General features: G+C 34.7%; 2 protein-coding genes across 2 annotated transcripts; both read right to left on the bottom strand.

The window, feature by feature from the left end:
• Positions 1 to 17,441: 17,441 nt before the first annotated feature.
• LOC149206311 (cysteine-rich receptor-like protein kinase 2) lies at positions 17,442 to 18,777 on the bottom strand. The gene is made up of 4 exons (XM_089393671.1): positions 18,659 to 18,777; positions 18,309 to 18,543; positions 18,032 to 18,182; positions 17,442 to 17,944 (listed from the first exon to the last, which is right to left on the bottom strand). Exons 3-4 carry the CDS (start codon positions 18,173 to 18,175, stop codon positions 17,546 to 17,548), a joined length of 543 nt encoding a protein of 180 aa, XP_089249797.1. The 5' UTR covers positions 18,176 to 18,182; positions 18,309 to 18,543; positions 18,659 to 18,777; the 3' UTR covers positions 17,442 to 17,545.
• Positions 18,778 to 18,785: 8 nt separating this feature from the next.
• LOC149206310 (cysteine-rich receptor-like protein kinase 2) lies at positions 18,786 to 27,134 on the bottom strand. Its single transcript, XM_089397654.1, has 5 exons — positions 26,099 to 27,134; positions 25,844 to 25,975; positions 24,647 to 24,777; positions 24,468 to 24,564; positions 18,786 to 19,081 (listed from the first exon to the last, which is right to left on the bottom strand). The coding sequence occupies exons 1-5, from the start codon at positions 26,841 to 26,843 to the stop codon at positions 18,786 to 18,788; spliced, it is 1,401 nt and encodes a 466-aa protein (XP_089253780.1). The 5' UTR covers positions 26,844 to 27,134.
• Between the last annotated feature and the right edge of the window lie 42,150 nt (positions 27,135 to 69,284).

The following is a 69,284-nucleotide window of genomic DNA, read 5'->3' as shown; positions in this document are numbered from 1 at the left end:
AAACATGCTAATATTTAAACTTATGGTCTAGAAGAAATTCAAATTTATATTATTGACTAGTATAAGTATGACCCAAATGATAGTGTCAATGCTCACTTGAAATATGTCATGTACACTAAGGCATACATACATGAAAAAGTTCCATTTGATATTATTTTCAAAAGGGTCAATCATTATAATGATATTGTTGTGAAATACTTTTGTACTCAAACTTTGAATTCATAGAAGAAGGCAAAAGTTGATACTTTTCAAAAAGAATATTACCAAGGTTTCCTCAATAAAAGATACATAGTTACTAGAAAAAAATGTGGAAAATACATCTTTATAGAGATTAACTAACCTAAATATTATTAAAGGTATATGTACACCACAAGTAAATGAAAACAATCAAATGCAAGATTCTCATCAATTTCAAAATAGAGTGAGTCTACCTATACTATCAATATTCAACAAGGTAATCCTAATTTTATTAAACATTGCATCAAACGATTAAATGATAAGAAGATAAACTTATTGATGATACATCAACCTATACTTCAGTGAATAAAGATCCAAACTATGAAAAACTCAAACAACAAAATAATCTTTAACACAACAAAATAATCTTTGATATAAAAATTAATAACCCAAAAAAATTAGATAATAAAGTTGAAAAAGTCCCTGATGCCACTAATGAGAAAAATTCCCAAACACGGGAGGAACTTACATCTCTAAATCCATTCTTTTTAAACACAATTTTTCACAATGGTAAAAGAGATTTGTAAGCCTATATATATATTATGATAACTTTTTTTTAATAACCCAGAAAAATTAGATGATAAAGTTGAAAAAGTTCCTTATGCCACTAATGAGAAAAATTCCCAAACACGGGAGGAACTTACATCTCTAAATCCATTTTTTTAAACACAAATTTTGACAATGGTAAAACAGATTTGTAAACGTATATATATTATGATAATTTTTTTAAACAAAAGAATAAGATTTTAAAATAGCAAAGATTATTTGAAAAATTAATTAATATTATTTATTTATAATTATTTTGGATTTTGTGACCATACTTTTAAATGAATTAAAATAGGGGAAAAAACAAATTTAAAATAATAAAATATATTTTAAAATGAGAAAACATAATTTATTTACCAATATTTTAATTATTTTATTCTTATTTAATTGTTTTACCGAGGTGAATGGGATCTTCATTCAGAGCAAAGACCATGTGATGTTAGAATTCCATCCCAACCATTGTTACATTGTTTTGAGATATTTGAATCTTGGGGGCTAGATTGACATACCGACATCCTCACCATTGGACCGAGACCCATTGCAATATTTATATTGAATCATGTTTTAGGGACTTTTCTATGTTATTTTGAGCAGGAAAATATATATTTGAATGGTTGTATGGTATAGTATAAATGAAGAATGAATATATATATATATATTAGTTTTTTTCATGTTAATTTTAATTAAAATTGAGAGATTTTTTTAGAAACTTGAGTTTAAATTGTTTAATAATTCTAGTGATCTAAAGGTTTTTCAAAGTGCTAAATCTATTTATACATTCAAAAATATATTTTAAATAACAAAAAAAATCATATTTTTACTTAAAATTGTATCACTGAATTTTAATGAAAAAAACTATTTCATCTATAAATTAGACTAAACTTATATATATATATATACCAATAAATATTTACCCATATCAATATAGTTTGAAAAACATTATATTGGTTCTATATTATCCTAAAAAAATTCCCAAAATCACTTAAGCTTTGGTCTCTAAAAGTGATTGGAATGTTAAAATGTTCAACAAAATCACTACATTGCATTTTATAGTTGTTTTTAGTAACTATTTAAGAATCAAAAAGAGTACATGGTAGGTTTATATTAATTAATTGTATATAATTATGAATATTATTTAAAAAGCTAATTATTTTTTTAGAAGTTGGTGTTTTGATTCCTAGATATATAGGATATTTGTAAATGTGATGTAAGAAAGTATGTAAATATTTTTATTTGTCAGTGTAATTAAATAATATAAAGTCTAGTGTGGGGACATGTAGTTTTCGTAAAAAGTTAAAAATAATAAAAATAATACAATTCAATTTTTTTATAGAACACTTTTGTGATTGAATAACATAGATGCATCATGTTCCAAAATTAGCCATTCGAAAAAAAATCACTATTTTATTCAAAATGATTTATTTGAAACCTTAACCATCAAATATTGTTGAGGTGATTTATCCAAAAGTTTGTTGCAAAAAATCAATTTGTTATATTGTAATTTTGGATATATTAATAAAGTTATACAATATTGGATATATTAATAAAATTACAAATAACTTTTTAGATAAAAGCAAATCATAATATACATATCACATTAAAGTATATAAAAATATAAGTAGTATCTATAAGTTAAGATCTATTTTACCTTATAAATTAAAATAATGATTTTGTAACCATATTTAATAAACACATAAAAACTTTAATACTTATAATAAACTTACAATACAACAATATTTTTAGCCATGGATATTCATGCTCACTTTACCATAAATATTAACTTGTAAATAGGCTTTGTTAAAATACCATGGCTCATCAATACCACATGCCTAAAAATCATCTCTCATTTCACAACCAAAATATTTTATAAATATTTTATTTGAATTTAATTTTATAACAAATTTTTCATTAAATCTAAAAGCAAAAATATTATGTTGGCTCGGGGTAGCTCAATTGGCAATGGCCATGGAAATGAAGTCTCACCGAACTGGAAGTTCTTGGGTTCAAATCTTGGGCTATCCCCCGATCGGGGTTGGAAGTTGGACATGATGAAGCCATGGAAATGAAGTCTCACCGAACTGGAAGTTCTTGGGTTCAAATCTTGGGCTATCCCCCTATCGGGGTTGGAAGTTGGACATGATGAAGATGTTTCAAATCTTGGGCTATCCCCTGATCGGGGTTGGAAGTTGGACATGATGAAGCCATGGAAATGAAGTCTCACCGAACTGGAAGTTCTTGGGTTCAAATCTTGGGCTATCCCCCTATCGGGGTTGGAAGTTGGACATGATGAAGATGTAGTTCCTGCCAACCTTATGAAAAAAAACAAAAATGTTATAATTACTTTTGAGATATATCTAAATCCTCTATCACATCAAATATATAAGATATAAATTAAATAGTAGCTATAAATTAAGATCCATTAATTGTAACCATATTTAAATTTTATTAATAAGCACATAAAAACTTAATACTTACAATACAACAAGATTTTTAATTTTGGATATTCACCCTACTTTACCATGGTTCAGGTTCGGCAATGATTAGGTTCAATTTGAGTTCGAATTTTTTGATGAGGTTCACATGAGGTTCATATATATATATATAAGAAATCAACATCAGTAAACATAAAAAATCCTATCATAGAATCTGCAAGGATAAATTAGAAGCTTGAGTTGTGACATGAAGTTATGAGTTTTGATCTATGAACTTGGTCAATGGCTATGAGGTGAGGTTCCATGAGGTTAGTTGAATCTCAAGGTTAAAGTTCGAAAAACCTTGTGACATAACTTGTAAATATGGGCCAATACCATGGCTCATCAATATCACATGCCCAAAAATCATTTATCATTTCACAATCAATATATATATATATATATATATATATATATATATATATATATATATATATATATATATATATATACATTTTTGTGTCAGAGACAATCCATCCCAATATGGAAGAAACACGTCGTATTATTTTATGTTTGACTCATCAAATTACATTAAAAAAACATTTTGATTCATGAAATTACATAAAAATAAAAATTAAATTAAAAAATACAATAAAATAAAATAAAAAATTAGAATTATTAGTTATCGGGCCCAAAGGCACTTTCCAACCCAGTATAGAAGAAATATTGTAATGTCATGTCTTGTCATGTAAACATTTTGACTCTATTAAATTACATAAAAATAAAAATAAAAATAACTTCATTATATTCACCCATGACATTGACCCACAATTTTCATGTGGAAAATAACCTATTTTAAGGGGAAATTAAATCAACCTAGATATAGAGTTAACATGGATCTAGGTTGGTTAATAATTAAACCAACCTAGATCCATCTTAACTCTCAATCTATCAAACTCTGAGAAGGATCAAATCTCTAGAGGTGCAAACCTTTCCTCATGTTTTGCACTCAAAAAAGAGGTTTGCACCTCGAGATCTTTGATCCCTCTTGGCACTTGATAGATTTGGAGTTAAGATTAATTTAGGCTGGTTGTTAATTGTTGCTTATTATGCATGTTTTATATTAAAATTCGCAAAGAAATTCTAACACAACACATGTTAATAGTACCCCTTTGCATAATTAGGATAAATTATATATATTTCATATTATATATAATTAAATATTAAAATAAACATTGTTGTTGTTGTACGACTTTTCCCTCCTTTATGCGTATATATGGATGTGACTTGTGGGCCACTCAATTTTTTCTAGATTTGTTGGATTACACATGACGCATTAATGGTTGTCAATTCCACTACTTCAAGTTGCCATTTGTCCATTCCATGCTTGTGCTTGCCACGTCATAAGAGATCGGTAGTGCCCTGCGCACATCTACTTGTCTTTGAAGACTTTAATAGATATTGTTCTATGTTGAGATTGATAGTGCTCCATGTGCTCTTTTCAGTGACATCAACCAAATACAAGCTTCAAATCTTGGGAAATTTCCATTTGTACTCTATATTAGTTGAATGCTCAACGGAGAACATTATGATACAACCTACCAATTGGATTTGGATATATGACATATAACATTGCATTGATGGTTTCACTAATTAAGCTAAACCTTAGAGAAAATTAGGCCCAATATATTCTTAATTATAATAGAGAGATATTTTATAAAGCTATTATTGGATCATATCGAAAGTATAGACCCCTAGGTGTATCCTAAAAATCCATAAATATGCTTTATCGTTCTCTAATTATGCTTTGTAGATATACAACATAGGCTCTTAACTAAGCCTTGTAGTTCTTTAATTAAGGCTTGTGGATATCTAATTAAGATTTAAATCTACAATTATGCTTTGTTGATACCTAAATATTCTATATAATCTCCAATTAAGCTCTAAATAAATTGTTTAGAGATTATACCCTTGATTTGTATAATTAACCATGGTTTGGACCATGAAAAACATCCCTCCTATGCCCAATCATTGACATCATGTCTATAATGTTTTTGAAGTCCAAATATTTCTTCTATGGGTCCTATGTAGTGGTTAACATAGCTAGCAAGGTCTATATGGATGGTCCATGACATTTAAAAGAAATGATATGTATTCAAGTATTGTTTTAAAACTTACAAAGGAGGATATATTTATATGCAACCCAATATAAAATCTTCCCAAAATGGTTTAAAGAATAAGTTAGCCACTGTTACAGGTCATTTTGTCAAATATGCTCAAGAGACTTCAAAACTAGATCAATCAACATCCTTGAACACTTTGTCATTATCCCTTTGTAAAGCCCTAAGCATCTCCTCTCCAAAAAGTCTGAGTTTCTGGCACAATCAGCCTAAAAACCATATTTTTGGCCCATGTCACCCAGCATAACTGATCACCTGTGTTGGGTGCAAGTTGCATACATAAGCATCAACGCTGATCAACGCATGTTGCTCTACTTTGCAGGTGCGTTGATTCTAGAAATTTGGGCAAATTAAAAATATTTTCAAATCTTCTCCTTTCATAAGCTTCTAAGATAGTTTTAACTAGTTACCATTGATAGAGATCTCAAATTTACCCTTGAGCTTATCCTCCCTCATATGTGGATCTCAAGCCAAGATTGGTAAATCCTAAACTACCACCTTCACCCTATGAATTTACTCCCTCCCACAGAGTATCGGTTGGCTTTTGGAGATTACTAGTGCCCTCACGCTGCTGCCTTGAGCTTAAAGAGTCATCACATTCATGCATTAGGGTTGATGTTGAAGGTTTTCTTTATGGAAAGGAAGGACAAGTCAATTGGGAAGACATCTACAAAGTCAAGCTTCTACTATATAGTTATATAACTCTCTCCTTTATTTATTAATACAAAAAGCATCTTGTTTTCCTATATATGTGTCATGTTTATGCTCATGTATTTCAATGCCATTTGAATAATTGATTAGAGATATTAGATTATGTTATGTGGATGTTGTAGTTACTTTGCTTGTTTTAGTCATTTGCAAGTTCTAATTATAACACTTGGAGCTAGAGTTGGAGCTTACAAGCCAGGAGGATAGGAAGGCTTACTACAATTTTCAAGTAGATCTCTTTCCTATACTCTAATCTCTCTAAGGAAAGCATTGATATTTTTTCCCCTATTGTTTCTAGATTAGGCCACTAGAACTAGGGAGTTCATTTTTGTCCGCAAAAGTGAATTTTCCTCATAATATATTGGCGACCATACTGGGGACTGAACCCATAATCTCTGGTTTTGCACATGAATTAAGTCATTATCATAATACTTCCTATCGTACATGACACATTAGACAACACTACTACAGATTGTGCTTCCATGTACCTCAGGGTATATTTGTAAGTCCCCTATAAGTTGCTATCCTACCATAGGTAATCGAGTCAACCGCCTTGTATATTATGATACACTGAACACAACATTTAGGGAGATTGCCTGCACGTACTGGCAATGAAATATTGCAGTTCATAGTGACTTAGTAAACATTTTTTCCTAGTTACCCTTTTTATTTTTATTTGTCTTTAGTTTCTAAAATCAATTAATTGACCACGAAACAACACCCCCACCATGGAACAACTCCTTAGTAGATATTAGGTTGAAACTAATGGAAAGAGTTCCTGAGTCCACCAGTCAAGGAAACCCCTTTGACGAGAATCCAGATCCTTTTCCTTCTTTTGGAAATATTGGTGCTCCTTATATAACAATGTTGTCCCTTACTAGATTTTCCATTGGTTTACCAGTTTGGTGTTGAAAAAATGCAACAAGAAAATCCTAATTTAATTTTGTCCTTGAATTAAATTAGAAATTAAATTGTAATGCCAATTCTCATAACAACTTGTAATAGTTAACTAAGTTAATTTGACTTAGTTGGCTCAATGAATTCGAGTTGGGAGTCTAAATAGAGTCATGTAGATCGATTCCTAAATTTAAGGGGCCCAGGTTGAGTTCTTTTGAGTTGTAATTATTTAATTAAGTTTAACTGAGTTAAATTCAGTTAAACTAGTTCCAATTGAAGAAGAAATTAGTGGGAGATCTAGCAGTGGGGTGTAACCAACATTGCTCAACAAGTAAACTAAATATTCACTCATAATTAACTCATGCATGTTAGATCAGAGAAAGACCCAGTTGAGATTGGAGTTTAGGGACAATGTACTATAAGTTGTATAATAATCCCTAGGAAACTGCACATGGAAATAGGGACTTGGGGAAGAAAGAATTTGGCTAAGTATTCACTTGAGCTTGTCTGGGAAGCACTAAGATAGATAGTGCAAAGGTTGCTCAGGCTTGAGAAAAGCATTGTAATCTTCTCATATTTTCTGATTAATGCAATATACAAATAGAAGAAATTTTTAGCTGTGGCTTTCCCTAGAAAAAATTGTGTTATGTGTGATTGAATTCTTTCTCTTTTATGCTTCGTGATTTCATCGCTCAATTATTGTTTTCGCTAATGAGTAGAGTAAATTCAAGTCAATTGTTTTAGCATATTACAATTTGCAGTCTGAATCTACAAGGGATTTCTACATTTGGTTGTTTTCGACCTCCTTGGTTCCGAATGTCCAAACTAATTCTTAATCAAGTAGTCCTTCACCTGAACAACATCAACCTCAAGTTGATCCTAAATTTGACCCTTTTCCTTCTTCACCCGATGTTTCTTCATCCTTTTCTCCCCCCTCGCCTAGTGAAAGTCTTGATTCAAGTAACCAGGAAGCTAAGAAGAAGAAGAAAAGGATGAAGAAGAAGAGGCCAAATAAGCAAGGGGGAAACTAAGCAACCATTGTTATGAATGACACTAATGTTGAGAAACCTTTAAAGCCCCATAAAGTCAAATTACCTTGCATGCTTTGTAAGGTGATTGTAAGGGTGATCACCTTCTTAGATATTGTCCTGGTATTCCTTAGGTATTAGAAGTGCGGTCTGCACACTCATATCAACCCTTGTCGTCAACCTCTAGAGATCGTGCTAGTGACCAACCTTCGACTAGTTATATTAAGGTTCACGGAAATAAGGGTAAAGTTAAGTTTCCCTATAAGTCATGTAAAGGGAATCATATAATTCACCTTTGCCCTTGTTTGAATGAATCCTCCAAATTGTTGGAAACCGTTACTGCTTATCAAAAGCAGAGTCCAGTTGGTTACCAAAAAATTTCCTCGAAACTTCCACTAGTTGATGAAGTGATTGACTCGAATCCATCTTCAGTCAATCCCACTCCCTCTGAATGTGAATCCCATGAATTTGTTCCCAACCAACCATTGGTTGAGCAAGTGGTTGACCCAATTTCACCTTTAGTCGATCACACCTTTTCAGTAGAGAGTGAGAATGATACTGCTTAGGTTCTTCTCATTTCTTTTGATTCTACTGAACAAGGGGGCATTCCTCCTGTTGTCATGGAACCTCCTCTAAGTAATGAGGTAATTGATTTTAATTGGAGCCTATTGACAAGACCTCATCTTACTTCTTATGTGCCCTTCTAGGTCACGGCGAAGGCTTATAATACAAATATATTTCACACTATTATTGACGAGGGTGCCTCTATTAGCATTTTATCCTCCACTTCTTGGAAAGCTTTGGGTTCCCCACAACTTGTGTCCTCCACTCCGAATCTATTACATTTTAACAGAAGAACTAGTCAATCTTTAGGGATCCTTCCTTGTTTTCCTATTACTTTGGGAGGAAAGACTGTATGTATTGAAGTTATGGTTGTCACGAGCCCCTTGGATTTCAATTTTCTCTTGGGGTGAGACTATGTTTATGCTGTGAATGCTATAATATCCACACTCTTTCGATTGATCTATTTCCCACATGATGGAAAAATAGTAACTATCGATTAGCTTTCATTTGTTGGTCCAAATTTGACCACCAATCATCCAACTTCCCTAAATGTTCCAAATATGCAAGTGGTATATCCCCCGCCACAAGAAAATTATGTGGCAACTTGTCCAATGTCCATACCTGCTGTTGAAGAAGAGCCTTTCACTGTTTTCTCAACTTCTTTTGACCTGGATCCAGTATGTGATATGGTGAATCATTTACTAGGGGCATTGGAACTTGATCTTTCCATTAGATCTCTTGATATGTGTCCCTTCTAGAGTGTTGTTCTCCCATTTGATGAGAACCTCTTGGAATCCATGGCTTTTGGGGGCCATGATCAAGGTACTATGAGCATAGTTCCTTTTCTTGTGTCAAGCTCATTAAAAAATGAAACAAGCTCCCATGAGCATAATTCCTTTTCTTGTGTTAAGCTTGTTAAAAAATGAAACAATTCTCCCTCCAATTCAAGTCTTTTGTTATATCTCGTAAATTTCAAGTCGAGTCTTTCACTTGATCTCGTAAATGAACCTTCATTCCATCCACCTATTAGTAACCCGTAGTCTACTTACGTGAATGAAATGAAGCTTGGGGGTCATGTGCCTAGAATTAAGCCATTATGCTAGGCACATGAAAACTTATCTCAAGCATAGTTTCCACATGTTTCAAGCTTGTGTAAAAATGAAACCAATTCCAAGCATAGTTTCAACATGTTTCAATCTTGTGTAAAAATGAAACCATATTCAAAAATCTCAAGCATAGTTTTTCCTCGTTTCAAGCTTGTGTAAAAATGAAACTACTTTCAAAGTATTCTCAAGCATAGTTTTTCTCATGTTTCAAGCTTGTGTAAAAATGAAATTACTCATACTTTATCTCCCATGATTCCCGTTTTTTATCAGCCTATTTTTTCCAGATGAGCCTTGGTTTTCTTACTCCATCGTCACCATCTGCCTGGCCGATCATAAACTTTCATTTGGTTGTTTTACCCTTACTTGAGGAACAACTGCGGTGAGTGGTCTTAGTAGCCAACCTCTTGACCTCTACATGTTTTGATTAGTTCCATCATGATCAGAACCAGTTGCTACCCTTTATACCACTCATTCCTTTAGGAGGAGTCCTCTTTGAGCTCTTTTCGGACTCCCAAAATATGAAAAGATCATCGAGCACTTGTCTTTTCGAACTCGTTAAATTAAATGAAAAGACATCTTCCCAGTATAAGTTTAACCCTTTTTTAGACTGAGATAGACTATTTACAAAAAATGAATACTTTAGTTAAACATGACTAAAGGGTTCTCTTGCGCATTATTTTACGTCTTTTTGGGCTCGAGAGAAAAATTTACGAAAAAGGAACCTTTGGAGTTTTTTTTTTCGCCTCTTTTTAAAACTCTCTAAACATGAAAAATAATTTGAGTTACGCCTTCATTGAACTCGTAAAATCATCAAACAACGATGGAATCGTTAAGCATGATGAGATGGAACCACTTCTTCTCTGGGTCCGTTAAAAATACTTAGAAGGATTCATCCGAAGGATGAACTTATAGACCAATCATATGTTATCCTCCTCAAGCTTGTTAAAAATAAAGAGGTACTGGCCAAAAATGGTTGGGAAATTGGGAAAGAAGGGCGCTTTTACTTATTAATGGCAGTGAGTCGGTTTTGAACATGACACTCTTTCATTTCATCTCCGTGATTGTTGGGTTGGGAAATATGTTTGCCTCTTTGGTTAATCACGCCATATCAAAAGCCTTCATAGTCATTTTTGGGTGAATGATGCCAACTCCATACAATGTCACCGATATGTTTAGGATAATTCCATTAGTTGATACCTGCTACAATACTCTTAATCCTTCTTTCATGTCTGTTATTCCTGAACTAGCTTTACATCAACATGATTTTGTATGAAACCTTGATACCTGTTTCATGTCATTGATGAGGGATACATCAAGGCCCTCATGCGACGGGTCGCTTTCGGTCGACATCGGCTCATTATCCAGGAAGTTGACTTAGAAAATCCTTTCAATGCCTTGGAACTTGCATACCTCAATGACAAGTTTCCTCACTCTCGGAAACATGTTTTCATCATTGGCTTTCAATCGAAAGATTCTATGTGGTGTTCGACTTCAATTCATTCATTCACGCCACACAAATTGTACTGTAGTACCTTGAGAACCATTATCATTATTGGTGATTTCTCTTGCATCTGTTAACGACTTACATCATTGGCTGGTAACCAAATGGTGTCTACTATGTTCAACTCCGCCTCATTTAATTTCATGGTTAGACTCGTACTATCGAGTGAATGAAGTAGAATACCCTAGATCTAGCTTCATCCATCCAAGTTGCGTTTTCGGGATTCTTACCAGATCATAGGGTATGATGGTTATGATCGTTTCATAAAGTCATCGAAGAATGGGTCCACTCTTTGTCACTAGTGGACGAGATTTTTTGATCATTGTACATGTAATATGGCTTATATGCTGAGTACGGGTATGTCTCCCTTAGCAATGATATGATGATGATAATATGTATTGTAACAAATGATGATATCGACCGATTGATTCTTGATCCAGACTTGTCATAAGGTAAAGCACTTCAATCCTTAGTCATTGATTTTGACTTTGTACTTTAGGGGGTAGTCTATTACAGGTCATTTTGTCACATCTGCTCAAAAGGCCTGAAAACAGATCAATCAACATCCTTGAATACTTTGTCATTATCCCTTTGCAAAGCCCTAAGAATATCTTCTCCAAAAAGTCTGAGTTTCTGGGACAATCAGCCTAAAAACCATGTTTTTGGCCCCAACACACCTTTCATAACTGACCACCTACGTTGGGTGCAAGTTGCATACCTAAGCACCAACACTGATCATCACATGTTACTCTACTTTACAGGTGCGTTGGTTCTAGAAATTTGGGAAAATTAAAAAATGTTTTCGAATCTTACCTTCCAGAAGCTTCTAAGGTGGTTTTAACTATTTACCATTGACAAAGATCTTGAATTCCTATATGATCCTACTCTAGTGGTATTATCTCTTATCCCTTGAGCTTATCCTCCCTCATATGTGGATCTCAAGCTTGGATTGGTAAATCCTAAACTACCACTTTCACTTTATAAATTTATTGCCTCGGAGTATGGGTTGGCTTTTGGAGATTACTAGTGCCCTCATGCTACTACCTTGAGCTTAAAGAGTCATCACATTCATGCATTAGGGTTGATGTTGAAGGTTTTATTTGTGGCAAGGAAGGACAAGTCAATTGGGGAGACATCTACAGAGTCAACCTTCTATATATGGTTGTAACTCTCTCCTTTATTTATTAATACAAAAAGCATCTTGTTTTCCTATACTTACAGTGTCATGTTTATGCTCATTCATTTCAATGCCATTTGACTCATTGATTAGATATATTAGATTATGTTATGTTGATGTTGTAGTTCCTCTGCTTGATTTAGTCGTTTGTGCATGTTCTAATTATAGCACCTGGAGCTAGAGTTGAAGCTTACAAGCAAGGAGGAGAGAAAAACTTACTATAGATTCTAGGTAGGTCTCTTTCCCATACTCTAATCTATCTAAGGAAAACATTGATATTTCCCTCCCTATTGTTTCTAGATTAGACCACTAGATCTAGGAAGTTCATTTTTGTCCGTAGAAGTTCATTTTCCTCATAACAACCACATTTTTCTTCAAATATTTTTGTTGTAAACTAATGGATAAACTAACTATCGACCAAACAAAATTGTGTGTGCCTTTATGATGATGAGTGAAAGAATATTCCCTACTAATAAGAGAAGTACTCACTTAAAACACATAGCAATGAATTTGATTAATTAGTACCATACACAAAAGTATTGAAAGTTCTTCAATGGAAACTAATAATAATAGTCCAACATAGGGATGCAAAAGCAATATCATGCTATATCAAAGTCATCAAATCCATTATCTTTTAAAAAAAACTATTATCTAGAATTCATAAGTTTCATATAGCTAATTCTAAGATTTCTACAATATGTGATTTGATATAATGATAAGGTTCTTAGTATACTTTAACTACATCTATGCATGTAATTATTGGATTTTCCATATTTTCATATCTTGTTTGGTAAAATGGTATTGAAAGGGAAATTTCAGTCTCTAAATTTCCTCCACATTCACAGGGAGATGAATCAAAAGGCAAACTCTCTCTCAAAGAGAGTCTTTGGAATAGAAGAAGGTTTCATTTACTTTGAAGAACCGAGCGGAACACAGATCATCAACAATGGGTGTTCCTCTCTATCCTCGAGTTTTCATGATCCAAGGTGCAACACATAAATTGGCAGATGCAAACATTTGAGACTAATGAAAGCTACACGCTTCTCCGATGTTTATTTGAAGATTCCTATGGAGTATTTTTCAGCAACAGATTCAACAGATTGTGCTTAAATTCAATCCTTTTTATAGTTCCAATTTTTCTGTCTTTGATATATGTCAAAGTTGATAAATTACATGATGTAATGTAAATATGCAGTTATAGTCGCTAAGAAAATTTTGGGCCTTTTGGACAATGTTGATCTGTAGGCGAGCTCTCAGCTCATGTAGTCTTCTATACAGTTCTCTATGCAAAATCCGTAGTCCTTTAGGAAAATATATATTTTCTTGCCAAACTCCAAAATGTAATCTCTCTGAATTAGATAATGAAAATGCATGTTTTTTCCTCTTTGGAAAAAAAAAACATGGCTATTCATCAACATTTGTCTTTTTCTCTTGTTCGAAATGGAAAATTGCTTGCTTTAATCTTGTCCTAGCTAAATATTATATGTCACTTCCCTTACAATCCAAAAACAAATCAAATGATTTTTTCTTAATGTGGTTTAACTTATTGCCATTTTGAAATATTTATCTACACAAAGCTTGTCGCATCATCTTTGACATTTTCCTAATATTTGGTTAGCTTCACTGATTTTAAAGTTATTTTATTTTGTAAAGGCTTATCAAACAAAAAAATTTAACTCACACTATTTTATCCCTATTGAATTTAAAATTAATTTGACCTCTTCACCCATATTGTTCACATGTTCCAGAATAATTTTGCATAACCCAATAATATATGAATCATGGAAACAAATATGATTGAGGCCAAATTTAAAATAATCTAAACAATCGTACAACCTTACCTTCAAGGAGAACTAGTAATGAGGTTTTCCATATCCTCTTTTGCACCCATCTCAACAAAAGTATACCTATCTCGACCAAAGTATATAAATAAATTGGTAAAATAAATATTTTTATGTTGGTAGTCTAGACCCACTTAACAAGAGTTTGATTTTACGCCTCTTGAAGAACTACTTTGGAAACTAAGTACTATGCTTTCCTTAGAAGGATTGCACATAAGAAGGGATAATAACCTATTTTACAATAGCCTGAGAGCTGCTCCAGGCATGATTTCTTTAGTTGAAAAAAAAAACCTATTTTACAATAGTTAATATCATATACATACTTGGTATCAACCCCATGAGAAAAAGATTTTTGGATCCACTAAGCCACTTTGCTCCTTTTTCTCACTATTTCCATCCAACCATTAATATAATATATATTCAAGGCCTTTTTGGGCTTCTAGTTAAGGAATAAAATCACATTGGAGTGTTAAGGAGCTATGTTTATTCATTAATGAGAAATTCAAAACTTTGTGATTTGAGATTTCACACTTACAGTGTTTAGGGGTTTATGTACCTCACTACTTGTCTTATAATTTTATACTTACCCAAATATATACTCACTCCATCAACTTTTTAGACATATTAACCCTAATACATACGTACCTATAAACTAAAAATTATTTAAATGAAATTTCATGATATTTTCAATTCCATAAAGTATTAAAATATATTCCAAAGATTTAAAAATGTAAAAAATCCTAATAATTGAACCCAAATGAAGTAAGATAATTACACAACTTATTTAATTGAAATTATAAATGCCAAATTTTGATGACATATCTAAGGATGGCAAGCAAGCAAGCAATGAAAATGTTATTCTTTTTAATGTAAAATAATAAAAATTTATTTTTTCCAAACAACAAATAAACCTACAAAACAAAACCATATTGCTAGCAACCTTCCTTAATAATAAAATCTAATGGAAATTGGCCCATAAAATACCCAAGCACATTGTGTCATTTGATATTACTCTAAACATCAATATTCATCTAATACAATATCCACCCAAGTTTTACCATATGGAATTTCATTACCCCATGATATACTCTTGAAATAAACTTTTTGTAATACTTTTCATCAAACCATTATTGCAATGACTTCTTCAAGTTTTACCATATGGAATTTCATTACCCCATGATATACTCTTGAGATTAACTTTTGTAATACTTTTCATCAAACCATTATTGCAATGACTTCTTCAAGTTGAGCCAATTGATTGATGGCCCATAATAAGGTCCTTTTCAAGCCTTACGGCTATCAAGTTTTGTTAATGTGATAAAGATAACCAATAAGTGTAACAAGTCTTACACTCTAAAGGCATTCAAATCTTAAGTCTATATTGAAGAGTTATAAAATGAGTGCAATCATATAAATTAAATAGACATCAAAATATTTATCTTTTAATATATTTATATTATGAAGATTAAAAAATTATAAAAATTAATTAAATTAGAAGTTTATTTTAAATTTATTATTATTATTAGTTATAAAAAAACCAACATATGAATTAAACATATACATTAAAAAAAAAATTCTTACTTGTGGAGATTCACCCTACTTCATCTTGGAGATTATTAATGTAAATATGTTACTATACTATGGGCCAATACTATGGCTTACTAATACCACATGCCCAAAAAACCATAATCCATGCTCATATGACCATTTTTTTCTAATTAAATAATCTAATTAAAAAGGCATAAAGGGCATAACTACTTTTGAAATAAATCTCAATCTTTAATTTGTGACTGAATATTATGGAATATCCCATTCAAGTTATCAATAATTATTAAGTGGAGGGTAAGAATTTATCTTCTATGAAATATTCTAGAATATTTTTAATAATATTCACAAATCAAAAGTTGAGATTCATCTCCAAAGTAGTTATAGTTGTTAATTTGAATAGATTTATTAGTGACATTGATATGATTACATTACTGAGTAATGATTCATTGATCAACTTGGTAAAATTTAGAACAAAAAATGACTTGAATACACCTAAAAATATATGAAAAACACATAAATTATTGATAATTGTTTTTAATAGTGTATTTATTGTTTTATTTTTATTTATTCTTTTCCATAAATTTTTTTTTTTTAATTTTTTAATTAACCTTTTTCAATTAGGATAATGCATCCCCTTTTGAATAGCCAAAAATCAAACTCCTCTGCATATAAAACTAAACGGTGTTAATTTGGTTCAAAGATTTTAGTTCTAAGTGTTCCATTATTTGGAATGATTTAATAATAATCAGAAGTATATATTACATTAAACTGTGTTAATTTGGTTTAAAGATTTTAGTTTTAAGTGTTTTATTATTTGGAATGATTTAATAATAATCAGAAGTGTAGATACATCATTATAATTAGAAGTAATGATATTTATTAATAATAATTGGAATTAATAATTAGAAGTGAGTAGTTATTTAGTGGGCTACATTTATTGTAAATTTTGATTTACCAAAAATTGAGAAAGATTAAGTACATAGTGTAAAGTTAAAATGGATTTAAATTCATGCTCTTACATTTCATAATAAATTTCAGCATAACAAATAGTCAAAATATTTATATTTACATTACAATATCTCTTCCATATTACACTAAAAACACCTCTAAAGATAATTATTTCTATAATCTAAAACAAAATTATTTTTAAACGTAAAAAAGAACACTTGAAATTGCACATACTTGCAGCTCCAAGGGTTAGTCAAAATTTAGCCATCATAATTATATGAGATTTAATCTTTCATGTGTCTACAACATCAGATTTGATCTTCCAAGATTGTGTGAACTAACAAAGCTGGCGTTTTTTTTATAGCTTATATTCACTTTAAATCCTAAATCAACCTTAACAAAATATTTTCGATAACATTCCAAGATAATATTTTCGATAATATTTTTGTAATTTATGATTATACATCCAATTAATTATTTGACTTGGACACACTTTGCCATTCGATCCATAGACATTTAATTTAGATTTTCATAAGAGTTATGTTACGGTGTAAATTCTTGTGAATATTCTCTTTTGTTTTATGGATGTATTTGTGAATGATTGTTTTTTTGAATTCATGCAGGTTAGATATGTGAAAACAATATGCTCCTTTTTATGTGCTAGAAGAATTGCAAGAAGATCCAATCAGTACAAAGTTAAATAAAAAATCTTCAGAAGATTATAATCAAGTTTGGCACCCCCATCCCCATATGGAAGAAAAGGTATGTATTGCGTTATAGGAATAGTAAAAATAACAATAAACCAGAGCTTTCGATTATCTAATACCCTCAACTCCTTATAGACTTTATTTTGTCACCTTGGCCCAAAAGAGCTCCTTGAAATAGTGTTCGATGACACTGAAGCGGTAGAGGATGAATCAATGTTTGACAGTGGATTACGTGCTTCCGATGTAGATGCAGATGCAGGTGCAGCACTAGTGTGAACATCTGCATATGCAGATGCAACACTGGTGTGAGCGCTTGATTGTGAAGAGTCCATATCAACAAAGGGGGGCGGAGTCGCTGCAGGAAGATTTAGGCTTTTGTTTCTGAGAAACATGATAACATTAGACATGGAAGGACGCAGTCCTGCAGATGCTTGAGTGCAAAGAAGAGCAACATGAACAACTTGCACTACCTCCTCCTTGTAATTTGTTTCTAAATTGGGACCAATTACATTTAGAATTGTGCCTGACAGATAATTATTCCAAACCTGCATCATAAATGATAGATTTGAATATCATCATAACTTTTTCATGAGAAAGGAGGAATAATGTGTATTTTATGATAAGATCATTACCATTGTCAAGAGGGATGGCATGTCATTGGCAGAAATAGGGATTTGATTCTTTCTGCCGCTAATAATCTCCAAAACTAACACCCCAAAAGCATAGATGTCAACTTTTTCTGTCAGATGACCATGTACAAGATATTCTGGAGCCATGTAGCCTCTGTTAAATTAAAAAGAAAAAACCATCAAATCCATTAACAAAAAAAGCGGTTTTCATTTTCTATTAATTTATTCTCACCTGGTTCCAACAATTGTGGTGTCAAGATGAGTATTAATTTATTCTCACCTGGTTCCAACAATTGTGGTGTCAAGATGAGTTTGATCTTCAGCGAAATATCTAATTAATCCAAAATCTGCAATTTTGGGTTTGAAATGTTGGTCTAATAAAATATTGCTAGCTTTTATGTCTCTATGGATGATGCGAATATCTGATTCTTGATGAAGATAAGCTATGCCAGCAGCAACTCCCAATATAATTTCAAACCTCCACTGCCACTCCAGAAATCTGCCATGGTTTTCATCTGTTGCAAAATTACAATCCGGTCTCAAATAACTATATTCACTGACTAAACAATAGTGTTTGACATGTAAAACTGAATAGAGCTAAAATCAAGTTATAGGGTTAAGAAAGATCACCAAATATGAATAGATCAAGGCTCTTGTTGGGAAGGTATTCGTAAACCAAGAGTCTATCTGTGCTATCCACACAACATCCAAGCAGTTTGACGAGATTTCTATGTTGAACATTGCTTATTAGAGTCTGTTAAATTTGTAATTCCAACTGCACGGCAGTTTTCGGAAAACCGCCGTGGTCTCCCCGCACCACCATTCGGCGAAGGCGGTTTCCGTAGCGGAGGCTCCGAACACCTTCACACTCCGCCACGCGTCCCATGTACGAGCGCCGAAACCGCTGTTCCCCGGACGCTAAAGGTCGTGCTGGTTGCGGAAGAGTGGTGTGCGAATTGCGTTGGATCGGGTCTGCAGGCTCAGATCTCCGAGAAGCTGCGCGAAGTTTAATGACCGGGCCCGACGAATGTGGTGGCGACACGTGGCACCGGCCTGCGTCAAATCAATTTTTGCGTGGAGTAAACGACTCATAGGTTGACCGCCGTGGAAGGAAAAGTTAATGTTTTTTTTATGGGTTCTACGTAGAATTAGGTGGCGGCTTTAATGAGATGATGGGCATACGTCCCATATCTTTAATATGGTTATGGGCCATATTTATATATGTTTTTATATATGTTGTAGAGTAATGGGTACGTGCCGTAGTTTTTATTTTTGTATGTTTTATATATATAAAACGTTGTGTTGAGCCCGCATGTATATGCAGTAAAAAGAAAAGGGGGCTGATGTGAATTAGTTTTCATGGGTATGGTGACTACGCATGATGTGTGCGTGATTTTTTTTGTGTGTTGTTCACGAAGAACAGTGTAGTGTGTTCGCGCAGGATTGGAAAGAAGAATTGAGAAGGGTGCTTGCGCGCAGGGAGTTTGCTCCCGGTTATGTGATGAACGCACAACAGTGCAAGGAGATATATGATGAACAGGGAAAGAGCACAGAGTGCCTGTGCGAGGAGGTTGAATGAGGAATAAGGGAGAAGGAAGCACAGCAGTGCTGAAAACATAACAGAGGCAAACTGTTATGTATTGTTGACCATAAAGAAAACACAGGAACAACTTGAAGCTGTTTTGTAATTTCCACAGCAGTGGAAAATCTGTGAGAGCAGCAGAGTTTTTTTTGTGATTCCCTCTTTGAACAGAGGAAGAAGTATGTAACAGAATGTTTGTTTTTAATCAATAGAAAAATGTTTTATGGCTGTGTAATGAGTTGTTATGAGTAATTTCTTTTAAAAGGCTTCCCTGTGCAAAAGATCCTGGAACATTGGAACAGTGGAAACAGAGCATTGCCTCTGTGGTGTTAATGTTTGTTTGGTTTTGGTATTTTCCCGTGTAAAAATACCCAACAGTGGTATCAGAGCTGGTCCAAGCTCTTTGAAGACTCAAAGAAGCTAAAGGAAGGTGTTGTTGCAGCAGTCAAACTTCTCCAGCAGTGTGAAGACTCAGCCAAAAGAGTTAAGGTATTTTTCAAGGCTTTCCTTTGTGTTACTGTTGAAGAAACAGTCATTGATTTAAAAAAAACACAGTCAAGTATTTAGTGCCTAGATAAGAATGGCAAGGTCAAAGAAGAAAGCCTCCAGGCCTATTAAAAATGTGTCTCCCTCCTCTATTAAAATAGAAGAAAATTTATTTGAATACATTTTGTTTGAAACCCCAAAGTTTGATGGAAACTTTGATGTATGGGAAATAAAGATGAGGGCTTTCCTAATGTCTGAGGGGATTGAAGTCTGGGAGTCAGTGATTGATGACAGCAAGATGGATAAAGAATCCATGGAGTATGATGCACAAGCAGCAAAGACTATCTTGGATGGTCTCCCTGATCCAGTGAAGAAGAATTTAGGAAAATATACATCAGCAAAGGATATATGGGACAGACTGCATGACCTTCATGCAAAGGGAGCACTGACCATGACAATGAGTCAAGAAGAAACTTATGAACCCATCATAGAAGCTGAGAATGAGAAGGTTGACCTCATCAAGCTTCAAGTAAAAGAAAGGGATGATGAGCTTGCCAAGCTTAAGAAGGAACTTGAAGAATGCAAGAGGAAGCATCATGAAGAAGTCATATCCATGACAAATCAGCTGAACAAGGCAAAGAAGCAGGAAGATGCCTTGACAAGTCAACTTGAAGAAAGACACAAGAGAGTGAATAAGCTTGTGGAAGAGATTGGACAGTACAAGGTAGAGGTTTCCTCCCTTAAGTCTGAACTAGAAGAAGCCAAGAAGCAGGCACAAGGAGCTGAAAAGAAAATGAAGAGCAGTCAAGGAAAAGATGAAGAAATCTCCAAAATGAAGTCTGATATTATCTCCTTCAAAATAGTAGCAGCTGAAGCTACTCGCAGCAAGGAAGAAACTGAGGGACAACTAGCAAAGAAAAATAATGAGTGTGAAAAGTTGGAAGAAGAGATTGTCCTCCTCAGGAAGAAGGTTGAAGGGATGAACAAAATGATGAAGAGCTCTCAAGCTTTGGATGACATGCTCAACTATCACAGATCTCCATCTGATAAATCAGGACTTGGGTATGTAGGTGAACCCTCAAACAAGGATGAGGATGCTTTAAGCAAAGGAGATGTGAAGAAGCCACAAAGAAGTTGTGATGCTCCTAGTTCTAGCAAAGGCAAGGAGAAAAATGAAGGTTGCAATAGAAGAAATCTTGCTCCAAGTAGAAAACCAGCTCCAAGAAGAAATGTAGCTGATGTCAAAGAGGCAAGATGCAATGGTCATCAACAAAGAATCTCAAGGCAGCAAGAATTCAGAAGTACATCAATGAAACCTCCATCTCCTAGGTACCAAAGTTCATTTTTTGGTTGTTGTTATGCATGTTCAAACTTTGGTCATATGGCAAAAGACTGTAGAGCATTTCATGGAGATAGATGTTGTGGTCCCCGACAATCTCCAAGAAATAATTTCACAAGAAGAAATCATGAATTCTTATTCATGAATGAAGTTGAATGCTTCAAGTGTCATAACATTGGGCATATGGCACGAGACTGTAACTTGAGATGGGCTGCTATGCAAACTAGACCCATGCAAAAGAAGAAAGTTACACAAGTATGGAGAAGAAAAGAAATACAGTGTGAAAGCCCCTTAAGCAACGCAGCTGATCTAAGTCTCTTTTGAGAAAACTTTGCCAAAAGAAGACAAGCATACATTAAAGGGGAGCTTGTAATTTTTGCTGCTGAACTGTATTAACAGTCATTTGTTGATGGAGGATGTATTGCAGCGCAGCAGTTGCAAATGAAATCTTTGTTAATCCCTCTGAAAGGTAATATGCAGCAGTGATGAAATCAACAATGTTTTTGCTTTGTTTTTATGCAATATGCACAGAAATGCATAAAGAAGAAAAGATGCCAGCGCTGAAATGTAAAGAGCAGCAGCGAGATAAGAGAAAATAAATGCAAAGCATGGAGACCCTCACAGCAGTGGGAAGATAGAACATAAAACAACAGTTTTTGAATTTTTTTTTTGTTATGGAGCACATGCAAAGAAATGCATAAAGAAAAACAGGGACAACAGATTTTTTAATGCACATGGATGAATGAGAATGTGTGTGGCAGCAGAAAGTCAAAGGAATTGCACAGCAGTGCATTGTGTAATTAAAAAAAATGAAGACTAAGATTGTGTGAAGCAAGGGTGCATGAGAAAAGGCAGCAGCCTGTGTTATTTTTTTTCGTGGAGAATGAAGTGCCAAGTGTATGTGCACACAGCAGTACAAATTGCAGCAGCAACACAACAGCAAGTGTATGGACAGCAGCAGCTTGAAGAAAAGTTTTCCCATCGTGAAGAAGGAGAAGCACACAGCAATGCAAACAAGAAAGATGCAGCAACATTAAAGTCTTGTTGAAGAAATGAGATGTAATGGACAACAGCACATGCAAAAGAAATTTTCCTTACAACAGTAAAGGTAAATGTAATGAATTTGTTGTTCATTGAATTGAAATGCAATATATGCAACAGCAGTGAGTGTAAGAAATGTTTACACACAGCAGTGTAAATTTGTAAATTGGGACAGTGTAATTGTTCCAGAAAAGACAGAGTATTTTGTCTTTGAAAAGTGCAGAAGCAGTGCAAGTGTAGACACAACAGTGTGGGATAGACACAGTAAAGAAGATGGCACAACAGTGCAACAGAGAATATGCATCAGCATAAAAGAACATTGTAATGAGTTTGCACACACAGCAGTGCAATGATTGTTTGTTTTGGAACTGCATTTGAAGCAGTCATTTGGTGAAACCCTCTGTTAAAGAGGAAGGTGCTTTTCAGCACATCGTCATTCGTGAATCCCTCTGTTGAGAGGAAGATGCTCTTTAGCATAGTTTGGTAAATCCCTCTGTTGAGAGGAAGATTTTTTTATAACAGGTGAATCCCTCTATCATGAGGAAGGTGCTCTTCAGCACATTGTAATGGTGAACCCCTCTGTCATGAGGAAGGTGCTCTTAAGCACAGTTTCAGGTTAATCCCTCTATTAAGAGGAAGACAACTTTGATTGTTTATGGAACTACATCAGAAGCAGTTGGTGAATCCCTCTATGTGAGGATGATATTTTTGTAACAGCAGTGTTGAGGAATCCCTCTATGAGAGGAAGTGCTTGGGTATGTTTGAACGCCCAGCAGTTGAAATTAAAGGGGAGTGTTAAATTTGTAATTCCAACTGCACGACAGTTTTCGGAAAACCAACGTGGTCTCCCCGCACCACCATTCGGCGAAGGCGGTTTCCGTAGCGGAGGCTCCGAACACCTTCACACTCCGCCACGCGTCCCATGTACGAGCGCCGAAACCGCTGTTCCCCGGACGCTAAAGGTCGTGCTGGTTGCGGAAGAGTGGTGTGCGAATTGCGTTGGATCGGGTCTGCAGGCTCAGATCTCCGAGAAGCTGCGCGAAGTTTAATGACCGGGCCCGACGAATGTGGTGGCGACACGTGGCACCGGCCTGCGTCAAATCAATTTTTGCGTGGAGTAAACGACTCATAGGTTGACTGCCGTGGAAGGAAAAGTTAATGTTTTTTTTATGGGTTCTATGTAGAATTAGGTGGCGGCTTTAATGAGATGATGGGCATACGTCCCATATCTTTAATATGGTTATGGGCCATATTTATATATGTTTTTATATATGTTGTAGAGTAATGGGTACGTGCCGTAGTTTTTATTTTTGTATGTTTTATATATATAAAACGTTGTGTTGAGCCTGCATGTATATGCAGTAAAAAGAAAAGGGGGCCGATGTGAATTAGTTTTCATGGGTATGGTGACTACGCATGATGTGTGCGTGATTTTTTTTGTGTGTTGTTCACGAAGAACAGTGTAGTGTGTTCGCGCAGGATTGGAAAGAAGAATTGAGAAGGGTGCTTGCGCGCAGGGAGTTTGCTCCCGGTTATGTGATGAACGCACAACAGTGCAAGGAGATATATGATGAACAGGGAAAGAGCACAGAGTACCTGTGCGAGGAGGTTGAATGAGGAATAAGGGAGAAGGAAGCACAGCAGTGCTGAAAACATAACAAAGGCAAACTGTTATGTATTGTTGACCATAAAGAAAACACAGGAATAGCTTGAAGCTGTTTTGTAATTTCCACAGCAGTGGAAAATCTGTGAGAGCAGTAGAGTTTTTTTTGTGATTCCCTCTTTGAACAGAGGAAGAAGTATGTAACAGAATGTTTGTTTTTAATCAATAGAAAAATGTTTTATGGCTGTGTAATGAGCTGTTATGAGTAATTTCTTTTAAAAGGCTTCCCTGTGCAAAAGATCCTGGAACATTGGAACAGTGGAAACAGAGCATTGCCTCTGTGGTGTTAATGTTTGTTTGGTTTTGGTATTTTCCCGTGTAAAAATACCCAACAGAGTCACTTCGTTGAAGAAGTCGCTCACACTCTTTTCTTTGTCTGTAAATAGTTTCTTCACAGCAACTTCGTTGCCATTTGGTAAAATTCCCTGTCAACATGTCGTCAATATTACTCAATTTAGTCTTCGTATTTCATAACTCTTTGTAGGATAAAAGGAATTCGGATATCACCTTATAAACAGAACCAAAGCCTCCTTCGCCAATCTTGTTTGCTGGGTTAAAATTTTTGGTAGCAGCTCGTAGAGTACTGTATTTGTAATTTAATTTTGATTTGGATATAGCTGTTGATAATTTGTCATGCCCTGCAAAATAAACATCACGTTGATGATTCAGGAAATCATGTATAAGAATTGTAGCATTGTACGTTGTTATTTACTATTTATTTAATTCTTCTATGCTGAGTTTTCTTAAAATCTGTTAAATACTTCTTTAAAAATTAAACTATCACACTTCTGATTATATAAGTGTATTCACAATGTCTTACTCAGATTGGATAATGTTAGATCCCCATACAAACAACGTCCTACTCAGATTGGATAATGTTAGATCCCCATACAATCAATATAGGACCGATCCCACAGAATCGATCCATATTCCTTACACTTCCTGGCGGGATTCTTCGATGATGCCATTCAGAATTCTGATTCATTGGAATGGTGGACCGGGAACTAACATGAGGGCTGGAACTTTGGCTTTTTGGGGCCTTCTGTAGATTTATTTTCAGGCTGCTCTGCATTGACACCTTATATGTTTATGGGGACTCATAAGTACTAATCAACTGTCTGTCGTAAAACTTTGAGTTCTCCCCACATCTTTTTGCTTCGATCTCCCAGATAAACATCCTCCGTGGCACATTCATATAGCACCCAAGAAGAATTGGGTTGCTGACTCGCTGTCAAGGAGGTTTCCCTCCCATAGTTACTATTTCTGACATTACATATTTTTGATCTGTGATAGTTTACATGCCTATGTTTTCTTATTATGTTTTCAGGTATTTTTGGATTTGGAAAATCACTATTTCCCTTGTGTTTGTGTTATGTGGGTAATGTTGTTCTCTCTCTAAATACTATGTACTATGGAGGATATTTCTAGTTTTCTTATTACTTGGTCTGGGTAGATCTATGCCAGCTATTTGTATATTTGATACATATTGAACATATGCACTAGTATATAATATAAACCAGCCTTTTTTTCGTCTCAAAAATGTTACAGCAATTCAGGTAACTTGACCCAGTGGCTTTGGGGTTCAGGTTTGTGAGAATTTATGGTTATGTAGAATATAACTTATTTAAAAGCAAAAACAATTCAGATAAATAGACACCACGGCCTGATCCTAACCATAAAGCCTGTAAAGAGAAGCTAAACTACCTGGAAGTGATTTCTTGTGGAAGTGCTGAAGTACTTTTCTTTTCCAAATCAAAAACACTCCTAGAAGCAGCACAATAACGAAGCCAGGAATGCTTAATCCAAGTAATAACGGTAGATTTGGGCCGTCTTTTCCTGCAGCAAATATCAATCCACTTTAGTAATGAGCAAATGATCTCCAGAAAATTGTGAAAAGTTAAATGACAATTTAATATGGCCCTGTTTCTCTTGATGGCGGTAGAGGAGAACAACTTCCACCTTGGGTTGATGGCGAAGAGACAACATCAATGTAAAACTTGTATGTCTCATAACGTATCATGCAGCTGTCAGTGAAGCCCTTTCCTGCTGAACATTCGAGGAGATACTTGTACACAGAGTTGAGGCACTGCTCACACTGATTCATCGTAAGGTCTCCCCAACATTGAGCCAGACTATAAATCCCATTCTCATTTCCTGTACTGTAACTCATATCACTGGACACAGTTTTCTCCTCAAGTGTCCTCAAAAGACTGGAAATCGACCCATTCCTACCCGTTGCATTTGAATCTGTATTATTTACGCATGGTTCTATGACCGTTGTATTCACTTGTGAATAGAAGTTGTGAGTGGCATATCTCATAAAGCATCCTTTTAGCTGCACGCTTCCGGAACTGACACCGTGACAGGTTTCATTGAGACGATCTTGAGCCGATGAAGCGCATTCTCCACAGGTAGGGGGATTGAGGTCTCCCCTGCACTGAACAAGACCGTATATCTTATCTCCATTCTCTCCATGCCATGAAATGTTGTAGCCTGTCTTGTTCACATTTTCAACCAATGAATTCAGAACCACCTTCAAGTTCCCTTCCAAATCACTGCCATTCATGATAGCTTTGCCACTGCAACTCACTCCCGAGCCCTCGAAATCGGTAGGCATATCCGACTGAGCTAATGCGGATATTAGCAGTAAGAGCAGGAAGGAGATAAAAAATTTGAATTTTGCAGTGAAACCAAATTGAATCATTTTCCTTCTACTTGAATGAATTCAGAACCACCTTCAAGTTCCCTTCCACTTTGCCACCGCAACTCACTCCCGATCCCTCGAAATGGATAGGGATATCCGGCTGAGCTAATGCTAATGTTAGCAGTAAGAGCAGGAAGGAGAGAAATAATTTGAATTTTGCAGTGAAACTAAATTGAATCATTTTCCTTCTACCACCATCGGACGTGGGAAGGGGTCATTCTGTAACCCAAATCAATCTACCATTTTTCTGAACAACATCCTGGTTTGTAAGGTCAGAGAGGGTTGGAGTGGCGTGTAAAAGACGTGTTGCTTGACTTCACCTTATCTTGGTCTGTAACTGGAATCAATTTTGAAGACTCTGGGCCGCCATCTTTTCGAAGAACATCCTAGCTTGTAAGGTCAGAGAGGGTGGGACTGGCGTGTCTTTTCTGAAGAACATCCTAGTTTGTGACGTCAGAGAGGGTTGGAGTGGCGCGTAAACGACTCGTGGGTTGTAAATTTCTCAAGAAGAAATCAAAGTATATTTAGATCAGGAAGAAATCAAAGTAAATTAGATTTTTGAACGACTTGCGGGTTTTAAATTTCTCAACCACAAATAAAAATATATTTAGATTTTTGTAGACACCCTGGTTCTAATTTTCTCAAGAAGAAATCAAAATATATTTAGATTTTTTTAAAGAAAAAATTGTTTTTACCGCAGTTCTTATGCATATATTGTCTTTTTGCTCATGCATATATTGCCTTTTCAAGATTGGACCACAAGACATTGTCTTCCGAAGATTGGACCACAATGTTAACTAATCTTTCCAGATTCTTATTATATATTTTATAATATGTAATTAGTGGGCCACTATCTTTTTAAGAACATCTTAGTTTGTAAGGTTAGAGAAAGTTGGAGTGGTGTGTAAAAGACTTGTGGGTTGTAAGTTTCTCAACAAGAAATTAAAGTATATTTAGATTTTTTTTAGAGTGTGGGTTGTAAATTTCTCAAGAAGAAATCAAAGTATATTTAGATTTTTTTTTTTCAAAAGAAGAAATTGTTCGAAGAAATTGTTCTTAGAGTAGTTCTTATTCATATATTGTCGTCTTGCTCATGCATATATTGTCTTCTCAAGATTGGACCACAAGACATTGTCTTTTCAAGATTGGATCACAAAAAGATATGTAGAAACAATTTTCTCCACCTAACCATTAGATCACATCTATAAAGCACATTTAAATTATCAAGTTTCCAATTTTGATTTTTTTTTTTAAATTAATTTTATTTAAAATTTAAATAAAAATATTAAAAATTCCAGTCAAAACTAATTTTTTTATACAAGATGTTACAGACAAACAAATGAACTCCATAATTTTAATTGGTATTTTATCAAGCGAAATCTTCAAATACTTATACAATCAGAGATAGTTACGATGACTGGTAGTTTTGCTAACCATTATAAATAAAGAACTAATTCTAAACTAATATTGTACAATATCTCGTAGGATTAATTAACATTTCCCCCTTAATCCGAAGGGACATCTGACATGTCCAGTAACATTCCGAATTTTTCAATCTTTTACCGTCCTAGTGCTTTAGTGAATATATCTGCTATCTATTCTGAAGTAGGACAATGTGTTAGATGAATAACTTTGGCCTCTACATAATGTCAAATCATGACAAGTGATACTTCGTGTTAATGTGCTTACTTCGATCATAAAACTTTGGATTCTTGGCCCACTGTATCGCAGAAGAATTATCGACAAATAAAGGAGTTGAATCTTTCCACTTCTCCTCCAAGTCTTCAAGTATTTTGCGAAGCCAAATGATTTCTTTGGTGGGTTGAACTGCTGCAACATAGTCGACTTCGGTGGTAGAATCAACAAGTATAGATTGTTTGCATGACATTCAGCTAATGGCTGCTGATCCCAGATTCATCAAATAGCTAGAAGTAGAGACCACATTCTCCTTATCACCATCAAAGTCAGAATCTGAATATCCAGTGAGATGGAAATATGCAACTTTGGAGTATTTGATGCCAAAAGGCTAAGTGCCATTCAAGTATTTCAACGCTCTTTTTGCTGCATTCCAATGACCTACACGGGGTTGATGCGTGAACCTAGAAAGTATCCCTAAAACAAAAGTAATGTAAGGTCTAGTAGTGGTTAAAAAAATTAAATTTCCAACAAGTTGCCTATACTTTGTTGGATCATCAAATGGACTTCCTTTAGTGGAAGTAAGTTTCAAATTCTGCTCCTTAGGAGTAGAAACATGATTACAATCTTGCATTCCAAACTTGTTTAATAGCTGTCCAACATACTTTTTCTGAGAAATGAGAATGTGTTTGGTCTATTGAGCAACTTCAATTCCAAAATAATAATGCAACAAACACAAATTTGTCATGTCAAAGATTTTCTGCATCTCCATTTTAACAGACGCTATATAACTATCATTGTTCCATGTAAGCATCAAATCATCAACATAGACAACTAGATATACAACAAAATTTCCATTTTTTTTGACAAATAAAGTTGCATCATCTAGGTCAATATTTTTTTTTTTAAGCTTAAGGAGGTGTTCATTGAACTTTTCATACCAAGCACGTAATGCTTGTTTCAATCCATATAATGCTTTGACCAATTTTCATACCTTATTTTCTTTTCCTTTGACAACAAAACCCTCAGGCTAAAACATGTAGACATCCTCTTTCAAATCCCCATTAAAAGACGTTGTTTTCACATCCATATGATGTATCTTCCATCCTTTTTGCATTGCAAGAGAAAACATAGTTTTCATTGTGCCCCATTTCGATGTAGGAGCAAAAGTCTTTGTATAATCAACACCTTTCTTTTGTGTATAGCCTTTAGCTACAAGTCTGGCCTTGTATTTGTCAAGAGAACCATCTCCTTTATACTTGACTTTATAGACCCACTTACAACCAATAGGTTTGATGCCAGTAGGAGGATCCACCAACCTCCATGTGCCATTTTTAATGAGGGCATCATATTCTTTCTTCATTACATCCTTCCATTCATCACAATTAGTAGCTTCTTCAAAACAATTAGGTTCACTAATTGTGTAATAATTATAACCATGAGAAACATTACCTGCAGAAGAATTGACTCTCTCATAATCATCATATTTGCTTGGAAATTTGCAAATACGAGTGGATCTTCTCAAATATTGTTAAGGTGGTTGTGAAGGTCGCTCATCCTGAAGTGCAGGTTCTTCAGGAACACTTACTGATTCTACAGAAACAATATTATCTTCCAAATGTTCGTCAACAGAAACATATTCATGAATTAAAGATGGAAAACTCACAGACTGATCCATAATGGGAACTCCCCCTTCAGTATGTGGAACTGTATTTTCAGATTCAAAATAAAATTTATTTGATGAAAATTTCTCTAAATGAGCAAGTTCTCTATCAATGGTAGAGAAATCTTTGGTAGATTATGAAAAAATGACATCTATGGAAAGAGTATTTTTTATGTTTTCTTCATCATATAATCTATATGCTTTTGAAGTGCTGGAATATCCCAGAAAAATACATTTTCGAATTTTGGCATTTAATTTGTTTCTTTGATGCATAGGAATAACTGCATAACAAGTAGATCCAAAAACTTTAAAATGCTAAACTGCTGGTAATCTGTTGTACCAAACTTCATATGGTGATTTGTTGTTGAGGATAGAATAAGGACATATATTTTTAATATATGATGCACAGAGTACTGCTTCTCCCCAAAACATTAATTTGACATTTTTTTGAAAAACATCATTAATCTAACCATGTTAAGCAAAGTCCTATTCGTCCTTTCCGCAACACCATTTTGCTGTGGATTATATGGAACAGTAGTTTGGTGTTTGATGCCACTATCTATTAAATATTGTTCAAAATATTTTGAAGTATATTCACCTCCATTATTAGTCCTTAAGATACCAATATTCTGTTGATTTTCATTTGTAACCATAGCTTGAAATGTTTTGAACATATCAAAATCCTGTAACTTTTACTTCAAAAGATAAACCCAACACATTCTCGAATAGTCATCAATAAAGGTGAATATATATTTATTTCCAATTGCAGTTGGTACATCATAGGTCCACACAAATTATAATGTATAAGACCTAATTTTCTGGAAGAACTAGAAATAAAATTATGAAATAGTTGTTTACTGTCTTTCCCCAAGATGCAAGCATCACATGGTGTGAGCTTTCTTGGAATAGTGGGAAAACCTTCAATGCCCCGTTCTTTTATAATTCTAATGCTTTCATAGTTGATATGACCAAATCTGGCATGCCATAATAAACTTGAAGATAAAAAATTATCTTGTTGCACTAACAAAACTAAATTTGTAGCAATGTGTAATAGATGAATTACTATTCCATTTCAACAGTGTACCTTCTTCAACACCAGTCATAATTACTAAATTACCACTCTCTACGAATTTCAATTATGTCATCAAAAATTGAATGTCCTTGATGTCTCATATGAATGAGGGACATTAAGTTCTTTTGAAATTGAGGAATATAAAGAACATCTTTCAATATTTAATCTACTAAATGTGGAATTTTTAATTTAATTGATCCAATTCTTGATGGTTTAACTTTGGTCGTATCGGCAAAATAAACAACACCATCAACATTATCACAGAAAATTTCAAAAAGATATTTTCAGAATATCATATGACAAGTAGCACCTGAATCTAAAATCCAACTGTCTGCCCTTTAAGAAAATGTAGTATTAAAAACATTATCAATATTGACATTGTAGTGAGCAAGTATATAATGTGTAGATTCATTTTATTTATTTTTGTGAGCAGATGATTTCTCCGTCTTGTCATTAACTGGTTCTTTCTTGTTATTATTAATTTTCTCCCAAGGAACCTTGCAATTAACTGAACTATGACCAATTTTGCCACACCTATAACATCTGATATTTGATTTAGATTGAAATTTTTCCTGTCTCGTTATTGTGATGTTTATCACCTTGATTGTTGTTATTGTTACCCCCCCCGCCTCTAAAATTCCTTCTACCTCGGCCTTTGGGATTCTTGCCACCTTTGGTAGACTCATTTTGTGATTTATATTCTTTTTGTGAATGGCATAAGTTTTTTGTATTAGCAACATAAACATTCTTTTTTTTTCCCAAAATCATTTTCTATTTCTGCAATTTATTCACTAATTTATCAAAAGTAATTTCCTTTAATTGTCCACTTGCTTGAAGAGATTCCAAGTGGTGAAAGTATGCAAGGTGTAGGGCTTTGATGAAGGCAGTTAATTGTAAATCTACTTTAACACCTATGGCTTCTATATCATGGAAAATAACTTTTATTTGAGAAGCCAGTTTCATTGGATCATTGTCCTTCATTTTCAAATTAAATAACTTCAATAACAACTGAATAATCTCCAATTATGAATGTGAATCATAGAGTTCCCTTAAAATTTGTAATGTTGCATATGCTGTCTTACAAGAATGAATGTATCTGCTTACCTCTTTAGAAACTGATGCTGTAATCATAGCATAGGCTTTATTGTTATTGGCTTCCCAGATGGCATGCTGTTTGTCAACATTTGGAGGTTTTGGTGTGAATTCTTTATCTTCCACGAATTTCTTTCCTTGGCAAACATTTTGCCACAAATCATTAAAAATCAATGCACTCTTGAGTTTTCTTATCCATTCTGGGTAATTTTCTTTCCGAGAAAGTACATGGATGTCATCTTAAATAAAATCAGAAATTTAATGATCTGGAAAATATATCACTATCTGAAAAAAACTTAAAAAAAACTGGTAAGCGATAGACCTTCAAAACAGGATAAATTTGCAAGACCTTGGCAATATTTAACTTCATTAAATAATGATGTACCAGACGAATCAACACCTTGCCAAAACGATTGGAAACCAGATCCACAAAGGACCTCAAATCAATAGAAGAGTGGGAAATTTTAGCCACAAAGGAGAATGTAATGAAGACTCCTTTTTCGTAGATGGAACTTCCTCTTTACCAATCAATAGCTTCCATTAATATGAATGTTATCCACTCTTGCTTCGACAAATAAGAGCTCACTCCCAATATTTGGATCCGATGAAGTCAACTTTAGAGCATTTGATGAATTAGAAATACGTTAAACGATAGATAACAAACGTAAAAAATATTATACAACAAATGTCAAACATTTTTTTTGATAAATGACGGATATGTGGGGATGACACACAACATATGATAATCCAATCAATGGTAATGCGGTGACACAAACGTGCTGATGATTAACGAGGCTGGTGATTCCGTAATCGGTTGTAGTTAATGCGTAAATCGACGACGGTCATTCATTGCGGGGGCACGTAGGTGGGTTTTAAAAACCAACTGAAATGGTTATGTAAACCCCCGACATATGGTCATGGTACTATGCACCAACTGCCCTCTTCCAACCACACCAACTCTGCGCCCACCTCACACGTACACAACAAAAACTCATTCGGTCACACATTCAATGGAGTTCAAACCAACAATGATCATTATTCCGACGCTTCACCTTGCAACTCTTATACCACTGTTATAGAAAAATAGAATGAACTCCACAGTTTTAATTGGTATTTTATTAAGCGAAATATTCATACTTATACAATCAAAGATAGTTACCAAATCATAACTAATTCATTGGTAGTTTTTCTAACTGTTGTAAACAAAGAACTAATTCTAAACTAATATTGTACAATATCCCGTAGGATTAGTTAACATTCCCCTTTAATCTCAAGGGACATCTGGTATGTCGAGTAACATTATGAATTTTTCAAATATTAGTTTAGAATTAGTTCTTTGTTTACAATGGTTAGCAAAACTACCAGCTAGTTAGTTATGATCTGGTAACTATCGCTGATTGTATAAGTATTTGATGATTTCGCTTAATAAAATACCAATTAAAATTGCGGAGTTCATTTTGTTTATCTGTAACACAAGAGAGTCTAAGTTTCTTATATTCAAGTAGAGTTCACATTTTGCATCACAATAACGTCTAGGTCTTTTAAAATAACATGTTTAATTAATAAATTAATTAATAAGACATTTGCTTGACTTCACTTTACAATGTAGTTTAATAAAATTAACTTACTTCTGGATAAGTTTCGACATAGATTAGACAAATCGTCGCATAGGTGGCTCTCCTTGGGCGACAAATATACTCTGATCTAATCAGTCCAACAATAGATCCCAATATATTGGTCCCATTTATTTTCCCTCCCCATTACTATTTTGAAGAAAATTCGATCCATTATTACACAATTCCTTTGGTCCTACAATAGATCTCGGTATATTGGTCCCATTTATTGGCCCTCCCCATTACTATTTTGAAGAAAATTCGATCCATTATTACACAATTCCTTTGCTTGAGTAACATAGTGCAATTTAAATATCATTTGGTTGGATGGGAAAAGATAGTCAAACTGAAGGAGCTTGGAGGTTGGGGTTTACTAGATTCAAATATTTTTGGATGGGCACTATTGATAAAATCACTTTTGAGGGCAGTATTTGGTCATGGGATTTAGCAGGATATAATCAAGCATAAGTACCTGAATGAGCGAGACTTCATTGAATGCTTCAGAAAATGTGACATAGGCATTTCAAAGGGCTCCTACATATGGTAGAGTTTAAAAAAAATAAAAGGATGGTTTCTCAACCTTATGACATGGTCCTTTAGATCTAGGACCAATATTTTTATTAGCATCGACTACATAATTGGGACTGGGCCATCCATTACTCTTCCCGACGATTTTATTTATGTTCTTTTCTCTAGGGTTTTTTTTTTTTCCTCAGATTATCAAGCACTGGAATGGTCGATATCCTGTCTGGAGGGATGCCAATGACTTGGGGTTGATCGAACCTCAGGGGGATTGCTGGAAAGAATACCTGATGGGACTCTGACAGGTGGGATTATACAAATATGAGAGGGGGGATGTCCTTGCTTGGTTCGAAATACAACGCAACTCAGTAGTGGTGGCTAAGATATACAAGTATATTATTAGTTTCTATATTAATTTTCCTTACATCTGTTTGTACAAGACTATCTAGAAAGAAACTATTCCTATAAAGATCATCCTCTTCACATGGCTGGATTGGAACAATAAGATCATGGTGTGGGATAACCTATCCAAAAGGGGCCACTAGGGCCCAGGCAAATGTCCTTCGTGCTCTAGCATAGGTGAATCTGTACTACACCTCCTCTTACTCTACATATTTGGAAACAAGGCCTCCTGTCTTTAAAGTTCCGTATAGGGGCATCATCTCCATGGAACAATGTCTTCGCTGGTGGATTTCATGTAGCAGATTCAAGAAAACCATTCCTTTTTATGTTATGTGGGAACTGTGTGAATCTAAGAACAATTGGATCTTCAATAACAGCCCCATCAATATCAACCACATATGCGCCAAAATCTTGGCATGGTTGGATCTTCTGGTTGGTATAGTGCAAACAATACATGTATCCACGTCACGAATGGGTCATTCCACTATCCTTTTTTCGACTGGTATGTTTGATGGGGCTGCACAGGCGGGTAAATGTGGATGCAAAACTTGGATCAGATTCTCTCCACACTCCTACAAACTACACTGGCAAGGAGGTATTGGTACTAATACCAGGGCCGAAGTGTTGGCTCTTTGGGGGCTATTATGGTTTTCCAGAGTAAAACATATGCATCACATCCACATCTATGGTGACTCCAAGGCGCCCATCGATGGAATGCTGGGAAGGACTAATTTTGGCCCAACGCATCTCAAAAGTTGGATGGAACGTATTATGTTGTTGAGACAAGAATTCAGTCTATCACCTCTCAACATATTTTTCGGGAGGATAATCGGGAGGCAAGCAACCTCTCCAAACTCGGACTACAAGCCCCAACTGGTTATATCTACTTTTGTTTTATAGAAGATGGCGCGTGCGGGAAGAAGACAATATGATCTTCAATTAAAGTTTGAGTGAATTTTGTTTGGTCGTGCTTGTTTTCTATTGGGACTTTCCTGAAACATACTATGCTATATTGTTTATGTTGGGAATCTTTTGTTCTCGAGGACGAATATATCTTTACATTTTGCTATTGCTTATACTCTCATGAAGCTTTTGACTATTGATCCTTTCTAGTCTAGATGCGGGCTACATACTAATCTCATAACATATGTACTGATTTTTTACATTTATAAAAAATTGGTGTTTTTTTCTTCTTAAATAAAATAAAATTAACTTACAGTGCACTTTAGTAAAATTAACAAAGTATAGTTAGATTATTATTCTAAAATTTTATAAGTTCTAATTTTGTTGGTAAAATTTTGTCTTTTCTAAATTAATTTTATTAAAATTTTAAATAAAGGAAAAAAATAAAAATAAAAAGAGTCAAAACTAACTTTTTAATACAGGAGAGTCTAGGTTTTCTATATTCAGGTGGACTTTACATTTTGCATCACAATAAAGTATAGGTATTATGTCCACTATGTCTTGGATAGACAATGATCTACTGCTCTCTTAAGGCGCTTCTTGATGTGAAGTCACATTAAATTCCCTCTCTCGGATGATATATTAGATATGATAAAAATATAATCCCACAAAACTAAAAAAAATATAAATATTATAAATAATATGCTTAATTAATAAATGTATTAATAAAACGTGTAACTTGACTTCACATTAGAGTGTAATTTTTGATAAATATATTGTCCTGATAAAGATAATATATTAGATATGATAAAAATATAATCCTACAAAATAAAAAAAATATAAATATTATAAATAATATGTTTAATTAGTAAATGTATTAATAAAATGTGTAGCTTGACTTCACGTTAGAGTGTAATTTTTGATAAATGTATTAGGCATAAGAGTTAATAAAATTTTCAAAGTATACTTAGATTATCATTTTAAAATTTATTTAAAATTTTAGAAATTCCAATTTTGATGGTAAAGTTTTGTCCCCTTCTAAATTAAATTTATTAAAGGAAAAAAAATCCATCAAAACTAACTTTCTTCTGCACCAAAGTCTAGGTCTCTTCTATTCAAGTCGAGTTCACATTTTGCATCACAATAAAGCAGAGGTATTCTAAAATAATATGTTTAATTGATAAATGTATTAATAAGACATGTGGATTGACTTCATTTTAGAGTGCAATTTCTGGTAGATGTATTTGGGATTATGTTTAGTAAAATTTTCAGAGTATATTTATATTATTATTTTGACAATTTTTAAATAAAGAAAAAATAAAATTTTTAATCAATTTATTTATTTATTTTTTATACATTAAATTATAGGTGTTTTATATTCAAAATTTAATTTACATTTTGTATCACAAATATTCTAAAATAATATGTAAATTTTTTTAGAGTGAAAAGAAATTTGATCTCTCTAGGCGGTGAATAAATGTGAAGTTAAGATGGATCTAGACTAGTTGGATAAATGTGAAGTTAAGATGGATCTAGACTAGTTTAATTCCTCCCTTTAAATAGACTATATACTACACGAATAACATGGGTTTCAATACTATGGGTCAACACCATGGACCATATTTATTTTGATTTTGATTTTTTTTATTTTGATCAAATTCACATGTTTATATTACATTACATTAATATTTTTATTTAATTTTTACTCCTATATAATTTGACTTAGTCAAAATATTAAACATTACATCACAACATATCTACCATACTAAATCGGTGTAATACATAGACTTTATTCCACATGAATACTATGGGTCAATACAATGAGCCATTTTTATTTTTATTATTATTTTGATTTTATACAATTTTTATTTTTATTTTGACCAAATTAAAATATTTACATTACATTAAATTAACTTTTTTATTTCATTTAATTTTTTAAATTAAATTAAATTTTTATTTATATGTAATTTGGTTTAGTCAAAATATTAAACATTACATTACAATATCTCTACTAAGTTAATTTTTTTTTTAATATAATAAATATATTAATAAAATAAAATACAATTTCTTATAAATATACTTGACATAACATTTAATAAATTTTTCAAAATATACTTAAATTTTCATTCTAAACATTTATAAGTGCCAATTTTGATAATAAAATTTTGTCCCTTTCTAAATTAATTTTGTTAAAAATATAAATAAAAACACAAATTAAGAATTCCAGTCAAAACTAACTTTCTTATACCCGAGAGTCTAGGTTTATTATATTCAAGTCAAGTTCACGTTTTGCATCGCAAGAAAGTATATGTATTCTAAAATAATACATTTAATTAATAAATGTATTAATAAGATGTGTGGTTTGACTTTACTTTACAATGCAATGCAATTTGTTATAGGTGTATTTGATATAACATTTAGTAAATTTTTTAAAGTATATTTAGATTAATATTTTTTTTAAATTAATTTTATTAAAAATTTAAGAAAAGATAAAAATAAAAATTCCAATAAAAGTTAACTTTTTTATACCCGAGTTTAGGCCGCCATCAACACAAGGAACTCGGCCGCCATCAACACAAGGATTACTCATTAGATAACACATTGAATGTTAATTAGTTTGCTATTGGACTAAAAACCAAATAGCACTTTCTAAAGTATATGTATATATATTTGACATAACTTTAGATGTATTTGATATAATATTTTTTAAAATTTTTAAAGTATATTTAGATTATTATTATTATTTTTTAAATTAATTTTATTAAAAATTTAAATAAAGGAAAAAAATAAAATTTTTAAGTCAAAATTAATTTTTTTATACACCATAGTTTAGGTTTCTTGTTATCCTATCGCCATCAACGCAAAGATTACTCATTAGATAACACATTCACTGCTAATTAGATAACAAGAAACCTAGGCTATAAAAAAGTTAATTTTGATTAGAATTTTTATTTTTTTCTTTAATTTAAATTTTTAATAAAATTAATTTAAATTTTTTTTTTTTTTTTTTGAATTTTATTGGTTATGATCTTATTTTACAATGATATCTTTTTCTGTACTATTGCTGTCATTACTATCATACTAGTACTAAGTTTGTAGGTTGAGAATTTATTACAAATTTGATAAGACCACTGCCATTATTGCTATAGTCCAACACTAGTGTTTCTGTTGGCATTCTAGGATTATCCAAGATGTAATTATCAGAATGTACAAGCATTCATAATGATTTCATTCCCCACCCAAACTTCAACCAAGCGACACAGTTCACCAGTACACGGGGACACACCCCATGCCAGAGGAGGATGACCATGTTCACTATTTCATATTGTTGCGGATCATCAAAAATATACTTCAAACTCAGTTTAATCTTTAGTCTTTCAGGGTTGCTCAGATTCAAACTCCACCTGCACTCATTATATATCAGTGGTTACAATGTCACGCTTATTTGTGGATCAAATTTGGCTAATAATGATCAATATACATATTATTGGATCACAGTTGGATAATAATGATCAATCTACACATTACTCAAACCAAGATGTTGAAAATTATGACAATCACACAAAATGGACATAATCCCCCCCCAAAAAAAATTAGCACAAAATTTCATACCTTTTACACCTGACTTCCATTTGTTGATAGCGCTCTAACAAATTTTCAAAGTTTTTGTCCACTTGTGCATTTCAAGAACATGATGCGAGTCTCTTTCATATTTATTAAAAAATATGATGATTGTTTGAAGTAGGTGGATCCAATGTGAAATATTGTGAAATGAGGTCCATGAGGAGCTAAGGGTTGTATCCTTTAGTGAGGGGGTAGGAGCCTCCTTTCAGTAGAAGCTAGTAAACTTGATTAGGGGGTTGTAGCTCCCTTCCAGTGGGTGTTGGAGAACAAGTGGTGGTAGGAGCCTGTTGCAGGTAGCAGCCTACACGCTGGTAAGATTTTTCACGAGTACAAGACCATGATGCAATGAAGGATTTTTCATTATAATAAAAGAAGAAGATAGAATGACAACAACGATGGTTTTCTCCCACATTGGGTTTCCCCCTAAAATCTTGGTGTCCATATGTGTTTGATGTGTCTATGTGATTTATGGTTTATATGTTTTATTCTTGATGTTGCTCATGATTTATTGGATAAGCTATATATAACATTGTGATTTGTTGAATGAAATAATGGTTTAAAGATAATTGTGAATTGAAATATTAAGTTAAGTAAAATATACTTTGGGAATGAAATATTGATTCACCCCCCCTCCCCCTTTAGTATTTCTAATAGTTGGAATTAGAGGAGCTCTCTCCAGTAGAAGCCTAATCACTTTAGAGTTGATCAAGTACAATGGGAAGGAAGCATAAGAAGAAGGAAACACAAAGGAATAGGTCAAGCCAGGAAATCAATGAAAATGATGTATCTGATGTTGTGACAATATTTGCATTCATATATCAAGGACAATCAGTAGCAGAACAAGGAAATTAAAAAATAATGGACAATAAAGGCATGCTCATGCGTAATGATGCTAACTATCAGGAATGGAGAGAAAATATGAAGTCTAAGTTAATGGACATTGGATATCATGTTTGGAATTTACTATGTAATGGTTGAACTAAAACCCCCCAATAGGTGAAGAATTGCAAAAGAATAGGTAGGAAATAAATGTAATATTTTCTAACATACATAATTCAGTCTTAGACTCAAGTCATGCATTATGAAATCGAAAAGGAAGTATGGGATAATATGCAGGTCATCCAGAAAGGAGAAGGAAATCATGTAAAGGAAGATTGCTCATCAAGCAAACTGACAAGTAATCTTGTTTTTTAAGAAAATTATGGTGTGTCAAAAGATGAGAGTGAAAATAGGAAAAATCGCTTAAGGATACTTGCACTTCGAATTTTAATGAGGATACTGGCTGCTTGCTGAAGGAGCTGCGCAATCCTAGCCAACAAACGCAACAAGAAGCATGTAGCAGCTCGTAGCTGCTCCTCAGCGGCCTCTTGCTGCTAGGGACTGAGAACCATGGACGCATTAGAGGACAGAGAGCCTCTCTCAGATCAACAAGAAAATGAAGGAACAACAAAAGCTTTCACCTCCCTCATCTCTGCAATGGGCCCGACAAAGAACAGACCATCAGTCAATAAGTTTGTTAAAAGATTAGAAGATATTCTTGAAACCTCACTCCCTTCAACCCTTCCCCGTAGAGCGGAACTTTCTCTGGCGGAGCGTGGATTAGTGGGGCAGCTCATTGGGTTATGGCCATCGCCAAAAACCGTGCAAAAAGGGGTAGAAAGGAACTAGACTACGTCAATAGATGGGAAAATCTCAATCAGGTTTTGTGGAAGAGGTTACTACACCTTTCACTTTGAAACCAAGGAGGATCGAGATCTAATATTTAGGAATGGACCTTATTTTATGGATACAAGTGGTTTGTATCTAAACAGATGGACGCCGGATTTCGATCCAGAAATGGATGTACCCAATGCCATTCTTGTTTGGCTTAGACTGCCACACCTTCCCCTTCACTGTTGGGGGGATGATTCAGTCAAAGTCATAGGAAATGCAGTTGAGAAATATATAGACAGGTGCGAGCCAAAGGAAAATATGCATGCACACGCCAGAATCTGTGTAGAAATGGATCTTGGGAAAGGGCTACCAGAAGCCATCAAAATCAAAGTGGACCAGTAGATGCACATACAACAACTGGATTATGACAAATCCCCTTCAAATGCAAGGTATGTCACGAATAAGGTCATTTTGCAAATAGATGTACAAAAAAAAAGAAAATGAAAATGAAAAGAGTGAAGACCTTGAAAACAAATGGGAACAGGTTAAAATAAAGAAGACGGTCCTCAAAAAACCAAATCTATATTCATCGCAACCCTCCACATCCTCTGATCTCCATCCTCCATCACCAAAATAAGATAATAATCCTCTTGCTAGCCTTAATCCTTTTGAACCTCTGGATACTTCAGCCCCCCCATCCCCTGGACCAAGATCCACATCCAGATCCCCATCCCCACAACATACCCCCAGCCCCTCTTCATCCCCTTTGGTATCAAACACTCACACCCCTCCCCCCCCTCAGTAGACAGAATCCTAACCAGAAAGAAGTCAAAGCAAGCACCCCCAAATGTAGAATATAAAAAAAAAGCAGGAAGAAAGACAAACAAAGAACTCAGGGATGAAGTAGCAGCAAAGGAAATGGAATTAGGAACGCAACAACCTATGGAAACTTTCTTAGGAAGGAGTACAGGAAACAACGAAGAAATCCAGCAAAGAGGGAAATGAGCCATGCACCACCCAACAAGCAAATAATGATAGTGGTCTCCTGGAATTGCATAGGAATGGGATCATCTGTTAAAGAAAATGTCACAAGAAAACCTAGACATCCTTATGATTCAGGAGATAAAAACAAACAACCAAGAAAATGAAAATATAAAAAAAAATTTCAGAAATTATGAAGGGGAAGCAATATAGGCAACAAGAGCGTCAGGAGGTATTTGCACAATATGGAAAAAAAGGAACCTGGGAATTAATAAAATACAAAAAAGATCAGCACTGGATCCAAATGGATCTAATGCAAATCAGTACAAAAGAGAAGTATAGTGTCTTAAATATATATGCCCCAAACCACTACAAGGAAAAAGAGCAATGCTAAGCCACCATAAAAGAAGCACTAAAAGAAATGAAAGCTGGGAAAATAATACTAGAAGGAGATTTAAATTTGGTAAGAAGCATAGAAGAAAAGTTTGGAGGAACATATCACATAGATCCATCTAGGGATATTCTAGAAGAAATAATGGAACAACAAAATTTAATAGACATCTCGCCAAGCAACGAGAAATACACTTGGAGCAATAAAAGAGTGGGCAAAAGCAACATAAAAGAAAGGCTAGATAGAATTCCGATACAAGAAAACATAGCAGCAGTGCACAACTCCATAAAATCAAAAATTTTACACACCACAACATTTGATCATAAACCGGTGACAATAATCACGGGAAAAATGGAAAACCAGGGACCGCTCCCATTTAGATACAGCTCAATTTGGGACAACAACATAGAAATCAACGAATTAGTCAAAGAAGCATGGGAGCCAAGAGTAACAAGATCACCACAGTATATTTAGGAAACAAAATTAAAAACTGCAAGAACCAAATTAAAGTAATGGGCAAGAGAAAATGAAAAAAAGAAAAGAAAAGAAAAAAGATTTACAGCAGAAAATGGACAACATGCAAATCGAAAAAGAAAGCAAAGAAGAAAGCAAGCAAGATTATCTAAGAGAGAAGGAAATCTTTTGGGAAATATATAGGGAAAATAGAAAAGAAGAAGAAGAGGCAAGATTGAAATCCAGAAGTTTGTGGCTCAAGGCAGGGGACAAAAACACATCATTTTTCCACAACACAATGAAGATAAGAAGAGCAAGAAACCAAATAGAAAAAATACAAGTAGAAAGCCAAGAGGTCAAAGGTGCAGAGGAACTAAAAAAAGCATCCTATCAGCACTTTAAAAACTTACTTTCAGCCAATGAAGAAATGGCTGAAAGTGAAGATTTCTTAAAGCACACAAAAAAATAATTAAAAAAGTTCAAAATGTAGCAATGTGCAAGGATCCCACAAAAGAAGAGGTAGTGGCGGCCATATGGAGCCTGCATCCAGACAGAGCCCTAGGGCCAGATGGTTTCACAATAGTTTTCTACAGATTTCATTGGTATACTATCAGAAAGGATTTCTTAAGAATGGTGAAGAATGTCTTCAAAAAAAAAAAATAGGAGGCAACACAAAATCCTCCTATCTTGCTCTAATCCCAAAGGAAGCAAAACCCTCAACTTTCAACAGGTTTCGCCCTATCTCTCTTTGAAATTCATCTTATAAGATAATAATAAAAATAATTGCAAATAGAATGAAGGAAGTACTTCCAATAATCATATCTGAAAATCAAGGAGGATTTGTGCCCAGTAGGCAAATCATAGACAATGTAATTATCGTACAAGAAGCTGTACACTCTAGTAAGCTAAGGCAAGAAAAAGGCCTCATAATCAAACTAGATATGACAAATGCATTTGATAGGGTCAGCCATCCATATCTAATGGTTGTCCTCCAAAAACTTGGGTTCTCAAGAGAAATAATGGAAGTCATACAGGCATGCATTTCTACTCCATGGATTGCCCCCCTCATAAATGGAAGGCCCAGTGACTTCTTTCAAAGCACAAGAGGCCTTAGGCAAGGTTGTCCTCTCTCCCTTCCTATATATTATAATGGCGGAAACATTAAGCAGGGCTCTGGAAAAACAAAGAAAGGAAAGAAATATCACAGGGATCAGAATAGAAAAAGGAGTAAAAACAATAAACCACTCACTCTTTGCTGATGACACACTGCTACTGGGAGGGGCATCAACAATAATAGCAAGGAGGTTCAAAAAATTTCTGGATGATTTTTTACAGGTTTCAAGTGGGCCATTAAACAATACAAAATGCAGGATATATGGATGGAATACCCCTCCTAGAACTATGCAAATGATCTCACAAATCCTAGACATCCCTGTACAGGAAAAATGGACACATTTATTTTATCTAGGACTTCCAATCTCAAAAGAGAACATGAAGAAAAAAATATGGACTAAACAAATTGAAAAAATGAAAAAAAAAATACAAAGCTGGGGTATGATGTGGCTGAATATGGTAGGAAGCGTAATACTAATCAAAGCACTCCTTGCAGCACTACCTATCTACCAATATGCAATAATCATGGCCCCAGCAAGTGCCCACAAACAAATGGAGTTAATCTTAAGAAGCTCTTTGTGGCAAGGGGGAAAGCAAGAAAACAAAATATTTAGCCTAGTCAGGTGGGAGCAAGTGGTACTACCTTATGAACAAGGAGGCCTATCAATACGGATACCTAGGCTTATGAATGCAACACTTGGAATGAAAATAGTATGGAGACTAATCACAAGAAAAGAGAGCTGGTGGAAAAAGACTCTTATATCAAAATATATGGATGGCACCAGGAAAAGACTGCTTAATGGAAATATCCCAATAAGACAATGTACCCAAGTATGGAAGCTGGTTAAAAAAACAATTCCATTAATGAGTATATACATCTCTAAAATCCCAGGCAATGGAAAAAAAATTTCAATTTGGGAGGAAATAATCATGGGAAAAGAACCACTACGGACTCATCCAGAAATGGAAGACATACAAGAGTGGATGAAAGGCAATACTTTACACTCAATCTCTCTATGGAACCAAAAGGAGTGGCAAGACTGGAAAATCTTAGCAATCCCGGTAGATCTGGAAGGGAAATGGAGAAAAATCAGGCAGCTTCTAAAAGGGGTAGCGCTAATCCACCATGATGAGGAAGATGATTATCTCTACGACCCAAGCGGTGGACATTACACAGTTAGAACTGGATATAAAATCCTTCAAGAACAGTCAAATCAACAAGATTGGGATTCTTGGAAAATAGCATGGAAATCAGGAAGTCTGCCTAAGATCAAAATGTTCATATGGACTCTTTTAAAAGGGAGAATATTGATCATTGAAAACTTGAAAAAAAAGGCTTTCAAGGTCCAACAAGATGCCCATTATGCATGCAGGCTGAAGAAAATATACAACACATTCCAAGAATGCATTTTTTCCAAAGAATGTTGGCAGTAGCTGATAAGTCCATTGGAAATAAGAATAAATTTTGAAAAGCCCTTGCCGGATTTTCTTCAGACCCTTGAGAAGGCCTACCCATACACAACAAAGAAGAAAGTCACAATTTAGAGAATATGGAAGTGCATTCCAGTAGTTCAAAAATCAAATTCCAATGATAGGGAAGACCCTCTCAAAAATGTGGGGATTAACTTCTGAAATCCTCAATGTCAAAGGAACGACACCAATAGACTATAACACTCTTCAACAGGAAGAGCGAGATTGGCTCAACAAAGCCATAATAAATAATAATGGATGAAAAGGACATTGGAAGATAAACTCATGAAATATATGGAAAATAAGAATGAGTGAAGAGGAACTGCCACACTGGAGGAAAAATAAGAATAGATACTGTCTATACTTTAATAGGGCCTCAAAGCATAATCGGAGAAAGGCAGGGGCAGGGGGAATAATCCTCGAACCTGGTGGGAAAGAAAATGTCACATATGAATGGGGATTGGGACAAACCTCAAATAATAAGGCAGAAGCATACAACTTGCTGATGGGAACAAGAATAATAAAAAAAAGAGAAATTCAAAATCCTATTATAATAGGAGACTCAACCATAATAATAGAGGCAATGACAAGAAACAAAAATCCAAGCAATGAGTTCATGAATATAATTTTTAGAAGAATCAGGAAGAACTTGGAAGGCTATGGCGATGTAATCTTCAAACATGTCTTGAGAACTCACAATCAATAGGCGGATTATTTTGCAAACCAAGCAGTGGAAAAAAATGAAGGGCATGTTCGTGAAAACCAGGAGGAATATCACAACTCTGTTCCTTAATAAGCAACAAAAACCACAAGTATAAAGCTCACCAAAATCAAGGGAAAAATCACAATGATAAAAGCAATAAATCAAAAAACAACAATCAAAAAACAACAAAGGATACATCATTGCAGTAACAGCTAGGAAATAACGGGAATGCAAAGGAAAAATCATGAAACTTCAGACTCTCGTATGAGAAACAACAGGAAGGAAGATTGTAATCCTGGTCACAAGAACCATGTTGCAATCTATCTCAATGAAGGCAGGTCTCGGGCTGCATTAAAGCACTATAAGAATAGAGGGTGCAATAGTAACAATCTCAGCGAAGAAATCTTCACCCTCCATGTTAGTATAGAGCTATTTTGGTTTCAAAAGCCCTCTCTGCCTTATCTAATAACCCGCATTGTTTCCTCTGTTCAGCACACATAATTCATCTTAAGCCCTCACTCTTCCTTTTACCTAGCTCGCACACCTCGTATCCCCTCACTCCCTTCACTCCTTCCACACAATGATCTTTTGCAGTGCAAAGTCCTTCTGAGCATCCATGCCCTCCATCAACCCCTCCCATTACCTCAGCCCTCCTCCCTGACTATTATAACCAGATTTTGGTCTCCCTTCAACTCTGTCGTTCACAGGGACTTCAACTCTATCATAATACACCATTAAACTGAACTTCAAAAAAAACATTCATTCGCTTCTATAATTATCATCGGGTCCGCTCTCCCAAGCCATTTCCGCAACAATGCTCTTTCCTTTCTTCGATCTCCGATCAAATTAGGACCATTGATTTGGCGCTCGATCCGACGGTTGTCGCTTAGCCTGATCAATCAAACTTACACAACATTCCTCCACTGTCGATCAATACTCAATAGATCTGACGGCTTACATCGATTTCGGGCCGACATCAAGCACGAAGAATACCCGCCTGAAAAGCGGTTTCCTCTCTCTCCTCCGCTGCTACGTGTCGCACGGTCAGTGGAATCGGGAAACCACTCCTTTTTACCACTTACGGTTTCTACCTTGCCCGAAATACCACCTCTGCTTACAAACCCGCCTATCCTCTTGGTTAACATCCGGACTTGTTCGCGCCTGATGACCGTAGATTTCAACCATCGACGGCTGCGATGACTCCTCCAGATTCCCCTTCCACCAGTGCCTCCAGTTGATTCCCACTGTTCATCGTATTATTTCAATCTATGCGACTTAATCTTGGCTGCTATTAATCTGACAACCTCGTCTATTGATCTCCGATATCCAACGGTTCTCGTGTACAATAAAAGGAAAGCAGTCAACATTAACAGAAGAAGAGGCACCTTAGGCAACACAAAATCAAGGAAGCACAGCAAAACAAGGAGCAATAACCAGAGCCAAAGGAAGAACAAGAAAACAAATCAAATGGAATTCAACCCCATTGAAAAGGCAGAAAGGAGAGCAATGAAGGAGAGAACTCAGTTAATTATGACAAGAAGAACCAACCAATTTAGGAGTAATCAGTCTGCAAGGCATGAAAAACCGTCAGAGAAGCCATGACATGTAAATTTATCTTTCTAGTAGGCCAGTTTGTTAGGCAGTACATTAGAATACTCATAAAAATATATGAAGTCTTGAACACAAGCCTAGGAGAAGAGACTGTGTTCCTATCTCATGGATTAGATGTTTATCATGTTACAAGTGATTGTAATAGGACCTTGCTCCATCAGAGATTTTGGTAATATATCAACTACCCCACCTTGTGAAAAAAAAGCAAAGAAAAAAAAATGAGAGTGATAATGAAATAATCTTTGGAGTTACAGATTCAGAAGAAGACAAATTAGAAGAAATTTTTAATCTTAGAAGAAAACTTGCTTCTGCTTTGGAAAAGACTAACAGTCTTGAGAAAAAGTTGCAAGAATATGAAAATAGGGATCAGGATGAGTCATCAGCAATAGAATAACTTAAAGAAAGGAAGAAATATTATGAAGGACTTGAAGTTGAGATCATTTCTATAAGATCAGACCTTGAAAAGTCAAATAAGCAAAATGAGGAACTACTTAAAGTATTTTAAGAACAAGAGAATGAGTTGAAGGAAGAGATTATCAACTTAAGAATGCAAGTAGAATAAGGAAGGAATATTGAAGAAGGAATGAGGAAACAATATATGGAAAAGGAAGATTAGTGTAAAAAACTGGAGGCTGAGGTAAGCTAGCTAAAAAAGAGAAACATTTGAAATTCCAGGATAGTACCACGAAATTGGATAACATTCTTAATAGTCAAAGATCCCCCTTCATCAAATTTGGCCTTGGTTTTCATGAATATACTAATGCATAATCCACTTCACAAGCCTATGAAAACAATTTTGAGGAACCAGTTAAATAAATAAGAATTCAACTAGACCAACAACCAAGGAAAGTGATTTTTCAAAGGAAATCATTTTCTCCCAATTATAGAAACAACAATCGATTCTCACCTTTGGACAATGATATTGAATTTTTTATTGGTCATAAATATGGACACATTATAGGCAATTGCAGAAGTAGATTGTTCAGATCTCAAGAAAATTGTTACTCCACTGGAAGATCATTAGCTCCCATGTACTCAAATTTCTTCAAGGGTATTGGTTTTCATGCATTGTATTTGGTCACAAAGTTATTGATTGCAATAGGAGGAATATGAAGCAGAAATATTATGATTCTTTTGCAACCTTCTCTGGTCATGTAAGGTGTTGCACTTGTAACAAATTTAGACATGTAGCAAAAGAATGTAGGAAAAAGACAATTAATTCATATAGAAAACAAGTAGACTGCCTACAAAACAAGCAACCAGATAATAATGTTGTTATCAGAAGACTTGAAAAATATGGATCTACCAGCACTAATCAGAAGAAATAGGAACAAGTAAGTTGTGGCTTTTCTCTATGTGCATTTGAATGAAAAGATCAATGGTACATTAATAGTGATGCTATCATCATATGTTTGGAAATAAGGAAAAAATTGTCTCTCTTAAGAAAAACAAGAGTGCTAATTTTGTTCTTGGAAATGGTTCATCTGAAAAGGTACTAAAAATGGGTAATGTTGATTTGGATGTTAAGAATAGAGAAGTTGTTAATGTATTATTGGTTAAAAGGATGAAGAAAAACATTCTAAGTGCAGGGAAAATAGTTGATAAAAGGAATGTAATTATATTTACATCAATTGGATGCAAGGTTATATACAAAGACACAAGAGAATTCATAGCAAAAGGTTTTTGAAACTCAGATAAATTATATGTATTAAAGAAGAATTGAGGCAGAAATAAGAGGTATAGCTCCTCTTCTTTAGATTTAGAGTAAAGGAAAATCGCCCCTACTGCATTCTGTTATATTTGATGTTATTTCTAAAAGTATTGCAGGAGTGCATATGGAGCAATCAGGTCTACTGGATCAGTGGTGCATGATCTCATATTTTTGATTGTTTTTTCTACTAATATTGCATATGTGATGTACAGGATAAGATATGGAAGGTTCAAGGGGAGCTTCTCTTATGCTTCAAATGTTTTATTATTGGTTTAATATGGTAAGCATGGGCACATATGATATATGATTATCGCTACTGTCATTGGTACATTGATTGATATTGAAGGATAAATTTTGTTGTCACTATGGCCTAGTTGATGTTGATTATTGTTGTTGATCAGTCTTCTTACATATATTACTGTTATGGGCTGTTTCTATTAATTTTGGTTGATATATGTTGTTGTTATACTTCATGGACATGGTTATTTTAGAATTGCATATACTACTCCACATGCTTTTGTTAATGGATATCATGAAGTTGATCTTGTGAAACTACTCGTTGATGGATGTTATTGCTTTGGGATATGGATGATTTTGTTAGTTATGCTTATGCATGTACTCACGTTTGTTTCTTTAATCCTTGAGCCTTAATTTTTATATCTATAGAGGATCTAGTACATGCTTAGGGGGAGATGGTTAGTTAATACTTATAGTGTTGCATGATAGGGGGATTTATTCTCTTAGTTTGGTTCATCCCTTTGCACTTGATGTAAAAGGGGGAGAGAGACTTGGTGTGTTGTAGAAGGTTTCCTTCAAGTCCAAAGGGGGAGATTGTTGGCATTATGGATCTAGTGTTGTCCTTGATGGAAACCTACATTGATCTCTTCTCTATCTTGATGATTGATGCCTTCATGGATTAAAGCAAGATTGTATGGTTAATGGAAGATTTTCTATTAGTATATCTATTGTTATACACATAGTGATTATCTCTACAAGGAGGATTATCTCATCACTTGTTCATCTCTTATATGTCTCCATGATCTGAATGAATTGTCATAGATGTTCACAGTACCTAGTGCAGGATTAAAATGTCATTACATTTTGTATGAAGGGATTATGATGGATAAAAATTGTGCAATATAGGACCTTAGTACAAGAATAGGTATAAAAATGTTTTTTGATTTGATAAAGAGACTTTATAGGAATTGAAGAACATGTAGAAAAAGTTGGGAAGTTATGGACCACAGAAATGTTGGAAAATTAGAAAGGCATAAATATGTTCTCTTGTTGATAATTACTTATGATTATTGTTATAATATTTCTTATGTTATTCTTTTACATTAGTTAATCAAGAAATTACCAAAACCAAAACACGAAGATCAAGAACACCAGATGTAAGTGCACAACCAGGGAAAAACCCCTATATAGGGGTAAACCTAGTCAAGAACTCTTCCTTCAGTAATTGAAATGAGATGGACCAAGACCTTATACCAACAGACCTTCCTCCTCCACCAAGTCGGCCTTCCGATATGTTTTAGCTCACTTAAATAGTCTCTTATTGTCCAACAACTTCAACCCAATATCAACCCAGAAATTTTGGTCCCAGCTTCACCAAAAGCTTCAGAATTTCGACCTTCCCATCAACTACATAATTTTGGCCCTTCCAGCAGCTTCAAACGTGTCAGAAAAAGAGAGATAATTTTGAATTCTCATACTTGTGAGAGACCTCCTTCTCCTTCTTGATTTTTTCTCTTTTTCTTCCTTGAAATTCACACTTTTTTTGCCCCCAAAAGTTGCAGATCGAACTTGTTGTGAGTGAGTGACAAATGAGGTTGATTTGATACCTTTATATAGTTATTTTGTTGCAAAGTGTAGGCCAACTTGTTCAATTTGAGGCTGACTTGGTGGAGGATGCCTAATTGACCCATTTTACAATAAAATAAATTTCTTCTTTGACAAATAAATCTCAAGAAGGGTCCTTTACAACATGAGATGGACAAGGACACTTGACATAAACCCTAGAAGCCTCTAATGGAGGCTTTGACCTACAAAAATTTGATCCAAACGTGAAATTAATGCTTTAATAAGTCATTTTATTTAATAATAAAATTTAATTTTCTTTCTTTTCATAAATGTAATACATCATGTCTCAAATACAATTATGAAGACCGACACTAGTTACGCTCTTCAACACCCCCTCTTAACTAGGGAGGTATTCATAATTACCTATATCTATACAGGTACATGGAATATCTCCAAAATGAACTACAAAGAGTTATAGCACACTCAATGTTCCAAACTAGATTCCTGACTAGGGTAATCTATTTGGGTGGGACTAAGATGGACTAAAGATTTTAGCAAATCTAGGTACCATCAGGCTTACTAAATAACCATCAACTCAGGGATCTAGGTGTGTATCGAAGGTCAGAGCTTCAAGGCCAACGACACCCTCTCTCTTCGGGATCTAGAAATAAAATATGCATAGGATTACCAGAGGTCCTCCCAAGCATCTGCCGTTAGATGCTTCATCTCTCCTTAATAAACTAGATATATCCATTTGCCCAAGCGTGCTCCTAGAGTGTTCAACTTGTTTATTTAGAGACAAGCACAAATCCCAATTAGTAATAAAATTTCAAATATACATACAAGTAAACACAAACCTTCGGAGTCTTTAATCATATTGAAGCCACTTATATCAAGTATTTACATGGAACTAGTCAGGAGCTTTTCTTCTTTCATTTCTTCAACAACACCAAGACATCCTCAAAACTTTGTGGTGAATTCCTTCATTCTCTTATTTCTTCTTCAAGGTATCCATCATGACTATCATAACATTCCCTCCCTCTTAACTGGGGAGATGTACTCTTTTCTTCTAACCATGTTTCTTCTAAACTTAGAAAGATCAACAATTTTCTTTTTCTATAACATCGGAGAAGCTTCAACCTTTCACAACTTCATCAAGGTCATCTTGATCATCCTCATCCTTATAGTTTTCTTCATCATTCTCATCATTATTTTTGAATTACGAATATCTCCAACAACTTGAATATCATGTACCTACAAAACATAAACAACAAGTACAACCAAATACAAAAGCATGAAGTTAACTATATCAAAATCATGTCAATACAATAATGGAAGCATCATACTTTAGACATCAAATACATAAAATTAATTAGGTTCATAATCAACAACAATCACATACTTCTATACTTCAACTTATTTCTATGTGTTTGTCACAAACCCGAGACTACAAAATAAAGAGACTTAATCAAGAAATCAGTCTCATTCTATCTAGGGCCTCAATATTATTTTCAAAGATATATGGCAAATTCAACTATGATCCAAAACCATAGATTCCATCTTAGAGACACAAATCCTTAGATATCAACAATTCAATCAAATAACAATTCTACTATACATTTTAGAATCTATTAGGGTTTATTGCAAACCCTAGAATTTATCATCATATCGAAAAAAATATCATCATATCCTAGAATATAAAATTCATACTAGGGCTTTGTTACAAACCCTAGAATTCACAAACTATCAACAATTAGGTTAGCATACTCACACATTCATATCTAGGAATTGATGCACTAACATTTCTCATCAATGTCTACTAAGTGTTTTCAAGACATGAACATAAAAGCATCGAAGATAGATAAACAACAATTTTAATTAGATTAGGGTTTTGATCATACATATGAATATATACCTAAGGTTTCATTCCTAGGACATTATCTTAGCTAATACCAGGGTCTTGCTTATAAAACCTAATTTAACAAACCTTAAATATCTAGGGCTTAAATATAGCAAACTCTAGATGACTAGGGTTTCAATCAAAACCCTAAACATCAAAAGAATAGTACTTTCTAGATTTCATCAATAACGCTAAGTACACTAGGGTTTCACAAATATTGATAAACCCTTAGGTTAGGGTTTTACAATGAACCTTTTTAGGGTTCCACAAGAATGTTAATATAATCAGGGTAGATTCAATCTAATGATTAATCACCATAACAATAATCTTTGTGATTCAAAAATCTAGACATAACAATGTCCGTAATGTAAAGAAAATTTAAAAAGAAGAATGATAGTACCTTTTGCATGAAGGGAATTTTATAAAAAAGATATAGTCTAATACATACCTCGATTTGTTCCTTAACAAAGCTTGTATGACATCAATTATTGAAGGGCTTCCTTTGCAACATAACTTCTTTCATGCTTCAAGTTTATCTACTGACGTCTCCTCCATAACTTTTATGTATTCTGCAGGCTTTCCTAACCAAGGAAAATATAAAGCAAAGGTTATTAGCATACAATAAAAACATATCTTGATAAGAGAGGGAAACCAAACACAAAATATAATACAAGGAGTAAGATACTTATCTTTGGTAAAATGGTGAGGGCTCCCTCTTAATCCAATCTTGAGGGATACCTACAACTTTACAAAAATGAAAAGTGTTCTAACAAGATATGTTAGACCTATAAACTCTAGAAATCAAAACATAAAGGAAAACAATAAAGATAAAATATTAAGAGGTCTATGTGAGAGAGAGAGGAATTGAGTCCTTGAATTTTGATTCTTCAATCTTATTATTCTTGGGTGGATCTTCGTCAGCAACACTCACATGTTCCCTCTCTCTCTTCTTATTCTTGGATTCTCTGGACAATGGCTTTTGTAGTGACCCATCTTGTGACAGTTGTAACATTTAATCTTGGATAAGTCCACTTTCTTCTTTGGTCCTTCGAACTTCTTGAAGGTTCCCTTTTTCTTGTGATGAGCACAATATGCATTCAAGGTGTTTTCTTCTTCCTCCTTCTGTTGTTTAATGATATTTGGGCTTCTTATTGACTATATGAATTCCATATTTGTTCAAATTTTGGAGTATACTTCCAAATGTTAAGTCCTTATGCAAACACACTCCAATATTTTGGTAGTCCTAGAAGGGCAGTAATTATGAGAACCTTTTCTGGCACAACTTCACCTATTGCTTGGAGTTCATATTTGATTCTAGACATCCTTATAAAATATGATGAAACTGTATCATCATTTGTCATCTTAACAATTTTTAGCTCATTCTTGAGGCGTGCTTTTGACCAATGTTCTTGATTATGAATAACTTGGAGAGAGCTTCATACATTTCTTGAGTAGAATTTATGTTGGATATGTACATAATTAGGTTATCCTTAAATCCATCCACTATTAGGTTCATAGCCACAATTTTGATTTATCTAAACTTGGGTTTCTCGAAATCACTTGATTCATTAATAGGCTTCTTGATTTTTCCTTAAACGAGATCCAAAACTTTTTTCTTTTCAAGAATAAGGTCTATCCTCTTTTTCTAGGCCCTATAGTTGCAGGCTCCTTCTAATTTGTTTTCTCCCTTCATTGAGTTTGGCATTGTTCTTGTATATAGTAGGCTTGTCTCTTTATATGACCATTTCCATTAATGACCTTTCCTTTTATCTCCTTTTCTTTAATAGATCATTGTGTTGCCTTTTTCATTCTTCTTCACCTTAGCTCTGATACTATGTTGGAAAATTAGAAAGGTAGAAATATTTTCTCTTGTTGATAATTACTTGTGATTATTATTATAATATTTCTTACAGTCTTATTTTATCTTAGTTCATCAAGAAATTACCAAAACCAAAACACAAAGATCAAGAAATCCATATGTGGGTGCACAGTCAGGGCAAAACCCAGTCAAGAACTCTTCCTTCAGTAATTCAAATGAGATGGATTAAGACCCTATACCAACAAACCTTCCTCCTCCACCAAGTTAGTCTTCCAATATGTTTTAGCTCACTTTAATAGTCTCTTATTTTCTAATAGCTTCAACCCAACATCGACCCAGAAATTTCGGCCCCAGCTTCATCAACAGCTTCAGAATCTCAGCCTTTCTAGCAACTACAAAATTTCGGCACTTCCAACAGCTTCACATGTGTGGGGAAAAGAGATATAATTTTGACTTCTTATACTTCTGAGAGACTCCTTCTTCTTTGTTATTTTTCTTCTTCTTCTTCCTTGAAATTCACACTTTTTCTTGCCCTAGAAGCTATAGATCGAACTTGTTGTGAGTGAGTGACAAATGAGGTCAAGTTGATGCCTTTATATAGTGATTATGTTGCCTAGTTTAGGCCGACTTGGTGGAGAAGACCTAATTGATCTATTTTAAAATAAAATAAATTTCTTATTTAACAAATAAATCCCAAGAAGGGTTCTTTACAACATGACATGGATAGGGACACTTGACATAAACCCTAGAAGACTTCAATGGAGGCTTTGAACTAAAAATAATTAACCCAAGCATGAAATCCATGCTTTAATAAGTCAATTTATTTAATCATAAAATTTATTTTTCTTTATTTTGATAAATATAATAAATCACGACTCAAATATAATTATGAAGATCGACACTAGTTACATTCTTCAACAAGAAATAAGTTCTTCCTAATCCAAACCCCAGTTGTAGGGAGGAATTTCTGTGGGTACGGCTAGAAGCCTCCTAGCCACATGGAAGAGGGCCTATGGGTGTGGCTAGAGGCCTCCCAACCACATGGAGAAAATCCTATGGGTGTAGTTAGGTTGGTAGGTGCAAAAATAAAAACTTATGCACAAAAACCAGGGTTTTACGCACAAGAATTTGTGTGCGCAAAGGGATTTGGTCAAACAAAATACATTGGTTGAATGGCCTTTGGTATTAAAAATACTTTGGTAATGACTTAGGGTATTTGGATATTGAATTCCTATATAAGGAGGGTCGATCCAAAGTATTTTGTGTGCACTTGTTAAGGAATTTGTATGTGTTTTCTCTGATCAGGAGTGCACGAGGGTGTAGGAGAGGATCCAAATCTCAGCAATAGAGACTCATGGGATGAAGATGTTATGTCTACAGATATTTTGAAAGGATATATGATCTAATATATTTGATGTAGGTGTTATAGAAGAATTATGGAGCAGAATTATACATTAGTTGCTCTATCTTCCCCTGTCCAGAGTGTATTGATTGAGTAGATCTATGTTTATGTTGATGATATCTTGATTCTATAGGTATAATGCAATTTTTTTTATTGCTTAAGGTTGTATGCAGAGAATGTATTGGTTTTATATCAATGCATGTGATTTGAATAACTCTATTTGTTGTAATGTGTAGAAAAAATCTTAATGAAGTTTGAGATGTGAGGGACTTGATGCCTTATCTTTTCCTAGAGTATGAAGAGGTTAGCCTAACAATATTAGTTCCTTGATTTTTCTCATTTATAAACAGTGAAGTGACAGTGATCTATTCGATCTACCCTTGTTGCTCTATGTTTGAGCTGACTGGTGTTGCAGGAATAGTGAGGCCTACATTGTGCTAAATGAGTAAAGTTAATCATTTTTATAGAGTTCTTGAAGAAGTCTTGATTGTCATAAGTGTGTGCATATATCCTCTTTGATTATTAGGACTTATTTGGTCACTTGCAGGGATTGAATATATTGTTTTCTCAAATAATAAATGTATAATGAATTGTTTCGATGCATAGACAAGTGACCTACATTACTATGAGATTAATACGGAATCAACGATGGTTTTGTATCCTTGATATATATATATATATATATAACAACTTGAGTAACTCCTTGTGGATTATCTAGAGATGCTCTTGTGACTAGTTAACATGACACAGAGAAAGGAAGTGTTATTGCAAGATTTATTTCCTAACTTGTGCTTCACACTGATGTTGGTAGAAGAATTTTTATGACTAATTTTGCAGAGAATTATATGCAGAGAATTAATTATGTAGGCAAAGATCTAAGCACAGTAGACTGTTTGTCTTGTTGTGTGACTTATTCTTGATTCTGCAATGATTTGTTTTTACCTTGATTGTGTGTGGCAGAGATCAATAGTTGTGACAGAGATTCATAAATACATGCAACTGGTCATTTGTTGTAACATGGTATATGACAAGCATCTAATAAGGCCTATGAAAAGAACACGGTGATTGATTGGTATGATAAGTAATTAATAGTTTATGGCCTAACATTCGACAATATTTAATGAGTAGACTTGGTACTTAACTTGGAAAGAAAATATTCTTTGTTTGAAAGTAACTAAGTATGGCAGGTCTAATTTAATGATCCTTAATGAAGGATCTTGTTTGATATTTCCTAGAAGGAGGATTTTGATGAACTTGCTACTTGATAGTAATATTAAATTTGGGTTTGATATTAGCTTTGTACAAGGATTTGATAAGGATTGGTTATGATGAATGATTTATGAATAGACTTGGTTGATTTGACTTTGTATGACTTGTTAGTTGGCTTGGTTTGACATTTAGGGCTTGATGACCAAGCTTGGTTGATATGGTATTGGCAGTGTTATTGAGAATGTTTCATTAATATATTGGTTTGATTCAGTGGTTGTTCTATATTGGCATCATTGGCATATGTGTTTTCATATTGATAGTGGTTGGAATTCATATTCAATGGTTTCTCATATTGAATTCAATGGTATTTTTGTTTTCAGTGATTGGCACATCAACCTTGATATTCAGTGACTAGCATAGTGTTTATTCAATGACATTTAGTATTGATTTAGTTGTATTCAATTTTTTCACACTAGTATTCAATGTTGTTTTAGTATATTGGTTTGTTGGCTTCAGTGGTTTGGCTTGGTATTGGAATTTTGATTATATTAATTGGTTTTTCAGTGATTGGGATGTTTGTATTCAAATTTGGCATTCACTGATTGGTATTGGTTACAATATATTCAGCTGTGATTGGTTTGTGACTCATTTTGTTTACAATGTTTCATTGATTCAGTATTCGTTGTTTTATTTGGTATATTGGTTTGAGTTTATTGCAAGGTGTGGGCTAGTTTGAAAATCAATGAAAGGTGGCCTACAAATTTTGATGATTGTTTGAAGCAGGTGGATCTAGTATGAAATATTATGAATGAAGTCCATGTCAAGTTGAGGGTTGTAGCCTTCAGTGGGGGGGGGGGGGGGGGTAGGAGCCTTCTTCTAGTAGAATATGGTAAACTTGATCAGGGGGTTGTAGCTCCCCTCCAGTGGGTGTTGGAGAACAAGTGGTAGTAGGAGCCTGTTGCAAGTAGCAGCCTACGTGCTGGCAATAATTTTCACAAGTACAAGACCATGATGCAATGAAGGATTTTTCATTATAATAGAAGAAGAAGATAGAACGACAATAGCGGTGATTTTCTCTCACATTAGGTTTTCACCTAAAATCTCGGTGTCCATATGTGTTTGATGTGTTGATGTGCTTTATGGTTTAAATTTTTTATTCTTAATGTTGCTCATGATTTATTGGATAAGTTATATATAACACTAAGATTTGTTGAATGAAGTAATGGTTTAAAGGTAATTTTGAATTGAAATATTAAGTGAAGTATAATTTGGGAATGAAATATTGATTCACCATCCCCCCCCCCCCGCACAGTATTTCTAATAGCATACCTGCTTGACCCTTTTAAGACCAATGTAAATATATAAGTAAACCTATCAATAATCCTTACCAACCATTTCAAACCTTACCTCTAGCATAAAACCCTTAGAGGAAAAGTCCTAAAAAATGGTGGAGGCCTCCAAACCAATAAGAAAAAACATTTTTATCTCCACCTCATCAAGAAAAAAATGTTGTTTTATCTCAGATTCCAAAATGATGACAATTGCATACACAACTAGAGCCTAACATAAACAATAGGTAGGTTTAACTAATACACAACATTGAAACAATATATCAAGTTAATTATGTATATATCGAAGAGATCAATATTATATTAGGAAAAGTGTCAAAAATCCCTCCCCTCATTAATGATTCCATAAAATACCCAATTTCTAAAAAGGAATATACTATCCCACAGGGCACAACCATTCCTCAACTACAACCACAATATCTTAGAGGATAGTCCAATAAACACTACGCATATGTAGAGAATCAACTCATGGGGGAGATTAAGAGATTATGTATCTAGATACCTCTTCTATAGGCCATCAAGGATCTTCCCATTTATAAAAAAAGCATCAAGGAATTTATTAAGAGGGTTGGAAAGAAAAAGGACCCCCCTATAGTCAATGTGGTGGGACAACTTGTAAACTTTATGCTTGTACTAAAACCATTGGATAGATCAACAATGAATCTTGAGGGAGTATTGGAGGATGTGATGGTCTATTTTTATTCTTAGGAATACCCAATTGATCCCATCATGTTATAAACCAAATCTGAAATGAATGTGTGCCCTATTATATTAGGATGACCATTGCTGGAAATAGATGATGGATACATCAAACATAGTACATGAAACATGACCATTACCAATGGAATAGCTTGTATTCTACCTTCATGTCTAACCATTAATTGTGGGATACATCCCTATTCAGGTGGAAGAGGAAGAAGAAGAGGAACCCGAGGCATAATTTTATCTTATCCTCACCATTGAATAGCCTTATCCAATAACAATTGCGATGAGGACACCTTGATTTCTAAATTTATGCAAAACCTCTATTTTGTTGTAATGAAAATGACTGTTTTTGTGAATAGGAACAACTACCACTACCTATAGCTCTTGTTGGTATAGAAGGGAATCTGTGGGAATATTTACCCATCACATAAATTGACAAAAAAATAGTGAAAACAATAGAAATATACCCTTCCAAAATCTTGAAAGTCAACACCAACTTCACTAATGAGAAAGAACAATAATTGCTAATTGTCCTAAAAAACCACATTGCATCCTTTGCAATAGGATTATAGGGACATGAAAAATATATACAAACATATATCCCATCATACATACATCAAGGAAAAATGCAAACCCATTAGAAAATATCAATGAATGATGAACTTGCCCTAAAAGATATTGTCAAAAAATAAAAGTACAAAATTTTTTGGATGCAAGATTTATCTATCCTACTTTTGATAGTGAATGAGTATTATTTGTGGATTTTGTTGCAAATAAAAATGGAAAATGGAGAGTATGTGTATACTACAGGGAACTCAACATTGCTAATAGGAAGGAACACTTCACCTCACCATTCATTGACCAAGTACTAGATGACCTTAGAGGAAAAAGGTACTTCTCCTTCTTAGATGGGTTTAGTGGGTATAACAAAATTTAAACTTGCTCTAAGGACCAAGAAAATGCCACCTTCACTTGTGCTTGAGGTACATTTTCCTACAAGGTCCTCCATTTTGACATTTGTAATTCCCTTGCAACCCTCTAAAGGATCAAGCTATCTTTTTTTATCTCATCCATGACATTGTAGAAACCTACATGGATGACTTCCAGACTACAGTTGTTCCTTTCAAGAATCCTTAACTGACCTTCAAAAAGTACTAGTAAGGTGTGAATAAATGAACCTCTAACTCAAAAAGGAAAAATGCAATATTATTTTGAGTGGGGAGGTTGTCTTAGGTCACCATATCTTCCATAGAGGGATAGAAGTAGACCAAAGCAAATTGAATCTTTTAAGCACTTACCTACTACACAAAAATAGAAAAATGTAATAATAGTCCTTGGGCATTTAGGATAATATAGGAGGTTCATCAAAGGCTTTACAAAGAATTCCTTTCTTTTATTCACTTTGTTGTCCAAGGACAGTGAATTCTATTAGACAATAGAATGTCAAAAAGCATTTGACAACAATAAGGAAAAGCTCATAACAACACATGTTTTGTCATACCATATGGGGAATATTCTCTTCTAATTCCACACTGATGCATTAGACAAAGAAATAGGGGAATTTTTAGGCCAACAAGAACACAAAATACCATTACAAGAATTTGTCTAGTGTGGAACTTAATTATGTAGTTTTTATAACCCTATTTTCCACTCCATTATAATGAGAGAAACCCAAGTTCTACTTACCTTAGTTGTTGGCTAAAAAGTATCCCCTTTCCACCTTTTCTTTTACTTATGTGAGATTTATCCCATGTTAAAAGGGTGAAATTACATAAGTGAGCATTTTCTCATAATTATTTTGCCAAAATATTATAATTATGAGATAATAATTATTTCATAATTGAGAAAAAACTCAAAATTATGATTTTTTTTTTCTAGAGTTTGTCATTCCCAAGTAGGTCAAATTGACCCACTTGTGTATGAGTTGGCTAGGGGTCCATTATTATAGAATTTTCCTAACTTCTCAAGACGCTAGGTGTCTAAATACATTATCCCAAAGGATGGAATAAACTTATATAATCTCACCAAGAGGAAATGGAGAGGGGAGGGTGAGAATTATATTCATATGTTGCTACATTGATTTAGAGATTGAGAGACATACTTTGTTTTAAGGTCATATTGCTCAGATAGGGGGAGACTCTTCCAAATTTTGGAGAGGAGATATCATGCTTGCAGGTATAATTGTACCATTTTATTATTGATTAATAGAGATACATGTTTTGTTCCTTTCAGATATGCACTTGTAGCTATTTTTTCATGCTATTGTTTATTGCTTTGAATTGATGATCTTCTACGGAAGATCACTTGTATTTTTTTTATTTGTGCTTGTGTTCAGGCTTAGATATATGGGAGAAGAGAGGGATCTCCTAGTTGGAGCGAGAGGATTTTGCATCGTGCTCAAGATCCTTCACCAATCCGCAAGGATACCAGTTGTTAGTTCAAACCTTATAGAATTAGGGAATACATGATTGCTTGCTTGTATGATCATATGGTTGGGGATTTTTTGTTGTATCAATTAGCCATTTATTTTTTTTGTATGGTAATCCTAATAGGGCATAGGATTATGAAGCAATAGCTCCTTGCGTGTAGAATTTACTGCAACAGAATTAATGTTTTCAATGAGGGGATTTTCTCTTTTGCCCTCTTTATTTTTAGATCTCCCCTTATTATTTGTGTTTTTTGGTTTTCTATTGTTCCCATTGATTTCTTTGTGGTTTTTGGATTCATTTTGATCTCCATTGGTTTTACCTTCTTCAAGTCTAAGCTGATCTTAGATCTGGAGATTTTTATTTTTATTTTTTATTTTTTATTAGGGAATACCAGGTCATGGTTGTTTTATCAATTTATGTTCTTTTCTGTATAGAATTTGATAAAGTAAATACAAATCTGGATTCCTCTCAAAACTTAACCCAAAAAAAAAAAAAATCATTGAAAGCAGACTCTGAATGAGGAAGTTATGGCCAATCGAAGATCGACTAGTTTGTTTTCCTTTGCTCTCACGCGTGGCTATTTTTTTGCTATTTTCTATAAACAATTTAGTAAAACTAAGTAAAAATATGTAATCATCTTGAAATTTTACCTCAAATAAAAAAAATCACATGAAACAGAGTCCGTATGAGGGAGATATGGCTGATTGAAAAATCAACCTATTTTATGTCCTTTTTCTCAATTTTGGGGTTTTTCATTCATCTTTTTTGCTCAATTTTTAGGTGTTTTTCTTCAGAACTTGTTGTTATTTGCTGAATTTGTTTTCTATTGTTGCTTTCAATTGTGAAACATATCATATATGAGCGTACTCTTGTTGGTTTGTGTTGGATCCTTCCTTTGGTGCTACTCTAGAGTTTTCCTTGGAGGTTTGGTGTGCTTTGGTTGGGGTTATTGTCCTCATCTTTGGATCAATTTTTTCAGATTTGTTTAGTTGATCAAGTAATAGATAAGATATATTTTTTATTTGATTTTTTCATTTGTTTGGATTTCCTCACTTTTACTTGAGTAATTTCCTTTGTTTTTGCTTGTTTTTATCACAATTGGTGTTGTTGTGTTTGGTTGTGCAGTTGTCATCTAAAAAAGTTCATTTGGGTGTGTCTTGATTATCTATTATCACTCCCATATAATCTTATTTAGGCATTCTTGTTACTAGGGTTTGGTTTTGACCTTTGTAGAACATTGTCTCTTGTTAAAACATTGTGCTACAACCCTAGCTTGTGGACATTGCCTTCCTCTTTCACTTTTGGCTTTTTATTTTATTTATTAAGTGTGTTTGTTTCTTTGGCTTTGCTTTCCTAGATTTGACGCTTTTTGAAGTGCTTTGCGTTCTATCTTGAGACTTTTCTTTGGCCTCTTTTCAGTTAATTTCCCTCTTCGATTTGATTTTTGGGTCAAGAATTTTATAAATTTGGGTTTTTTTCATTTTAAGAATTTAGTGAGAGGTGCATTATCTTAGTGATTGGTGTGTTGTGAAAATATCTTACCCTCTAGTAGTTAGCATCCATCGAAGTGAAAAGAAAAAATTGCATATAGCTACATCAGGGTTACTAACAAGACTCATTCACACCATCTAAGTTTCACTTTGCATCCCAATTGTGTAAACAAAAACCACTTAAAATCAACATGCTAATAAAAGCAACTAAACTCATCTTTTATTTTCTCTTGTAGCACATGAACATTAGCCTAGGCTAGGGTCTTGGAGATAAGTGTGTGAGTCAACTTCTTCAAGACTACAAAACAAACTTAGCATCTTGTGGTAGGGAGACAAATCCACTTGCGGTAGTGTGTTCTGGGAAGCTCTTATAACACGACGGTCAATCATAAGGTCACAATTGGGATGGGCGAGGTGACATACCCCATTTTCACGTATTACAAATGGTGTTATTAGCATTTTGTTGTAGCACCTGGGGCCACTTAGGAGGTAACTTTCAAGGGGGTTTCTCTCTTAGCTCTCTTGGCTAAGTGTCCTACCCTTGCTTGTGAATTTGGCTTACAACTGTCCCCCCTAAGACATATTATTTTTGGTGGTAACCATAGTGGCCTATATTTTTAGGGTTCATACACAGGTGCAGGGTTGGATTCATCTTCTTTGTACATAGGAAGAATAGTATTCATACTCTCTTAGTCCTTTTAGGGGGTGCCCAAGAGCTAATAAGGGCACTTGGATCGAGTTCACAATAAAAAGGATTGGGAAGCAGGTCGCTAGTATAACTGTACCATCACCAACTTATTTCTATTTGGTTTTCTTTTGTGACTACCTCTTAGGAATTTTCTAGTGTGTGTTTTTTGGTCCGAGTCAGTAGTCTTGGCCTTAGGGTGTTTGCACTTACATAATTGTGTTAATTTATAATTTTACACCCTAGTTGAATATATTTGTTGTTAGCCACATCGTATTCACGGTTTTACTCATGAATGAGGTGGGATTTCTGCTCCTGCATGGATATTTCCTGTTAGTGCTCAAGACCCTGAACAACCCATAGTTGTGGAAACTATATCTGGTCCTTCTAGCAGTGATATGATTTCCATTAAAACTTTTGTAGATGATTTTGTTGTTCCCGTCAATCCACCTTTGACTGATCCTTTAGGAATTGAATTTTTGTGGTTGAACCGTGATGGTTCTACACCTACCTATATTCATGTTCCTTTTTCCATTGTCTATCCTATGGCGGAGTCTAAGACCTCTTTACCTTCTCCATCAGTAGTCTCGGCTTCCATGTCATAATTATCGCCTCTTAGTGGGGCCATACCTACTCCTCTATCCACACTTATCACTTCTTCTTGAGGCATTCCACTAGTCTCTTCTTTGGTTACCACCAATTCTGCTAGTGTTTCCATGCCCAGTACTTTTATGTCGGATTTGGGTGTAAACCCTAGTCAACCTATAGGACAGGGAGTCTATAACCCTTATTTTGCTCAACCTATGATTCATGTTCCTCAGTCAAGCATGGTTACTTCCAGAAATTAGTGGGGGGGGATCATCCATTGTTCTTAGTCAGACTAGGGGAAACGTTGCTTCTAGCATGTCACAAACCTGCTATAGTTTGTTATTTGGAGGGATGCTATCTCCCAGTACTTTCCCTGGGTGGGTTGGTTTACCTAGGGGAAATATTTTTGCTAGTACCACCCCTATTACGAGTTATCCTCATTACGTTGGTGTTACCGCACAAGTTGGTACATATTTTCCTATTGGGTACCACCCTGTGAACAGTCATGCTCTTGGGGGTCTCTTGCTCTCTAGCGGTCCATACCCTGGGGGGAAGAATCCTTTCGCCAGTCATCCTGGCCTACAGCAGATATACATCGTGGAGAACCCATACATTAGCTAGAAAACCATGCATCATAATCCTTTTATAGGGGGGACCACAAGGTTGTTTCAGGGCTTCTCCTACATATGATTTGTTTAGCCAACTTCATAATCTATTTTCATCTTCTCTAGATTTACCAGATTTAGCCAAGTTTACTGAAGACCCCATTATACACGATCCCTAGTGGCCACCTATGCCCGCTAAGTTTCCATCTGATATTTCTGAATTTGAAGGAAAACCTGGAGAAAACTCGTCGACTCACATTACCACTTATCACCTCTAGTGTTCATCCAATTCTCTCATGGATGATTCCATTAAGTTGCGCATGTTCCAACATACATTAAGTGGGGATGCTGCCAAATGGTACATTGAATTGGATATTGCATCCTACAGTGATTTCTCATCCTTAGCTCATACCTTTTTGACACACTTCCAACTACCTACGAGATATGATCTCGATTCCGACCTCTAATCAAACTTTAACCAAGATGATGCCACTTTGATTTCTGACCATATTCATGAATGGCGCTATTGAAAGAGGGTGGTTAGGACCAAGCTTTTTGATCAGATTTTTCATAAATTGTTCATTCAATCCTTACGACCTCAAATTGAAAAAGATGTGTCTATGTTTAGATCTACCATGGAGAAGCAAGCTATCTTAGCTGCCCAACAGCTAGATTTTATTTATTCACAGTCATGTATGCTTTATGAAGTACTTCTTAACACTCCTAGGAATTCCATTGACCCACCAAAACCTATCCTTGGCCCACATGCTGATGGTGTGGTTGGGTCTGTTTCCGGTTCTGTGAGCCAACTTGTTGCCCAGGTTGGACACTTGAGTGTTACATATCAATCCCTAGAAAGTGCATCTTGCTCTACTAAAACACCCTCTTCTAAGAATTCCACTGACGTTTTGACGCTGAAATCCATAGCACCTAAGAAAAACCAACAAACTAGTGGTAAAAATAATAATAAGAAGAATAAACAAAAAAATCAAACTGCCCAGGAATCTCAACCAAATCCTAAGAATCAGGGAGGGGGCACTAGTGAGTGTCGTTGAAATATTAAGTTCCCTTGTTAAAATTTTCAGCGAGAACATCTTACTCAGGAATGCCTTCAGATGGATGAAGTTCATAGGCCTCTTGCACCACCATCTACTCAACAACCTATTATTTTAACCCATCCATTCCATGCACAAACTTAACAACAATTGGTTGCACAACCTCTTCCACCTCCGCAAGGGGGCAGTGAGGTGCCATTTTTAAATCCTACCAATAGTTCGCCCATTCTGATATGTCAAGATAATATCAATGTGAATATGCAATCTAAATATTATGATGCACCTGAGTCAAGTTATTTCGCTAAGGATTCACCCGCTCCGCCTCCTTCCACTGGACCTCTCATGCTACATACGCCTTTGGAACCTGTATATCTCCCACCTAAGGGTGTCATTTGTAAGAAAACACAGAATACTTCTGCCCGAGCCGCTCAACACTACAATATTATTGAAGATCTTGCTCAGGCTCCTTGTGCCATATCTTCCCTAGAGGTTTTTCAAAGATGTCCCCAGCAACATAAGGCCTTGTTGTCTATGATTGGTGGAGTAGAACCTTCTGACGCAAACCTCATTACGTTTAATGTTGATAAGGCCGCTATTCAACTTTCCCACCAGATCGCCTTTTAGATTACTTGCATATCTTCCATAAGAATATTCATCGCACTTTCGTGGATGAAGGCTCTTCTACTTGCATGATGTTAGCATCATGTTGGAAGGATCTTGGCTCTCCAACACTTGCCACGTCCAATACTACTCTTCAAGCCTTTGATGGACATAACTTTGTGCCTAAGGGGGTTCTTCCCAAGTTCACCATTGAGTTAGTGGGGAAACGTTCAAGTTGTTGGCACCACTTTGGATTACAACCTACTCCTCTATCATAGTTGGTTTTATGCCATAACCATTGTTGTCTCATTTGTCTTCCGTTTACTTTGGTTTCCTCATGAAGGCAAGACTATCACTATCGACCAACTTGACTATTGTGTTCCATCAGCCTAACTTACCACTACGAGGAACTCCGTCCCACTTGTCAGAAATCACCCTCGTTAGTATGAGAGTGTTGGCATGGGCTTGTTTAAAAGCCCATGTCTTATTGGGGTATTTCCTTAATTACCACCGCCCAACATTCCTTCATCCTGTTCTAAAGCTCCTATGCATATGATCTCTTCTGACACCTGTGGACCCCTTAGAACTCCTAATCCTTGGGTGGTGATGCTTAATCGTATGGAAGTTGATCAAGCTAGTGAGCATCCTCTGCCACTTGTTTTGGAAGAGATTGTCTCTCTGGTAGTCTTTTAGTACCTCCTCATGCTGGTCAGAAAATCCATCCCAATATGGAATATGAATAGGTTCCTTTTCCCACATGAGCTGCCCCACTTCCTGTTCCACATGACTCCCTCGATGAAAAACCCCCACGACTAGTCACCCTGGAGGTCTTGGATTTACCCACTATCAATCATAGGGAGGTTATGCTTTCTTTTGTCTCTAGTTTCTCTGATTTGGAACAAGAAGAGCTTGGTAACATAAACCTTGAATCGAATCAGGGGGCACCTCCTCAGTATTCCTTGGACATCCCACCCATGGACCGAGTCAATTCTTGGGCTTCCACTATCGAACTTGCCAACAAATTGCCCCACTCCTTACCACCTGTTGATGAGCATCTTGTACCTCCTTTATGTCTTGATCCTCCCGTAGGTCCTCAAATTGATTTTGAGAGCATGAATATGTTAGAATGTCCTTGGAATGGTCAACCTTTTTGGATTGGGCAGTTTTATTTCCTTTGGCGTGTCCTCATATTGGTCATATGGTACCCTTATCCTCCATAAGTTTGCATATAGTAACCCTTGGCTTGTTCCCAACTGTCGAAACCTTTTAGCATGACCTACCAGATTGTGTTGTGCTTGTATATATTGTACATAGGAGTGTGATGCTTTACCTATTTTTTAGTTTTTTTGTGTGATGCAAGTATTTGTCATGCCTTATTTATGCCAAAAATCCAAAAAAAATATAAAATTCAAAAAATAGAAAAAATATGGTCTTGTCTTTCCCTTGTCCATGTTTATTTATTTCATTATGTGATTTAACCATGTTTCTAGTCTTTATGGATGATTTTGATAGGATAGGGTGGCGTTTCTATTGAAATATTCATTGGACCTTAGGTGTGTTTCTCTTGAACTTGAAATATAGGGGTAAGTCATATATCACCATCACCGATGCATTATTGACAATTAGTGCCATATTAATGCCTTAGGTCTAACCCCATCAAGTTGTGAATTTAACCACTCTCTTTTATGCACTTCTTTTCTTGGCAGTAGAACTTACCTGATCATGGATACCATAACTAACACCTCTTTTCCATCTTGGTATCCATGTAGTCATTTTTTATTACATTTTAGAATCCATGTGTCTGACCCACCATGACCTAGAAATTGAACCTCATGTCCTCTTCTTCGTCATATTTCTAGCCATACCCTAGGAGGATTCTATTACTTCATCCCTTATGATTGCATCTTTTTATCAACCTATTTTTGCAAATTGAGCCTTGGTTTCTCTCTTCCATATTCATCACCTTCTTGGCCTATCATTTATTTTCACTTGGTCTTTTACACTTTCTTAGAGGAACCATTGCAATGAGTGGTCCTATTAACTACCCTCTTGTCCTATTTATGTTATGATTATTTCCATCATTACTGGAACCAATTGTTATCCTCTATACCACTCGTTTCCTCCAAGAGGATTTTCCTTTAAGCTCTTTTTTGATTTCTTATTTTAAAAAATATTGTCAGGTGAACTTGT

Source organism: Pinus tabuliformis, chromosome 1_2 (genome assembly GCF_031772625.1).
Source record: "Pinus tabuliformis cultivar Carrire ecotype Pingquan chromosome 1_2, CPIR1, whole genome shotgun sequence".
Taxonomy (NCBI): Eukaryota; Viridiplantae; Streptophyta; class Pinopsida; order Pinales; family Pinaceae; genus Pinus; species Pinus tabuliformis.
The sequence above is the reverse complement of the archived record's forward strand: the minus strand, read 5'-3'. Positions and strand labels throughout refer to the sequence as shown.

Bases quoted from the DNA above. Each gene is read 5' to 3' on its own strand.
- LOC149206311 (XM_089393671.1), bottom strand. From the start codon at position 18,175: ATGGCTCCAGAATATCTTGTACATGGTCATCTGACAGAAAAAGTTGAC. The intron at 17,945-18,031 runs GTAATGATCTTA...TTTATGATGCAG, and splicing joins TGCCATCCCTCTTGACAATG to GTTTGGAATAATTATCTGTC.
- LOC149206310 (XM_089397654.1), bottom strand. From the start codon at position 26,843: ATGATTCAATTTGGTTTCACTGCAAAATTCAAATTTTTTATCTCCTTC. The intron at 25,976-26,098 runs GTGGAAGTTGTT...TATTTGCTGCAG, and splicing joins CTCTTCGCCATCAACCCAAG to GAAAAGACGGCCCAAATCTA. The intron at 24,778-25,843 runs GTAGTTTAGCTT...TTTATTTTGCAG, and splicing joins CCACAAGAAATCACTTCCAG to GGCATGACAAATTATCAACA.